The 60948-nt window shown below is 36.2% G+C and overlaps 5 protein-coding genes across 21 annotated transcripts in view; 3 read left to right on the plus strand and 2 right to left on the minus strand.

The window, feature by feature from the left end:
- Window positions 1-4275, minus strand: part of kmt2bb (lysine (K)-specific methyltransferase 2Bb) — an 86630-nt gene extending 82355 nt beyond the window's left edge. For both annotated transcript variants that reach the window (XM_009291876.5, XM_002664671.7), the window contains exon 1: window positions 3934-4275. In XM_009291876.5, coding sequence (XP_009290151.1) covers window positions 3934-4242 — 309 coding nt within the window. In that variant the 5' untranslated portion in view covers window positions 4243-4275. The remainder of the gene's footprint in view (window positions 1-3933) is intronic.
- Window positions 4276-6521: 2246 nt separating this feature from the next.
- On the plus strand, window positions 6522-10985 carry psenen (presenilin enhancer, gamma-secretase subunit). The gene is given in 4 exon segments (NM_205576.1): window positions 6522-6625; window positions 7019-7109; window positions 8397-8501; window positions 10330-10985. Coding segments are annotated over 3 exon segments (306 nt in total). The 5' UTR covers window positions 6522-6625; window positions 7019-7048; the 3' UTR covers window positions 10470-10985.
- Window positions 10986-20216: 9231 nt separating this feature from the next.
- hspb6 (heat shock protein, alpha-crystallin-related, b6) lies at window positions 20217-23229 on the plus strand. The gene is made up of 3 exons (NM_001100958.2): window positions 20217-20635; window positions 21262-21384; window positions 21711-23229. The coding sequence occupies exons 1-3, from the start codon at window positions 20477-20479 to the stop codon at window positions 21855-21857; spliced, it is 429 nt and encodes a 142-aa protein (NP_001094428.2). The 5' UTR covers window positions 20217-20476; the 3' UTR covers window positions 21858-23229.
- On the minus strand, window positions 23227-50256 carry proser3 (proline and serine rich 3). Of its 16 annotated transcripts, none has more exons than XR_012390386.1 (15): window positions 50223-50250; window positions 49893-49983; window positions 49704-49815; window positions 47286-47578; window positions 44844-44998; window positions 44623-44738; window positions 39016-39104; window positions 37340-37455; window positions 36867-37072; window positions 36147-36304; window positions 34001-34485; window positions 30298-30478; window positions 27514-27688; window positions 25800-25881; window positions 23229-23406 (listed from the first exon to the last, which is right to left on the minus strand). XR_012390386.1 is itself a non-coding variant. In NM_001305583.1 (14 exons), exons 2-14 carry the CDS (start codon window positions 49901-49903, stop codon window positions 23376-23378), a joined length of 2070 nt encoding a protein of 689 aa, NP_001292512.1. In that variant the 5' UTR covers window positions 49904-49983; window positions 50223-50256; the 3' UTR covers window positions 23227-23375. The 16 variants fall into 16 exon arrangements, 12 of the variants coding, with proteins under 12 accessions (NP_001292512.1, XP_073778889.1, XP_073778885.1 ...); XR_012390385.1 differs by having other exon boundaries at window positions 37340-37458; XR_012390384.1 differs by having other exon boundaries at window positions 37340-37473.
- A 153-nt stretch (window positions 50257-50409) lies between these two features.
- Window positions 50410-60330, plus strand: lin37 (lin-37 DREAM MuvB core complex component). Its single transcript, NM_001017888.1, is given in 10 exon segments — window positions 50410-50478; window positions 51365-51439; window positions 51529-51595; window positions 55793-55843; window positions 55963-55992; window positions 56288-56373; window positions 57604-57761; window positions 59521-59652; window positions 59874-59947; window positions 60062-60330. Coding segments are annotated over 9 exon segments (711 nt in total). The 5' UTR covers window positions 50410-50478; window positions 51365-51405; the 3' UTR covers window positions 60141-60330.
- Window positions 60331-60948: the final 618 nt, after the last annotated feature.

Raw genomic sequence — 60948 nt, forward strand, 5'->3', positions numbered from 1 at the left:
TTTCATGCAATACTTTTTTTTTTGCGTTTTATTTAGCCGCGCATAAATGTATGCCTTTCTCTCATTCCGTGTTGTTCAAAAAGCTTGGTCCACAAACAAAAGCGAAACCTATGCTTATTGGTTGTGATATAGCGAGTTTGAACCAATCTGGGCATGGAGGAGGGATAATGCATCAATGTATCATGTCTGATTTGTCCGGAGACACAGTGACGAGCGTTTCTTTGTCAAATCAGCGTTGTCAAATGTTGATGACGTAACCGCACTGATTCCGGAGCCTCTGAAAGTCCGCGAATGTTATGTGATACAGCACTGGAAAGCTGAGATTCTCTTCTTTATGCCAATCTTTGAATTGTATGAATCGGATCAGCGGATCAAAAGTTATTAAACATTTAAGAGCAATACTTATTTTTAGCGGTGGGCGGCTGTCTCGGTCTTTAAGGGTTAAAACCGTTGATATGCAATTGTTCATGGTATGATAATCGTGCACGTTCAAATCGTGGTAAACCGTCATACCGGTATATTGTTACAACCCTAAGCCAGGTACACAACATTCCTGTCTGACTCGGGCGATACTTCCAGGTTTTTTTCCACCGCAGCCTCGATTTCACTTTTTAAATGGCGGCCACGTGAAATCAGTCTATAACCACAGGTATTGAGACACTGGAGCACTTTAAAGCCACAATTCATCAGCCGATCGCTCGTTTGTCAGCTTATAACCAAACCAGCTGATCTACTTGACTTTGAAACGCTCCAGTGTCCCTGTATCTGTGATTACACTCAGTAAACATCAGTGAGTTTGGCAAACCGATGACCTTCTCTGCCAATCACAGTCATTTCTGTTGAGCATGTAAACACAATGGCAAATCAGAGCTTCTTAAGAACGTGCTCAACATCCTCAAATGTTCGCAGGAAATGGATGTTTACAATTCCACAACTGATTGGTATCGAATTCCAATGACAATCCTATTTCATTATCGATATCGCAATGTGTGCATCTGCAATAGTCATAGTTGACCAGATTCCACAGGTCAAAACACATGAGATTTGTGGAGACACTGTGGAATTTGACCATAATATATTGTTTCAAGGCCTGTGACTGTACGATAATTTTAACTGAGTTTAAATAGTGCATAAACAAAGAATAATTTTATTGAATTATTTATAAGATTAAGATTATGCAATGCTTTTTTTATTTATTAATCGCTTTCTGTGCCTGATTACTGTAAAACTCTCCCCAGAAAACCATTAAATGTGCCTATTTTACTTTAATATTTGTTTCTTTGTGTTTATTTATGAAAATACTTGTATAATACATACATTACAATAAATTGCCTATAATTTTTTTTATATATCACGCCCCTACAAAATCATCCAAGTCTATATAAATGAATGACTTTCCAGATGGAACTGTTTAGGTTGCCTGATGAAAGTGTATTTATATCGCAATGTATATTACAGAGAAAAAAACATTGCAACATCAAATTTTTTCAATATCATGCAGCTCTAACACTGAGGGATTTTTCATCCTGACAGACAGTAAATATTGTGTTGGACTTTATTATAAACTTTACAGTAAACACTATTAGCGATTGAAAGTGAAATGGAGATACAATTGCATTTTAAAGAATCCTTGTGAAAATAAACCTGGAAGAGGATTCGAGGAGAAAAACACAAATACATTCCAGTGAATTACTTATGGGATACGTTACAAGTTTAATTGGGAGATCGAACCACAAATGTGCAGCTTATGTTTTCTTTCTCATAAGGAACAATGCAAATAAACAGGAGGAAATTTGAGCATTACACTTCTGATTTTGGATGCACTGATATGTTTTTTTTTTTTTGCACCGATATAGATAACCGATAAGTCTTCAGATTTAGAGGCCGATGACCGATATATTAGTCGATTAATAAAAATATTTTAAAATGTCAAATTTGAATATGTTCGAATCATGCATGGGCGAGACAGGCAATTCTGTACAATTACATAATTTATCGGCTTAAAGATATCGGCCTAATTTTGATATTTCCCGATAAATGCTATTTTTAATGCTATAGTTATCTGTCCGATACCAAAATTAGGCAGATCTCTTTAAGCCGATAAATGTTGCTTACTGACAAACTTAAAACATACGTGATAAAGTTCAAATTCAAACAGGATGATGATGTCATTAACAAAACTTTAACAACTTTTTAATCAAATTAATGAGGCTATAAAGGTCACACTACTGGCAAATAACAAAAGAACACGCTAAGAAAATATTAAGTTACTTATTCTCAAATCAAAACGCATGTACAATATTTACTGCTCAACCACAAAGGGGAATCTTGAAACACTGACTAAGAGATGTCATCACATGCTAAGATTATGCAAATTAAATTATATTTGGCCGATGCAGGTTTTGTAAAGTAAAATTTAATATTAAGTTACTTAAAGACCATTTTAAGAGCAAGTAAAGAAAAGGTAAAGAATAATCCGAAAGGAAAATAATGAGAATAATTCTCTGAATGTAGATTTTTATGGTGAAATGACTTGCAAATCGCAAAACAGTCAGCATTAAACTTGATATCAATCTCTGTGACTTTACATTTCATTTTACAAAAATAGCTTAAGGGTTGAATAACTGCTTGGAAAAAAACTGAATATGCAAAAACTTTCTGTAACTTCTGATGGCAGAAAAAAATCCTTCCAGATCTTACTTGGTCTTCCTGTGTATTATAACTGTATTATATCTGAATACATCAACTTACACATGTGAAATTAGAAGCCTTTTTATTTATTTGACTTTTATTTATTGAAACTGGTCAAAATAAAATGAGCTTAAGAACCAACATGTGTCAGTGACTTGATAAAAACACTCAATTTAAATTTGAAGCAATTTACATAGAGCATCAGCAGATATTTGTTCTTGGTTAAATATTAAATTTACTTTTCTCAAAAAACAAGCCTTGAATTCTTCATTTTGCACCTCACATATCCTGATTTGAGGATGTTTTGTAATAAAGGTAAAGTTGGTTTTATATTCGCACATTCGGACTTTCCCCTTAATAATATAATTTCATAAAAGTATTATTTGCAAGCTCTAAATAGCGAAATCATATAAGAAGCAAATGACTATCAAAGTACAACATTGTTCACAGTCAAATAAACAGTGTTAATGTTGTTTTCAAATCACACTTGCATGCTAATTCAGATCGAATATTTAAAGTAACATGTTAAACAATATAGAGACTTCTAAATGAGCGAATGTGTGAATATAAAACCAACTTTACCTCTATTGTTTTGTATTGAAAAGCAAACATACTGTTCACTTTTTACAATGCATGCTCCATATGTAATGCCATAACTTTCTAAATAAAAGACTTTCTGCTTCAACTAAAACCCTTAAATTCCGGAAGAATGAATGAACACTCCTCAAGACCTGCAGAGACTCTCACACAGTGAAACTCAGCTTTACATTGATAAGTCAGGTATATATTCACAGTCATGCAATGACTTTTTAAGCATCAACCTAACATCATTGTTCCTCACTGCAGGTGATCTAGCAATGAATGCTCTTATCAGCAGTCTGTCACAAAATTAAGTCTAGCAAACTGGGTGTTGCAACTGGTGCATGTATAATAAAGACAATATGCATGCAAGTCCCAAAAAACAAGATCAGATAACGCAAACAGCGCTGTTAATATCCAACAAGCACAACTATATGCATTCAAACAAATGAAAATATAACCTGAGCCTGATTCTGCTACAAGCTACAATGCTACAGTAAGTGCCCCCCTCCCCCTCCGTGTTTTAATGTAACGCTTTAAACAGCAGTGCTGCGCTCGCGCTACTTCTCTTCTAATTCCTTCCTTTGAAACACACGGTCACATAAAACTGCTGAATGTGAGCACTGCGACACAAAACAAGGCGGTTTCCAGCTCCGCACTGACCTCTTCGCTCCCACTCGAGCTGTATCCAGCCTCCCCCAGGCGCTTGTAGCTCGCCTCCAGCCCGAGAAGGCGTGAGAGAGGCTGGTCCTCGTTCGGCGCGAGCACCAGGCAGGTGGGCCTCGGGCCTCCGTTGGCGGAGATCTCGTCCAGATCTGTCCCGCAGCGGCCGAGCTGCCAGCGCTTCTCCGAACGCAAACGGCTCCGCGACGACCAAGGCCGACCGGGGAAGCGACCTCGAGCCGCGCCCACGCCGCCTGCGCCCACAACGGCAGCCGCGGTTGCTGATCCGCATCCCGCCGCCGCCATCATCGCATCAACAACAACACCGATAGACAGAAACTCAGGCTGCGAGAAGAGGGAAAGCGCTGATAGGGAGGGGGGGCGGACGCGCGGTGCACTGTGGGAACTGTAGGCTGGTGGGAACGGATGCAATGCAGTGCGCGTCCACAACGTCGATCTAGTTTATGGAAAATATTGTTGTTTTATATATCACAAGAGAACGATATATAGTAGTAAACAAATGGATCAAAAAGGCTTTTTAAAATTGTCCAAAAGACAAGAATGAGTGTTGTTGAATAGTTTATGGACAATTTAATTTTTTTTTTATTTTATAATTTTTTTGCAATCGTTGATTATTGTTACTTTTTATAAATGCATATAATGTAAACATGTGATATAAGTGTAAGGTTGAACCGATATAAGAAATCCTTTGTACCAGTTTCAGTGGGTTTATTTAACAAGAGTTTATCTTAATTAGCATTATTCATTCATTTTCTTTTCAGTTTAGTCCCCTTATTAATCTGGGGTCGCCACAGCGGAATGAACCGCCAACTTATCCAGCATTTGTTTTATGCAGCAGATGCCTTTCCCGCTGCAACCCATCACTGGGAAACACATACACACTCATTCATACACACACAACGGACAATTTAGCCTACCCAATTCACCTGTACCACATGTCGTTGGACTGTGGGGGAAACCGGAGCACCTGGAGGAAACCAACGAACGCAGGGAGAACATGCAAACTCCACACAGAAACCCCAACTGACCCAGCCTTGGCTCGAACCAGTGACCTTTCTTGCTGTGGGTCGACAGCACTACCTACTGCGCCACTGCGTCGCCCTTTATTAGCATCATAATTATTGTAACTACTGTATTTTGCATTGTTTTTTTGTTTTTTTGAATGTCTGCAACAATATGGTGATGCCCATAAAAAAAATTCCTGTCAAGGACAATAAAGTTTACTACTACTGCTACTATATAAAATATGTAAATATAACTTTTCTAAGAATTTACTCATTTATAAAACATAGGTACACATATTATTTATTGTTTATTCTATTATAATTATGTACATAAAATGAAATTGCAATTTTAATGTTTTTATTTGTTGTGGAAAGTTTATTATTTATAAATTTATTAGTAAATATTGTATGTTGATTTTGAATACTTATCATGCTACAAGTTTTTGGTAAGATTGCGTTTTATTAACGTCATTATTAAGATACAGGTTTATTATGTTAACTACATTTTACGTACATTATATTTTCATTGTCATATTTTTTGTATAAGTGATGTATATTCAATGTAATAGACATTTAAATAAAGTATTTATTATTATTTAGTGTTTGACAAATTTATGCTGATATAAATATTTTTTAGTATCTATTTAACTAGAATCTATCCATCTATCCATCCGTCCGTCTGTCCGTCCGTCCGTCCGTCTATCTATCTATCAATCTATACATCCATCCTCCATCTATCTGTTTGGCCATTGAACATCATCTATCTATACATACATCTATCCATAGTTTTTTCTGTCCAATGGGCTGCTTTCCATCCATCTGTCCATCCATCCATCCATCCATCCATCCATCCATCCATCCATCCATCCATCCATCTATCCATCCATCCATCTATACATACAGTACAGCCATACATACAAACAAATAGCCATCTATCTATCCATCCAGCCATCAATCCATCCATCCATACATACAGCCATCCATCTATCTATCTATCTATCTATCTATCTATCTATCTATCTATCTATCTATCTATCTATCTATCTATCTATCTATCTATCTATCTATCTATCTATCTGTCTGTCTGTCTGTCTGTCTGTCTGTCGGTCCGTCCGTCCGTCCGTCCGTCCGTCCATCCATCCATCCAGTACAGCCCTACATACTTAGATACATACAGCAATCTATCCATCCATACAGCCATACATACTGTACATACATCCATCCATCCATTCATCTATTCATCCATCCATCCATCCATCCATAAAGCCATACATACAGCCATCACTCCGTCCATCCATCCATCCATCCATCCATCCATCCATCCATCCATCTAAACACCATCTAAATAGAAACTGTCTATTTTACTGAGTGAGTGTGGTTTTCATTCATTCATTTATAAAATTGGGATGAAATATGACCTGACGATGTTTCGCTTTCACCAACAACTAGCCCACAAGGTTAAACTCCGTTCAACCCATAATAAAAAAAACACTTTCACGTCAGACGCGCTTCACATCTTAATCAGAAAACTCCATTACCCATCATGCAACGCCGCATAGTGACATCACATTATAGTTTTCTTCAGGAAGCGGAACCATAAAAGTTGTTTCCCCCTCGCCTTTGTTGTGTTAAACCCTCCGTTTTGTCGTCTGTGCTCGTCTTTTAAGGTATCCGTCTATCTTTACGAAAATAAACCATCATTATGAGGATTTAGAGAAAACAGTCTGACGTATGTGATCGTTTATTGTTTGCTCGCAGACCAGTAATGCTGTTTTACTGAGCTGTACATTAGATGGACGTTCATCTTAATTCTCGTAACATTTAATGTTTATCTTAGCACTGTTTACAGTTGGTTATTGATTTCATCGTGTGATAATGTGTCAAATGTATGATGGAGGCTTTAATGCATGCTGTTTTACAGTAATCCCAGTTTCCCTGTAGCAGTCATGTGAATCACTGTATTATGGCAGTACTGTTTTGTATAGGCAGATGGCAGCAGTGTTTCAAGATACTGATGACTTCGTGACTTGATTAATCAAATATGTTTGTTTTCTTCACAGGAAACCCACCACCACCACAAATACTTCATTATGAATCTGGAAAGGATTCCCAATGAAGAAAAGCTGAGCCTCTGCAGGAGATATTATTTAGGTATGTTTTTATTTATTTATTTATTTAAACAACAGCAAATATACAATTTAAACATGACATCCAAAAAATACAAATATAACTAATAACATAGAAAAAACTAGAATATAATTTACATACAATAAATTAAAAGACAGCTTTAACATAGAAGTATTTACATGATATTATGATTTAACCTACTAATTGGACAGCAAGTTTACTATTTAATTAACTCCAGCTCCATCACAATTATATATGTATCTTGACATTTTTTGCTAATAATATATTGGAGCGAGTCTATATATAAATAAATATCTATAATAAAAACCTTTGATTCAGATTTATTAAATCTGCATTTATGAATATGAAATCTACCAAATAAAATCAAAAGATACAAATTACACAGATATATTGTTTAGGGGTCAAATTACATCTAAAACCTGACTTTTTTTGGTACATACAATAAGCCTTCCCAAGACTTCTTTAAATGTTGACATTCATAAAAAAACATGAATCAAAGACTCTTGATGGTTTAAACAGAATGAGCAATTTCCATCAGTCTGCATTAATTTAGTTAATGTGTAATTGCTAACACAAATGTTGTGAAGAATTTTCAAATGTAGTTCCCTATGTTTAATACCTATACAATGCAGAAACGAAAAGGAAGCAACCAAGCTTTTTTCCACACAATATCTTCAAAACAAACATTCCCAAAACATTTCCTCTAGGCTTTAGGGCTTAGTTTTAAAAAATGTTAATCTACTAACTTTGTAAATTTTGTCATTTAAGATTAAGAAAATTACCTCATTTAAGTATAGTACATGACTAGTTTTATTAGTACTATATGGGGACATATGACTTCTCATTAGCATTAGTAAACCATTAGCTGATTGGTCTAAAATATTAGATATGAAAAAAAAACTCCATTATCTGTCCAATTTTGCAGGTAGAGAGAGATTTCTGGTTAAAAGTAATATAAGATATATTCCACAAAATTGCTTTATAGGGGAAAAATTGTGCAAATAACACAACTTTCACGCTTTAAGAGCTTGTTAATAAAAATTGGACAATGTTACTGGTAGTTTATTAACAGAGTAGTCACTTGATAGTAAAAAAACGCAATCCTCCAACCTTTTTGAAAATATTATGTGGTATAAAAAACCAAATATAATCTGATTTCAATAAATACTTCCTAAGCCATTATTATTTAGGTGTGCTGCAACAGTAGGATATCATCATGACACGATTTCCTGTTTTATTTTCTTGTTTTTGTGTATACGGTTGTTTCAGAAGTGTTCATCTATTCCTCAGGTGGATTCGCATTCCTCCCCTTTCTTTGGCTTGTAAACATATTGTGGTTTTTTAAAGAGGCCTTCTTAAAACCGGCGTACACAGAACAACCGCAGATAAAGTCATGTGAGTATATGATGCAGGGTGTCCACAGGGTCTTAAAAAGTTTTAAAATGTCTTTCATTTTTTAATTTTAGGCCTTAAAATGTCTTAAATCGACTAAAATATTGTGTTGTAGGACTTAAATCATTCTTTATTTTTCTATGTCCATGTAAAGCTATAGCCAATTGGGCCAACACCCATCCAATCACTAACAGTATATTTCAAAAGTTTATTTATTAACTCTATTTATCTTTTTTCTTTCCAATAACATTTGTTTGTAATGTTTTTGTAAAGTTTAAAAACATATTTAGCTTTTAGCCTTGTGTAAGTCTGAAATTTCATACGTTATGTCTTAAAAAGCCTTAAATTTGACTTGATAAAACCCGTAGAAACCCTGTGACGGCAAACACAAGAAACATTTTTCACAAGATTATTTTCTTCCTCACAACTCTTCCCACACAAAAAAGTTCTAATTTTTAAGTGTTTTAATTATACTAATGTTTTTCAAAGGCTTTGCTATTTTGTTTCAGAATCTGCTACAACAAGTTCGCATCCATCCAATGTCACAATACTAATTGTCTCATTATGTATATTGCAGGGTTGTCCCTTTTTCCACAGCGCTCATAATAGTCAGTAATAATATAATTCAGAATAATTAATAATCATAATAATTAGTCAGATGGCTCAATCCGTTGTTATTGGTCTTCCATCTACGGCACATACTGTTAAACTGAACAACCATATATGAATTTCACTGTTGTTTACATAGTGATGCACACAGTAGCCACATAAGTCCTAGCTGAAGTGACTGATTGTTGGCATGTTTGCTCCACGGGAATTGGGAACTATTTTAGTTCTAGCCATTAATTCTATAGTATGAACAAAAAATACTATTGAAGTCAGTGTCTAGAACTAAAACAGTTCCCAGTTCCTGTGGTGCAAAAAGTCAAGTATTAGTTAGTTTCACAAGGACTTAAAAAATCTTACTGATATTTGACTGGTTTGAAACGAGCAAAACGAGAAACGAGCGCGTGTCTGCAGAGTTTTCTCCACCGTGTCTATCATACATAAGCTGTGAGATCGCCCCTGCCGCTTATCAGTGTCACTCATCTGTGAAGAACGCAGCGCGCAAGAGCCAATCGCAACCGTTTTTTTCTTTGAGGGTGTGACCAATTAAAGGGGTGTAAGAGAACTAGACAAGGATCAGAAATTGAGCTGGATGTTTATATTTGTTTTTTATTATTTGCTAAATGCTCGTTTTGTTTAAAGTTACAGTTTATATTTCTGACTGTTTGTATTAAATGACAAAATTGTATTACAAATAGTATATAAATATAAATATATTCATACATTTTAATACAAGAAATGCTGCTGTGAAGAAAATATAAAACTGTGTATGGAAAGCCCCGTCAATGCACCGTGATGCACCGAAATATCGAATTGAACCGAATCGATGGCATGATAATCGTAACCGAACCGAACCGTGAGACTAGTGTAGGTTCACAGCTCTATGTGCTAATAGTGTTTTTAGCAGCATGGGACACATATATGACTGTCAACATTTCGTGACCCTTAAAGTTCTTTGAACATTTGACTGTTTAATACGGTCAAAATCTTGGAAATGTACTGGAATGTTTTACATAAATATTAAGTGTTAGTGAAATGTAAAGTACAGTACACACTGTCATGGCACTACATATGATAGGGTTTTCAATTACAAAGTTTAATTTAAAATTAAAGGTGCTTTAAAAAGTCCTTGAATCTGCTGTTCATGAAAACGTGGGAGCCCTTCCTTTAACTCATGTATACACGTTTAAATAAATGCCGTTTTGTATTCTTCTGTCCTCCACAGATGTAAAGAAGTCTGCTCTGGGTCTGTTATTGTGGGTGGCCGTTTTGACGACGTGGATCACCGTATTTCAGCATTTCAGAGCACAGTGGGGTGAAGTGGGAGATTACCTGTCCTTCACCATTCCTCTCGGCACAGCCTGAAGAGACCCGCTGCTTCACCTTTAATCTGCTTTTACTCTCTCTGTTCTTCTGCTAATTTTACCACTGTCATCGCATAGAAGATAAACGGGATCCGTCTGGGAGTTGTGGTATTTTGTGAACTGATGAAATGGTTTGATTGAGTGAGATAATATGGACACTGATGCATCATGCTAAAGCGCAAGAGTTCATTTCCGGCACTACTACTTTTTTTTCCTTGCCTTTTTAGTTTTAGTGGAGATGTTAATTATGTTGTATTTGAGAAAACACATTCTCACACATTCATATTGTCAACTCTGACCTCTGTCAATGCATTGAAAAGAATGTATGACAAAAAAAGATCTCTGGACCAGGCGGTGGTCTGTACAAAATAAAGTATTTTGGCAGTTATTGACATTAATTAACTGTTCAAATCAAAATGATTACTTGAGTCATTTTGATGGACAGGAAAAATACTTATTTTGTTCACAAGGATAAGATTGTGTTTTTGCACAATTTCAAATAAAATCTGGAAATGTGCTTCAGTGTCAATATTTTTGTTTATTTTTGCAAGGAAACATACTTTATATTGCACATTTCATAAACAATGGGGATTCATTCATAATTTGTATGGACAGAATTTCAAAGCGCAGCATTGGGCTGGAGGGGGTCCGGTTTGTGGACAACAGGATTTCATCTCTGTTATTCCCAGACGATGTTGTTCTGCTGGCTTCATCCAACATGGACCTTCAGCATGCACTGGGGTGGTTTGCTGCTGAGTGTGACGCGTCTGGGATGAGAATCAGCAACTCCAAGACCATGGTGCTCCACCGGAAAAAAGTGGTTTGCCATCTCCAGGTTGGAGGAAAGTCCTTACTCCAGGTGAAGAAGTTCAGGTATTTTGGTGTTTTTGTCAAGAGTGAGGGAAGGATGGAGCGTGAGATTGATAGGCTGATTGGTGCAGTGGCAGCAGTAATCCGGTCGATACTCTGGTCCGTTGTGATTAAGGAGCAGCTGAGCTGAAAGGCAAAGCTCTCAATTTACCGGTCAATCTATGTTCCTACCCTCACCTATGATCATGAGCTTTGGGTCATGACTAAAAGGACAAGATCTCGGATACAAATGGCTGAAATGAGTTTCCTTTGCAGGGTGGAAGGGTGCACACCTTATAGACAGGGTGAGGAGCTCGGAGTAGAGCCGCTGCTCCTCCACATCGAGAGAAGTCAGCTGAGGTGGCTTGGGCATCTGTTTCCAGGCACTTATTAATTATTTTCCAACTTCACCATGACTTTATATTCTATACTGTAAATTATTTCTGTTAAGTGACAAGACTTTTGTCTAAGCAAAGTCAGACCTTACTGTCCTAATGAAATAATTAAAAATCAAGGCATGATCATATATATTTTTTATGTAATCTAGTGGCCTTTCTGTTTCATATAAGCCACTTCTGATACCAAATGATCAACAAGAAGACAAGTTATTATTTGTTGTTCCTAAAACTTGGACAGGTGACGAGACTTTTGTCAGGTAATATATATATATATATATATATATATATATATATATATATATATATATATATATATATATATATATATATATATATACTGTAAAAAAAAATCTGCCTTAATTTTTTTTTTGGCTGAATCAAAAGAATGTTTCAGGTCATCTCAACTTAAATCTGTGACACTGACTAATAATTATTTTGTTAAACTTTGTATAGCTAAAAAAATGTGGTCAAAACCTTATTTACTTATTGATCTTGTCATGACTGTGGTGATGATTTCATTCAAATCAAACCAAATCGACCTTAATACATTTTACAATACTTCTTTATGAATTAAATTTATGGCTCCTACACTCTTGAATAGCCTTCCTGATAATGTTCGAGGCTTAATAGTGGTGTGATGCATGAATGTGCTCCACGTATCTACGTTAATATACACTATGAACAGCAGCTACGCTAATTATTCTCTTTATTCTCTATTTCCACCCGGGGATACTCATCCCAAGGCCCCCAGAGACTATGCAGTGCCACTGAAGCGATCCAAGAGCTGTGAAGGGATGATCTCAAGGTTTCCACAATCCAGGACCAGGCCGTATCCAAAGAAGCTGCTGTGGATGTCATGGAGGAGTAGAGATCATGGGCCCTATCATACACCCGGCGCAGTGTGGCGCAAGGCGTGGTGCAGTAGTCTTTTGGTAGTTTCAGCTTGGCGCAAGAGTCGTTTTGAGGCGTTGCGCTACGCTGTTTAAATAGCAAATGCATTAGCGCTCATTTTTGCGCTCATAGGCGTTCTGGTCTAAAAAGGAAGGCGTTCTGAGGCGGACCGCAGGCGCGTTGCTATTTTGAGAATCTATAATAGATTTTTCATTAGACCAAAACTAACCCGGTCTAAACTCCGGCGAAGAGTAAAAGTGAAGATTTGCCCACCTTTCAGGTTTTAGACCATATGGGGCACAGCATGTGTTTTAGGATATAACTCAGGTTTTTGAGCACATTTTGCTATTATTATTCATTGATTAGTTTGCTGGAAATTAGAACTGAATTTAGAAACAGTTTTGAAATGAATATTTGCGCTTGACAAACAAAAGTATTTATTTATAGACTAATTGATGTCTGTGCGTAAAGGTTTCCCTATCCAAGAGCGAAAGTGAAAGTGATCCATTATCTCTCATTCTCACGCAGTAGATGCTCTGTTTAACAGTTTTCTGTTAAAAAACTCTTAACTGTTTGCTTGTGAAATGCTCATTTTTTCCACTTAGACTTACTTTGCGTCCTGTAAATAGCGAATGCGCTCTTGGCGCGACTCAGCTGACTCTTAAAGGAAATGTGAGATGAGACTCTAATTGGTTTATTCTCAAAACACACCTATAACTCATTAAGAAAACAAACTCAACCCTTTTAGAACATGCGGCGCAAGGCAGATTTCGCGCCCTTAAATTAGCAAAAACGCGTCCTGACACGCCCTGAAAGCGTTTGCGCCCTGCATTTTGCGCTCTGCGCATGGACCATCAAAATAGAGCCCCATGTGTCTGATTCCTGTGACACTCCAGGGACAGACGAGTCTTCATTGACGTCCAGCGTTCTCCAGCGCCGAGACTGCAGCTCTGCACAAGACGTTTGGCCATAGGAGAAATTGTCGTGCTCAAATGAGCCTGGTTTCTCTCAAGGTTTTTTTATCCTTCACTTTCGCCAATTGGTGAAGATTTTTTCCCACCACTGTCGCCTCTGTCTTGCATGGTTCAGGACTTGTAGAGCTGTGCATCGATGGATTTGCTCCTCAGTGTTTAGACTCTCAGTATTGATTATTAAACCACACTGAACTGAGCTAAACTGAACTTTAACTCTAAAAACTGAACTGACACTGTTTCAATTCACTATAATCTTCTACGTGAAGCTGCTTTGACACAATCTACACTGTAAAAGCGCTATTCAAATAAAGGTAAATTGAATAAAAAAGATTAAGTAGAACTCTCTATTGTAACAGTTCCAGGTTCATTTTACAGCGCATACCTACTTGTCATGCCTATTTGTCAAATACCATTTTTAGCTTGTTGCAAATGGAAAACAAAAGTACGAAATGATTAAGAAGCTTCTAGCAAACTCCACATGATGGACGGGCTCCATTGTCCTCTTCCTTACTAATAACCGGAGCATGCAATCATTTTAAACCCACTGCATACCAGACTCTGTAACATCAACGCACGAAGCCTCTGTCTCATATGTAACCCCTTACAGGCGCCTATTATGAAATTGGATCCGACTTTCGAGCGGATGCTAAGCCCCTCGTGGATCTTCATGGGAGCTGTTTTTAGTCGCCTACAACCAATGCACGAACAGAAAGTTAGAAGCGGATGGCAACAGCAGAAGGACATGCTATCCTCAGTCCTGGTGATGTGCAATGGTCACGTTTTCAATCCAAGGTCTAGAAATCCATTTAAGCCATATGATAAAGCTGCATGCTGAATTAGTTTGTTGTTTGGATGTTGTTAAATGCTTTACAGTGTGTATGTATTAATTCTTTATTAATTTATTCATTTGAACATACATGTTAAAATGTGTAGACATGGTCACCTTTTACCTTGACATTTCCTTCTCCATCTTTAGCTCTGGAGGTTTTAATTAGATGTGTTTATGGTTTAGGTTTTGCGTTATGCAATGATATTAAGAGTGTTACTTGACAAACAGTGACTAATAGTGATTATGGCATCCTGATTTTTTGGAAATATATCTGCCAACCACATTTCTCATTAACATTATTATAGAAATGCCTATGACTGTCAGTGGGTGAGGCCATTCGGTATATAGAATATAAATCCATAAACCTTGATTTTTAAAGATATACATTATAATTACTTTTAATTTTATTATAAACTCTTACAGTGGAGCCTGCAGCTGTACCAACGCAGTCTAACGGAAATTCGTGACTTTTGGATTTAGTGGCTAAATCGTTTCAATTCATACAGTCTAGTTTGTACATTTTAGTATGATTTGCTCATCACCCAATGACATTTTCATACGACTGAACTTATACGAATTAGCCACTAAACTGACAAAACGTAAAATACTTGCGCTTCCTCGTGAGATTGGGCTGGCTGTACGCACTGTGCATACCTACCATGAGAGGGCGAGAATTAATGAAGCTTATTTATTTATTTATTACATAATTTCAATTGATTATTAAACAGTATACACTACGATATATTAACAGGGCAAGTGAGAACGAGAATAAATAAAGATCTGCGTTTGTGTGTTTTAAAGCGTGTGTACTTGAATGGTGGGAGAAGAGTAAAAAAATCTATTGGCTTTAGTTTTGCTGGCGTTTTTTCCACACACTAAAAAATACTATTCAGATAGCTATTGTTTAAAACAAAATGAGTAAACGCTCTTTAAAACAGCTAAGCTTAATTGAGACATTTGCCAAAAGGCCTAAAACCAATAAGACAAATACTGGTCTCTTTCATCAGACAGATCAGATCCAGCTGCTGCACAGCCTCCTCGCATGGAACGGCTAACATTCAAGGTGTTTTAAACAATTTTATCTGACAGACTGGCATAAATAAGCAGACATCTCCATTCTCACAACGAGTTTCTGAGTTTTCTCACCTTTCTAAAAGAGTTTGTTCCACCGAGGTAATGTGGAAACATGTTCAGTGCTGTTACAAAGTACTTTATAAAGGCCTGTCCAGCTCATTCAAATTATTTGATTAAATGAATTAAATTGTAATTGACTGGCACAACAGGGAAAATAGCTTAAAACAGGCTTCTCTAAAACTGAATATTTTCCTTTAATTTTATTTAGGCTATTATTACTTTATTTGACAATCCAGTTTGTGATTCGGCATTGTTGAAGCATAGTGGATTTGTTTTGAAGCACTTCACCTCAAATGTTATTTGTTCTTTTATTTTATCTAGAAGATAACTGACCAAGAAAACTGAACAAAGAGACAAACTATATACGAAATTCGTTTTAAAAAGATATTGTTTCCTAGAAAAATATACTAATTATATTTTTGTTTGAGCCCGTCCACTACTCTGTGCGGGTGGATGATTTTTGGTCAGTGGAAAGTAAGGATTTAATTTATGCTTCACTAATTGAATTGTATCACAATCTTCTGTCATACATTTGCAAATATCTTAATATGTCATTATTTTAAAGATTAGGTCTTGAGCGTCTGTTTTTTTTCTTAGTGCTGATGTGTTTTTACCACATTTAGATTTCAACGAAATAATACGTTTAAAAAGCAAATGAATTATGTCAACGAATGACTTTAAATAATGTAGCCTTTCACAATAAGTGTGTTTTGACATGATTGGGGGAAGGGTGCGGGGCGGTGCTGGATTTGTGGGTATCTTAGAATAAAATCCTGCAGACGCCCCTGAACTCTTACACTGTCTATAGAGATTAGTAAAAAGGTGAGTAAACCCTTTGCCTTACACCTGATTCACATGGAGCTTCAACGTCAATGCTTGACAGAGGGCGTGTCTGAGGTTGGAGCTGATGCGACCGTCATAGCAGCGTCAGCCAATGAAATTAATCCGCAATCGGCTACTGTCTGAGCTGGGGTATTTGCATAAAGCGATCTTATTGGCTGATGCTTCCGTTGGCGCTTAAAAAGTTGAGAAATTTCCAACTTCTGCAGCGAGCAACGCAGACGGATCCACAATTCAGTTTGGCAACACTTGACGTCACCCATTTAAAGTGATTTGGAAGCAATAAAGCTGATGTGCCGTGTGACTGGGGCATTAAATGGGACCTATATGCCCCTTTTTGCAAGACGTAAAATAAATCTGGTGTCCCTAGTGTGTATTTTAAGTTTCAGCCCAAAATACTACACAAACAATGTTTTATAACTCTAAAGGGGTGATCTCCAACAATATCATATTTTAAACGTTAGTTGATGTGTAATGTAGATGTGTAAACATATCATCTCTGAATGTAATACGCAAGTCTAAAGTTCAATGGAAAGGGAGACATTGGCTTTAACAGAGTTAGCTTAGCAAAGCCTACAGCAAATAAAGTTTGGGGATTACAAAAAAATACATCCGGGTTAATGATGTCATAAACAACAATGAGGTTACGCACATTTACCCTGTGCAGCGAATGAGCATGGCCAGAGGGACTGTAATGTTATAACAGAGATGATTCCTGTTGACATGGAGCTAATCTGCAAATCACAGCACATTATTTTAGCTGACCAATCAGAGCCTCTTGAGGGCGGGCCTTCAGAGGAACTAGGAAATATCACAGCCATTTTCATGTTAGCTGAGTAGCTGTTTACAATCAAAGTAGGATATATGAAAAAGTAACATGGTTTTCTACAAATGAAGCATGAGCACACATTGCTTTGCATCTTGTAAGCACAACCAAGCCTTAAAAACACACCCTGGACCACCCCTTTAAAAACCTTTTTGGCTCTGATCATAATTGTGCCGTTTTGATGATGGTCACTTTAAAGAGCCCATATTATGGGTTTTTGAAAATTCCCCTCCATGTAGTGTTTAACACAGCTCTAAGTGAAGTGAAGTATCCAGCTAAGGCTTAAATCTGTAAGAATACAGTGTTTAAAACGGTTGATTCATCTATAAAAGAGTCGACTCATAGTGCTTCAAACGAGTCGCCTTGATACCGATTCATTAGGTGTTTCGCCATGACGTACGAACGAAACCAAGTTATTTACGTGCACGCGCAAACCCGGGAGTTTTCGAACCTGAGGCCCCGCCCTCTGACGCAGAAACCCAGACACACACACCCACAAACACACGCACACAAACATGCCGGTCGATTGAAGTCACACTGCAGATGGATATTATATTGAGTCTCTACCCAAAGATGAAACCTCAGCATTATAACCAAGCAGTTGGAAACTACTGGAAACTTCAGCAAACTACATGCTACCAAGAATACTTCATCTGCGTTTGTTAAAGGAAGGATCAGTAAAGAGTAACTTACTGCTGGACGTCAGGATGGGTTTCTTCCTCCATTCTCAAGTGTAAGTATGTGTGATTAAAGTTGTTGCCTTGTTGACTCTAGCTTGCAAATGTATTTAGTTGTGATTTGTTACTTGTAACCACGTGTACTGTATCAGGTTAACTGGCTATATTCTGTTATCGCGTGCAAAGTCACGTTAAAAACGCGAAGCGTGCTGCTTGGTTTACGGAGCTCCGTGGACGAGGGTAGTGTGTGTGCGCGTGCGCTGTCGTCCGGAGGTATGTGTGTGTGTTTGTGTGTGTGTCTGTGAAAAGAGCAGAGTGAAACAAGCTAGAAGATCTCCTCGACAGTTTTTGGAGTTTTTGCTCAATAAAATAGTCGTCTGAATTTTTAAGTTCATCGACTGTATTTACATTGACCCACTGGCAGCTAAAATCCACGCCTACACTATCGAGCGTGTATGAACTGTGATTACTTTTATATTGCTGATTAGCTGTTTGGCTTTTCACTCTGACTGAAGGCAGTCGACCAATCGCAACAGACTGTCATTGGTCCAATCAGCGCAGATTAGCTTCGTGTTAAGGAGGGGTTTGGGAACAAATGAATCACTGGACGATTCATACGGGAGTCGCTGGGATAATTAGGTAAAAATAAATGCAGATTAGAAGACCATGAAAGTGTTTTTTGACCTTGCATGCATATTAAACTGTTGTTGGAGACCCTTACAACCAAGATATGACCCTATTTCATGTATAATATGGGCTCTTTAAATTTAAATGAGTTTGTGCTCTCAGCACTCTTTTCAAAGGGTGGAGCTACAAATGCTTGTTCGCCAGCATAGCAGCAGATTCAAAACTAATGGCAGATGGCTGCTTCTCACTCAGGGCTGTTTATGCTAATGCGGTAGATATCATCACTAATGGGCGGGGCTTTCCCTCTCTAATGACACATACAAAGGACGAATGTCAACGTTTTTCTGCAGACTGTTTTTATGAAGTTGATAAAAATATAATTAATACATTTTTATCATTAGATATTATTCACACACTGATGCCACACATCTGTTTAAACCCCTATTAAAGTGATAATAGGTCCCCTTTAAAAGTGATAAGTTGACTTTACTTAAAAGGAGTTAAGTCGACATCTTTTTATAGTTATTTTATTATATATACATAGTTTATTTATTAAATAATTTTAAGGCAAGGGGTTTACTCACTTTTTTAAGCAGTCAATTTACAGTGTGCATATTTGTGTGTGTGGTTTAAGGGAAAGATTAACTAACACAAGCAGAAGACAATAAATAAAGTTTAAGCAAGATAAACTGAGTTTTTGTTATTTTTTGGGTTGTTTTTATTTCAGCAATTTACATTTTTTTTCAGCTAAAATTATTTCTTCTAAAAATCTAATAGCGAGTAAAATGTAACCTTGGATGACCTGAGGGTGGATAAAATAAATCGCATTTTTTATATTTGGGTGAACTAGCCCTTTAACTAAGCGCCTGAACCAGAGCTGAAGTGGCTTTTTTGAAAATACAGAAATATGCATAACCGTCTATTGTTGTCTCCAAACACAAAAATGTAAAAAAAAAAAACAAAAAAAAAAAAACAATTAGCGATAGATACAGCTGCAAATTAGAAAAGTTAAAAATAAGTAATATATTTTAAAAAAGAGTAAGTTTTCAAGCTGAGTGTTTTTCATATGTTAATTTTAGTAATGCTTTTGTTTTTAGTTAGTTATATTTTATGCAAAAGACTACTTTCTGAGAGTTTCGCAAGACTTTGCCATGGCCTCAATATTCTGGCTCCAAATGATGGTAGATGACAGCTGCCATACTTGGAAAATTTCGCCTTCACTTTTCTTTTTTCAGTCTATTTTCTTTTTAAATACAATAATTTGACTAATTTGTGACTTGTGATCACTGAAGCTGTGTTTGAAAACTTTAACTAGCTAAAATAAAGATACAATTCTCCTATCTAAAAGGGGGAAAAGAACATTCAAAATTCACAAGGATTTTGTCAGCACATGCTGTGTCATGTGAAGATATGACTACAGCAGTTTGCAAACTCTCCAATGTATTAATAGCTGGACACCTCACCGCTATTACACATAACGACGACCCTTTGACATTGAATAGTGGCACATTCAGTTTTTGAATGTCCCTCTTTGCTCGATATAAAACAGCTGAGGTGATGACAGGAAGTCGGACTGTTTGAATGAAGACCATAGTGTTCCCCATTGAGTTATTACATAAGAGGACACCGATGTGCTTTCAACATGGGAATAAAGGAGTTGAACCCTCTCATTGACATTCCACAACAACAAATGCAGCTTTAATAACATTTTGGCATCGTGCTTCATGATTAGGTATCGGAGATCTCTGACAGCACCATCAGCTCACTTATTTATGGCATTTGTTTAAATGAGTTTATGTGAAGGGGCGGTGTTTCCGAGCTATATAAATCTCCTTAAACCTGATTGAGGGCAACACTTTTGCACTCCGGAGTTACACGAGAAGCAAATAGGCAAGTCAGACATCAAATCTAAATTTCTGAAGCAGTTTTAGGGAAAGCCTACCTTACGTATTCAACGCAGAAAATGGACTTCGACTTGCCTCCTTCTGTCCCGGTGAGCGGTATCCCATGGGAAAGGGTTCTCCCGCCGTTATTTCCACGGTTAAACGGGACCATTGGACCTTATTCATGGACGCCGACCGAATTTTTAATCCCCGTTACCGAGCAGACCGGAGCAGCAAAGGTGGAGTAACCTCTTTCTCGTCATAAAATACAAGCATAGGCCTATATATTAACATTTAAACAGCAATACTCGCCTAATTAGGCTACATAAAGATAAAGCCTAAAATAAAACGACGATTGTTTTGATTATTTTAGCTTTTACGTGATGTTTTACGATAATTTTGAAAATTAAAAGTATACATGAAATTGATTAGATAGGCTTTATCTTAATATTTCGTCGTATATAACTATGACCGATTTATAAAGTATTAGTTAACACACAAATAAACAATAATTTAATTTATAAACCCTCAAATTGTCATATTTGTTTCCCTATTTAACCCAAAATGTATTTTGAAATGTAAAATTGATAGTCAATGAAATAAATATGGAAGCGCCGATTTTCAACATTATTAAATTTGTTATTATTATGTATATTATCTTAAATGTAAATTAAACAATACAAATTAGATAAGAAAATGTTATGTAAATATAAAACTTTAAAAGTTTTTATAATGTATTTTTAAAAAAGTACTTAAGATTTTACAAAGATAAATGAATATAATAGCATTTATTTAATTAGGTAAATGTATATAAAACTAATCCAATAAGCAGAAATCTGAAGCATTGAATTGTTCTTCTCTACAGGTTACCTGTGATCACAATGGATTTACAGTGGAAGTTGACGTGAAACACTTTAGTCCTGAGGAACTGCTTGTTAAAGTGTCTGGAGATTATGTTGTGGTTGAAGGAAAACATGAACAAAAAAAGGTAAGACCCCAGCGGCATCTTTATCTGTAACAACAGTAGTTCACCTAATGACTTCTTCACTCAACCTCATTCAAATGCTTATTTTGTGAACAGTGAACACACCAAAATTACCAAAATTCTTCCAAATATCCACTTACAGTCATACAGGTTTGGCACAAGTAGATGACAGATAACAGAATTGTAATTTTTTTGGCTGAATATCCCCTTAACATGCTTTGAGATTATCAGATGTCACCCCTGCTATAAAACACTTTGTTCTGAACATCTGAGACGAGATATTCAAGAGCAAGTCTAAAAAGATGATTCATGTGTTCCTTTAATCCTAGGACGGCTCAGGACTGGTGACGCGTCAGTTTAACAGACGATATCGGATCCCAAATGGAGTCAACATCATGGCTCTGGAATCAGCAATGTCACCTGAAGGAATGCTAGTGATTTCAGCACCTCTGACACAGACAATACCTGAACACTGATCAATCACTCAACACACACAATGTTGGATTTGGTGGTTTATGAGGACTCTTCATAGATGTAAAATATTTCATAGACTATTTTGACCAGTGGTCCTAATGTATTTCTCTTTTCACATTTTTAAATTCCATAGCATAGCTTCCAGGAATCCAAAAAGGCCCACATATTAATAAATAATGTTATGATAGCTGTAATTACATTAACATATGATTGGATTGCCTCCTATTTTGACAACATGCAGGAAATGTTCATAGGCCATGATATCACCATACCTGCAAACACTCTGGTTTTTCCCAGGAGTCTCCCGTATTTCAGACCCATCTCCCGCTTTGTTATGTCTTGGAAAACTCCGCCACCGCCGCCTCCTGCCACTGACCCCACCCAATACCACCCTCCCCTGATCTCCCAGATTTTCAGAGACAAATGTTGGCAGGTATGGATAGATATCACCACATTGAAATGGTCTAGAAGGGGTGTCCAAACTCGGCCCTGGAGGGCCAGTGTCCTGCACAGTTTAGTTCCAACCCCAATCAGACACACATGGGCTAGCTAATCAAGCTCTTACTAGTCTTTCTAGAAACATCCTAACAGGTGTATTGAGGGAAGTTGGAGCTAAACTATGCAGAATAATGGCCCTCCAGGACTAAGTTTGGAGACCCCTGCTCTAGAGTGTAAAAACCACTGATTATAAGGCCTTACCCCACCTCTACCTCTAAACCCAACCCTCACTGGAGATTCGGAATGTGAGTATGTAAAACGCCCCATTAAGTACAATTTTAAACAGTTTTGAAACACAATGCATGTCCTCATAAATCCCCTTGACATTGTAATACCTAGCTCATAGCTATGCCATTATACATTAATAAATGTGTCCTCATAAACCACCAAAACCAACACACACACACACACACACACACATAATTTTAGCTTTTTTTGTTTTAGCTCTTAACGCTAAATGCGAAGCACTTAAAACTCTTGTTGGTTTTCACATTATGCAATAGTAAAGACCAAAGCAGACTTCTCCTCTCACTCCCCCTTGTGGACGAACTACTCAACATTAACTGCTGATTCCATACTTGATTCCAAGCCAGCAAAAAGATTGCATCACATTTTCCTCACCCTTGCAGTTAGTTAAGCGTGCAAAGTTTAGCATTAGCAGGTCTTCTGATCCACAGTCACACAAACTCACAGTCAGACTGAATTTATGATGATTGATATTATTTTGTGTCAGTTTCTTGCACAGATTGTTTGGTTTATCTTGATGGGTTATGATGGGATTGTACATATTTTTAAAACTGAAAGTAAATGTCATTTCCTTTATATAGTATTGGTGTGATGTACAGTTTGAATGTCAATAAATCTAATGTGGAATCTTATTTGCAGAGGTCTTTATTTAGAAATACATTAGAAAACGTTTGAATCTCAAATATAAAACAGCATTAATAAATAGTAGCAAAAATAAACACATGATATCATGTTTGAAAGGTATTATTGCATCTTTGTGACAGCAATTGTGCTCCTCAGAGGTGCTGGAGCATCAGGTCCACCTCACTGCAAAAATAAATATAAAATTAATCAAACAAAAAGTGTGTCTATATATATATATATATATATATATATATATATATATATATATATATATATATATATATATAATGTATATATATATATATATATATATAATGTATATATATAATGTATAAGCATTAACACACTCATAGCAGTGCGATGTGGGTGTATAGTGTCCCACCAGTGATGATATACAGCCATATTGCACTGCTATTAAGGGTGTCACAATCCTCCAAATCCTCGATTTGATTACATTTTCGATTCTATAGTCACGATTCGATTTTCGATTATGAATAATTAAATAATTAATAACAAATTAATTATCTGTAGCCTACCGTTTAAACTACCTGACTTGCATGGTCTTTGTTTTACCCATAAACAAATTATACAGTAAATGAATAAAAGGTAAGTTACACACATAATTACCACCTGTCAATCACTTTTTTCTGCGGGACTCGTGAATAGGCAGTGATCTGTGTCGTTATAATGGCGTCGGTAAAAAAGGTGCACAACCAACAGGAACCAGCCAACAGTATCTGAAGTGTTCGCTAAAATGACCAAGTACTTGTTTTGAATTGAATTGAACTTGTGTGAAAGTAAAAGATGGAAGCAGTCTACTGACTCGCTGACTGCCTTGACCCGCTGTCTCGAGCGCATGACAATGTGTGTGCATCTGTGTCTGTGTGTGAATGAGTGTGTGTGGTCACGTGATGTGCGTTTTCAGCGGTTGTGATGAAAGAGGGCTGCTCAGAAATGCTACACGCCAGTGTGGATGTGGATCATTGTCGTTCTAAAATGCCATTTAAAAACAAAGACATATTAGTGTAAACAGGGCCTGAGTGTGTATTTTTCATGAGCGGATTTGCAACGGGTGCGGGGCGGAGGGTCGCGATGCGCCCATCGTCTATCATCCCAACCGTAATACGTACATAGCAGAGCTTGCAAACTGTGTTTTTTTGTCGACAACACGAACGTTGTCAACATAACTCACTGGAAATCCAAAATACTTCTACACCGGCGACTTTATTGAAAGAGGAGAGGATTTAAGCTCTGTCGACGGGTCTCCTGCGTCTGCAGTTTAACAAGCACTTCAACAAGCCTGTTTTTTTCCCGCTTGGTAAGCCAAGCTAACGTGACATGGGGGCATGGCAGCATCGACAATTCTATTTTTTGATTTGATAATCGAAGTTGAGCATAAATTTCGATCGATTTCGATTAAAATAGTGATACCCTTAACTGCTATGAGTGTGATATTGTGTTTATACAACTGTTCGATGGCATAATAGTGTATATAAAAAAGAACATCAAGAACAGAGAGTCTTAAAATCCTTTTGTATGAGCAACTTCTTTCTTCCGCCTTTCATTCACATTTGCAGCTGACGGTCAGAGCAGTAGAAACCATTGCTACTTCACAAATGTCACTTTAGAGCTAGTGTTTGAATGATTCCCTAGCGTAATGTCTAAAGAGATGACGAAGCGGGTCATTTTGCTCACATTTTAGGATTATAAGGCTAAGCAGTATGAAATGCCATCAGTCTACAGAGTTTTCCAGTATTTTGCAATCTGAATTTCACAATAATTAAGCCCGAAAATGCCAGAGCAGAGCAAACACTACCAGTTTCTGTGGTGTAAATACAACACTACAAAATATACCAAAGAGAAAGATCGACTCAGAATGTGACTTACCTGATTTATAATATTTTGTTCAGCTGTAGTTTTAAATTTACGCTGAAAAAATGTTGTTTTTCGCCACTAAGGACGTATTATGCAGTCTCTGTTTTCATCTTGTGGTGGAGCATCAACCCTCACTTTCTTTGCTCTGCTCAGATAAGCTAATGGTAGGCAATGCACTGAATCCAATGCTCCAGAATTTTAAATATTTAAAAATAGGCACGATCCTAATAAATAAACATAGTTGCAATCTAAAGAACTCCATTCTCGACTAAAAAAGCCTTAAAGTACATTATGTTCTCCAACTGCGGCAATATTTGTCAAACTGTATAGCAGGGGTCACCAATCTCGGTCCTGGTGGGCCGGTGTCCCTGCAGGGTTTAGCTCCAACTTGCCTCAACACACCTGCCTGGATGTTTTAAGTATACCTAGTAAGACCTTGATTAGCTTGTTCAGGTGTGTTTGATTAGGGTTGGAGCTAAAATCTCCAGGACACCGGCCCTCCAGGAACAAGTTTGGTGACCACTGCTGTATAGTGTCCTCTGCTTGTTGCTGTATGTGGGCGGAGTAATACACAAAGGTGAAGAGGCTATACTAGTGCCGTTATTTGTAGAATATCACATGCCTATTAGCTAATCAGTTTTAAGAACCAGACAGAACTGTTGTATATGTATATCTTGAAGATAAACAGCAGAAATTCTCACCGAAGTTGATCCTTTACCCATTTTCTCTGTTGTCTGAGTACTTGCAATAATGGATCGTCTTCAAACTCCTCCCCATCAGAGTCTGTACATAAAAGTGCAATAATATAAGGAATTAAAAAAAAAATATGCATATTACACACTTAAAATAAAATATCAAACAATATTTTCCAATATACACTGAACAGAGACGAGGCATTCCAAAAAGTCTAATTAATCCATTCAAGTTAATACACTTAAAAAACTGTTAATTTTAGTAATCTTTAAATCAAAGTCTGATTATTTTCTTTCACGTTTGGAATGGTGGTCCTTCTCTGATGACATAAATTTGACAGCTTCAGCCACAATATGGACCCTTTTCACATTTTTGGGTTTCTCAGTAGCAGAAGTCATCATTGTTGGGTAAACTTGTGAATGCAGTAAATGGGAGAGTACAACAAATCATTTTTTTACAATCCATTTGCTGAAATAATGAAAACTCCACTATGGTGTTATTAAGACTTTCAGAAAAAAATGTGTCAGACAACAGCAAATATGATGACTATGATAACTAAAGCCTGATTTATACTTCTGCGACAAGTGACCGGCGTAACCCACAAAACAAAACTTTCCATCCGGAGCTCCTTCACGGGACTCCACACTTGTAAACACTCGCTCGCGCCATTTGCGCGGCTCTCGGTCCCGCCCAGACTCGTCAGCGATACCAAGCCGACCAATCACAGAGCTTATGCTACGCGTCGTTGCGACGTGTAGGTACATTTTTTGAGAGGTGCACGTCAGTGACGACGACGGCCACGGCGAAGGGCTATGCGTCAGCGCCGTAGCATACGCCGGCGTTTGACGCAGAAGTATAAATCAGCCTTAACACGTCATGATGTGTTGTGAAAAGGTTCTATTCTAAACCATGTCCCTCTTACCCCCTCTCTTTTATGCTGCGTTCCACTCCACTTTTAGATACACACTTGTGAACTTCCCTTCCCTTTTTTTCTCAGGGGAATCCCTGCCACAAGTGCGTTAGACTTCATCAAGTGAAAGAGGGAAGCTTACATGCACATACCCTCTACTTCGACCGAGGGAATGAGTCGGCTTTATATGTCCACTCCAGCACCTATATGTCCCAGAATGCAATGTGACTGTGACATCACAACAGCATAATTTTCAAGTGCTAAAGTTTAGGGCATTACATTTAAATCCATTTAGATATTCCACCTCTAGTGGACACTTGTTTAATATAATCGATCAGGATAAGGAGGGAAGTTAGTGAGTGAACTGGATACAAAATTAGGCTGGAATGCAGCCCTAGACAAGAAAATGATTGACAAAAGGAAAACCCTGCCCCCTACTCAATACTCTATTTCAGTTGGAAGAACATCAACATGCTGAAATAAAGTTAAAGCTAATTCCTGTAAACGCAGACTTAAATAAATGTACAAAAGCTAAAGCTATAAAAAAAGCATATTAAATGCAAGTAGTGTTGATGTTCATGTTCAAGTAACTTGTGAAAATAAATTTGCTTTATTTCAAAATTAAGGAACTTCTTGCTGATAAATAAAATGTAGATGTTTGAAGGATAATTCAAATGCAACATCAATTAGTATTTTGAATATTAATACTTTTAATATGTAAATCAAATGATTATTGTTCAAAATATGCCAGACAAGATATTTGTGGTATAGTTTTACAGTTGCTCATTAAGAAGTGCACGAGGTGGTCTTGCCTTCTGCGTCCTGCATGAGTTGATCTATGACCTGCACGGATTGCTGCACACCGGAACAAGAGACCGCTGGGGATTGTGGGGGTGGAGGTGGTGTGTATGCTTGAGAATCTGAAGAACTTGGAGTCTTGCATTGTGTTGGAGAATCTGAACCGGCAAACAGCACCTCAGAGACTGCCTGTCAAGGAGAAGCATTTTGTTATTTTTTCTTTATCGGATTTACATATAAAGCATAAATATAAGAGATTCACTTACCTTAAACAGGCTATAAATATGTAAATGTTCATATAGAACAGATATTTAAAATCATTTGTTCTAATAGCAGTTGGGTTCATTAACCAGCTCTAATACAGGGGTGCAAAACTCGGTCCTCGATGGCCAGTGTCCTGCAGGGTTTAGCTCCAACTTACCTTAACAGACCTGCTAGGAAGCTTCTAGTATAAGTAGTAGAGCTTGATTAGCTGGTTCAAGTGTGTTAGGGCTCTAATTCTGTAGGGCACTGTCCACCCTAGGACCAAGGCTGCGTCCGAAATCGCCTACTATACAGTAGGTACTGCATTTGAATTTAAATCTGCTACTCGACACCTAGAAAAGTACGTTCTATACAGTATGAATGTGAGAAGTATGAATGGAACTCAGACATGCTACATCCACCATTTTGTCATGATCACGTGACCTACTCACATCAGTTGCGTCGCTTAACTCCAAATAAAAAAATTTTCTCGCAGGGCATCATGGGATAGCGTTGTGTGCATTGAATGCACACTTTAAAATCTCGCCTAAAGTAGTAGGTCATCCGGCTACTTCTCACATGCTGTTTTTTTGAATTGTATAAATTCAGACATACTACTCAGCTCACTCGATTTCGGACGCAGTCCAAGAGGCCAGCCCTGCTCTAACAAGTCATATTTTTAATCTAACTTAGCACCCCTGTGTTCATGGGCATAAATGCTGTATAAAAGGTTAGAGCAGTGGTTCGCAAACTGTGGTACGTGTACCACTAGTGGTACACAGGCTTTTTTCTAGTGGTACGCGGAGGAATTAAATATGTGATGTACATGCTACACACATTTCAAAATTTATCAAAAATGATGTACATAATAAGCCATATATGACATATAGCCTATATTTCTAAGGTAATCTGCCACATTTTTTAACTGTGCAGAGTTGTAGCTGCTTTACGGGGCCTACTACGCTACTATATTTCAATACTGCTCATTTTGGTGGTACTTGAAGAGACAATTTTTTTCTGAGGTGGTACTTGATGAAAAAAATTTGAGAACCACTGGGTTAGAGCATACAGAACAGCAACACACTTAAACAGACTTCTGTATATTGTAAGTCTTAGGCCCCTTGTTCTCAGAGAAAAATAAGGTAAAGGATTCTGTTCTTGTGTTTGTTTTATTCACCTTTTTCACTGGATTTATTTTGCCTATTTGAGGACCGTTAGGGAGACGCGAGATTACCGGGAGATCATCACTCGTTTGCGGGCATCCGGAGACTCGTGAAACTTCCCACCATACTCATAATTCTCCCTTCATATAGCCGTATGCCTATTACATATCCATAAAACACAGTGATATAACCGCGCTCGTATCGGATCACTTTCTCACTGCTATCGAACCGCTCCAGGGTTAGTTTCAATCGAGCCGAGACCACCTCATTCAAGCGACCTCGGAGCGATTACTTTGGCGCGGAACAGAGCACGATTGCCCTGTTCACATATGCCAAACGAACCGCGCTAACTGGGCAAACGAGACAGGTTCCGAAACAAAAGTGTAGGTGTGAAAGCACCCTAAGAATATGTCAACTCAATTTTGACAAAAAAGTCAGACAGGACCTTATCCACCTTATAATTGTAAGGTGATGATATTTTGGCTGGTAGTTTTATGTCCTTCTCTATATTTGTGTTAAATGTTAATGTCTCAGTTTGTGTTGTGTCGGCTATAACGGTGTACCAAATTGCATCTTAGGGACATTAAAGAGATTTCAATCTAATTCAATCCATTTCCCATTCCATTTAGCAATATTTTATTAGCAAATTGGCAGATAACGTTTTTTTCCCTTACTCTTTTTTATTTTTAAAATATATTTTCTACATTAGATTGTGAAATGTCTAAACATAAAAGTAAAAACATAATCAGCTGACTTTAGCTATACTACATAAAAACATACCTGCATAAAATGAAATCAGGCTGAACAAAAATGCAAATTCACTCTCTGCCTGTAGAAGTCACTAATAAAACAGCAGGATTTCTTGGATAAAAATAACAAAGCTTTTACATTACAATACATTTACATTACAAAACAATTTAAAAAGAACCATCTAAACCTTTCTACGATGATAATTCCATAATTAATGAATACCTTCATTACACCTCAGATTTTTCCAGTATTTTATGCATCTCAAATGAGCTGCTCTGTTAAAAGACGCCATTTTATGTAGCTTCCAAATACTCCTCACACAAGTTAAAATCAAAAGATGCACAAGCATCCTGAATAAAGCTTGTGTGTAATAAGTTGTTATATTGAGTGTATATTTACTCCAGCTTTAGATAGATTTTTACAGATAAAAAAAGAAATGTATAATAATAATTATTTCTTACCTTTTGAAATATAAAACTATTAGCAAAAACCCCAAAATAAAGTACTGCATAACAAAAACTGCCCAAGCACAGCACAGTCCAATTTATGGCAGGTTACACCTCTAATATAAATGCTATGTATTGATACAATGTAATAAGGAATTTAATGAAACGTTCATATTCTCAGGGTTATGAAACAAACCTGTCCCAGAGCGTTGTGTATAGGTGAGGGTGGCGGTGCTCGGTTTCCTCCTCGTGCTGAACTTTGACACTCTTCCTGCCACCTGCTTTTTCCACTTGGCTTCTCCGGATTGCGAGTGACCCCTTCATGACCCCTGGAATGTCTGACTCTCACTGGGCTTCTGCCTGCCTCGCTAGCATGACTAGAAAAGAAAAAATAGAATTTGCAATGGCTTAATATTAAAAATAAATAAGATTGTTTGTTTTGACAATTATTATGGTCAAATGTGCCAATTTATGGACGCAATTTTTTGCATTATCAAAGTTTAACACTATGTTTTTGAGGTAAATGAGATAGTAGTAGTAACATTAAAATAAAATAAATAATTAATACAATAAATAATACACATTTAATTGATATAGGATGACAAGTCTTTTGACCATTTTTATGACGTAATATACCTTTTTTTTTTTTACTATTTAATGTTTTAAAACAGTTTTACACCTGATTATTATTTTCTATGGAAAATGTGATATGCTACAATTCAAAAGTTTCGGTTAAGTAAAATTAAAATAAAATAAACAAATAAATATTTAATTAATAAGAATAAAATAAATGCATTCATTTTCTTTTCGGTTTAGTTCCTTTATTAATCAGGGGTTGCCACGGCAGAATGAACTGCTAACTTATCCAACATATGTTTTACGCAGCAGATGCCCTTCCAGCCGCAACCCATCCCTGGCAAATACTTTTTAAAAATTATATAATTATATATTTAATTGATATAGAATGACAAATATTACTTTTATGTTACAAAAGTTTCAAATCGAGCAGCATAGTGGCTCAGTGGTTCACCTCACAGCAAGAAGGTCAGTGGTTCGAGTTTCGGCTAGGTCAGTTGGCATATCTTTGTGGAGTTTGCATGTTCTCCCTGTGTTTGCGTGGGTTTCCTCCGGGTGCTCCAGTTTCCCCCACAGTCCAAAGACATGCGCTATAGGTGAATTGAATGAACTAAATTGGCCTCAGTGTATGAGTGTGTGTGTGTGTGTGTGTGTGTGTGTGACTGTGAGAATGTATTAGTGTTTCCCAGTACTGGGTTGCTACTGGAAAGTCTGTGTAAAACATATGCTGGATAAGTTGGCGGTTCATTCCGCAGTGGCGACCACTGATGAATAAAGGAACTAAGCTGAAGGAAAATGAATAAATGAAGTTTCAAATCTATTTTACAATTTTTGACCACAAAAATATACTTACTGCCAGGGCCATTTATAGCCATAACATATTGGTGTTTCGTAACATCTAGTTTTTTTTTTTTAATGAAATGAGTTGTTAGCCCAACACTCAACCCCCAATCTGGAGGACCAGGACATACACACCTACACTAGACTAGACAATTTAGCTTACCCAATTCACCTATATTGCATGTGTTTGGACTGGGGGGGAAACCTCAGCACCCAGAGGAAACCCACATGAACATAGTATGAGTATGAGTGTGAGAGTGTATGGGCGTTTCCCAGTACAGCACTGCAGCTGGAAAGACATCCACTGTGTAAAACATATAGTGGATAAGTTGGTGGTTCATTCCGCTGTGGCGACCCCTGATAAATAAAGGGACTAAGCCGAAGGAAAATGAATGAATAAGTGATATAAGCTGAATTATTAAATAGATATACTATATAGATAATGAATAGATAAAATGGTACAAATTAATTCCATCTGTAAACATACATTGTGCAGATGAAAAAATAATAGTGTCAAGAGATGAATTGATTAATAAGCGATGGATAGACTCCACACAGAAATGCCGTTAGGGTATATGCTGAAGTATGATAAAGAACTTTTAATTTGCCAGTAACCTGGGTTAAGCACTTATGCCATTGTAAAATCGGCGCGTTTAAGGTCTGTTTTCTTTAAAATTTGCGGTCTCCACTGGCTGAGTAATATCTGATATAAAGTGGATCTCAGATTGTACAAAAAACACTGCATTATATTACATTTTCCCTGCCATGTCTTTAAAATATGAGCATTTATTTTACCCCAATATATTCAATAGAGTTTCTGCACTAGCCTGCCGATCCTGACAGGCGTGTGCAAATAAACGACTTTTTTGTTTACGTTTATGAAAACGAACTAAATGAATGCTGATGTCTATTTAACTAATTGTATTTTAACGATATTACAACATAGATGCTGTACAAGGAACCGGTATAAAATGGAAAAAAAGTCACATTAACCATTCACCGGAAGTTTATCAGTATGGAAAGAAACACTAGCTCTGCATATACCCTACTGACCCAGCCAAATAAAATTGTAAAAAATTATTTCTGACCACAAAAATAAAAATTATAAACTAGCAAAACTATTGCTCTAATAACAGTAAAAATAATAATAACAACAATTAAATATAGTTGAAGTGAGAATTATTAGCCCCCCCCCTGAATTTATTATTATTATTTTTATATTTCCAAAATGACGTTTAACAGAGCAAGGATATTTTCACAGTATGTCTGATAATATTTTTTCCTCAGGAGAAAGTCTTATTTGTTTTATTTCGGCTAGAATAAAAGCAGTTTTTATTTTTTTAAACACCATTTTAAGGTCAAAATTATCAGCCCCTTTAAGCTAAATTTTCAATTTTTAGTCTATAGAACAAACTAGCATTATACAATAACCTGCCCATTTACCCTAACCTGCCTAGTTAAACTAATTAACCTAGTTAAGCATTTAAATGTCACTTTAAGCTGTATAGAAAAGTCTTAAAATTATCTAGTCAAATATTATTTACTGTCATCATGGCAAAGATTAAATAAATCAGTTATTAGAGATGAGTTATTAAAACTGCTATGTTTAAAAATGTGTTGAAAAAAATCTTCTCTCTGTTAAACAGAAATTGGGGAAAAAAATTAACAGGGGGCTAATAATTCAGCGGGGCTAATAATTCTGACTTCAACTGTATATGTAAGGACCAAGAAAACAGCACTAAATCATTATATTGGACACTACAGGAGTAATGGCTGAAGAATATCAAACTTTGACAATGGAGGACTAAATTATATTTGGAAATATAAACTCCAATACGGGGCAACAAGGTGGTTAGCACTGTCACCCTACAGCAATAAGGTCACTGGTTCGAGTTTCTGTGTGGAGTTTGCATGCTCTCACCATGTTGGCGTGGGTTTCCACCGGGTGCTCCGGTTTCCCCCACAGTCCAAAGACATGTGGTACAGGTGAATGGAATAAGCTAAATTGGCCGTAGTGTATGAGTGAGTGAATAAGGGAGTGTATGGGTATTTCCCAGTACTGGGTTGCAGCTAGAAAGGCATCCGCTGTGTAAAACATATGCTGGGTAAGGTGACGGTTTATTCCGATGTGGCAACCCCTGATGAATAAAGGGACTAAGTCGAAGGAAATTGAAGGAATGAATTAAAATAGAAAACTAAGTTAATCTAAACCACAGGTGTCAAACTCAGTTCCAAAAGGGCCGCAGCTCTGCACAGTTTAGTTCCCACCCTAATTAAACACACCTGATCAAACTAATTGAGTCCTTCAGGCTTGTTTGAAACCTACAGGTAAGTGTGTTGAAACAGGGTTGGAACTAAACTGTGCAGGGCTTCGGCCCTCCAGGAATTGAGTTTGACACCCCTGATCTAAACAATGTTCTACAATATAGCTGTTTTTATAGAAAATAAAATAATCTAAACCTTTCAGCAGTAATACAAAGTACCGTTCTGATTTCTTCTTTTGGCTTGAAGGTGCATTCTTCTTCTTCTCTCGTCTCTCATGTTCAGTCTTTCTTTTGCCTGCAGTCTCCTTCTTCTCCTTCAGGTTTGGCCAGTGCTCCTCTGTGCTGTCAGATGTTTGTGGAGATGGAGAAGATGATCTCTGTGATCTCTGTGTGCGCTGCTCTGCTGTGCTTTCTGGGATGCTGGTTCGTGGTCTGATTTGTTTGCGGTGTTGTTGTTGCTGTGATTGGGAATAAGGAGATTCCAGATTGTTTGTGACAGTTCTACTGGAGTGCTGGCGAAGGGCTTTGGGATGGACGTCGAGGTCTGGTTGCTCTCGAATGACATCAGGCTGGAGTCTGGAGACGCTGGGGCTTGAAATAGGGAGAGTAGTTTCAAGGACTGGAGGATCGAGGCTAACGGAGGTGACTGGTGTGAAGGAGAGGTTTGCTGTCTGATGAGGCGAGCTGTTTAATGTGCTTTGCTTCTGAAAGGAAACAAGAACAGTGTATTCAGTACAAATCTTAACAGAGCAAGCACATCTAAAAAACCTAAACTAGTGGATAATGGGTTCTCTGCATCTTATTCAGAGAGAACAAACAAAGTTAAAAGCAAATGATTAATAATTTTTTTTTTTTTACATGTTTTTTATTTACCTTAAGGCAGTTTATCTGATGAAATGTTATAATGGTGCTATTTACATTTTAACAAAGAACTACAATAGCCAAAAGTATTCTTAAACTCTTGTCAGTTGACTTTTGGGTACATAAAAACAAATATATATATAATATATTCTTATATGTTCCTGGATCAACATCATACATCCAAAAATGCATTGTTGATCCTAGCCTTACCCTTAACCAGTGGTCTCAAACTCAATTTCTGAAGGGCCACAGCTCTGCACAGTTTATCTTCAACCACCTCCAACTCACACCTGCTTAATAGTCTCTAGTAGTCTTGAACAGCTTGATTAGTTGATTAGAGCTGTGGTAGATTAGGGTTGGAGCAAATCTGTGCAGAGCTGCAGCCCTCCAGGAATTGCGTTTGAGACCTATGATCTAAACCAGGGGTGCCCAACCCTGTTCCTGGAGATCTACCTTCCTGCAGATTTCAGTTGCAACCCATATCAAGTGCTACTTAATCGGTTCAGGTGTATTTGATTAGGGTTGGAGCTGCGAAAAATGCGAAATTCTGTTGTGCGGTGCTGCAAAAAGGGGTGGGATTAAACAAGGTAATTACACATTAAAAAAAGCGAGCGATTGGTCTTTATTTTAAATTCCTGGTTAGAGAGGTCAAGTTTTGATTTTTCTTCGACTGGTCTCACGCAATCATGTGATGCAATTTTACAGGTCAGAGTTTACCAAGCTTAAACTTTCCAACGCAGCGAACTGCGAAACTTGTCGCACAAGCATGCGTTTCTGGTCTGACACATTCGCATGGTTATGAATGGAAGTCTATGGGGAGAAAAGTGTAGTGTGAATCGCAGCTTCAGTAGGAAGGTAGATCTTCAGGGCTTTCCTGCCCTTAACCAAACCCCAACCCTAGCTTACCCCTAAAATCAGATGGAAATTATGGGCGAATAAGATCATGGTTTTTATTATACCTCTTCCAAAGTCATATTTAAGTAACTTTCCAGGTGCATTTTCAAACTTTTCCAGTACTTTAAAGTGTTAAATTACATGTTTACATACACACATACTTCGTGGCATTATACTAGATACTATTTGTTAGAATGCTATAGTAATACATACTATAAGAAAAGTGATGTTTTGATGAACTTTTTGTCTCTTAAATGTCATTTACTTACATTTTAAATGTGTCACCTTTCATCTTATATACATATCTATATTACTTTGATGCATTATTCATTAATAAAGTGATAATCTCCATGAATTTTGTCTTTACCTACGGTTTAAGCAAAAAAAAAAAAAAAAAAACTCAGACTCCAGCATTTACATTAAAAAAAAATATTATTCATTCATTTTCTTTTTGGCTTAGTCCCTTTATTAATACGGGGTCGCCACAGAGGAATGAACCGCCATCTTATCCAGCATTTTTTTAATCAGCGGATGCCCTTCCAGTAACCCATCTCTGGGAAAAATCCACACAAATACATATACTACGGACAATTTAGCTCACCCAATTCACCTGTATTTGGACTGTGGGGGAAACTGGAGCACATGGAGGAAACCCACGCGAACGCAGGGAGAACATGCAAACTCCACACAGAAACGCCAACTGACCCAGCCGAGGCTCGAACCAGTGATTTTCTTGCTGTGAGGCGACAGCAATACATACTGCGCCACCTTTTTAAAAAAAAATACTAAAATTATACTTATTATTTAAAAATATTTTATTATATTTTATTTATTATAAACAAATATAATTTAAGCATTTTTATGGATTTCCAGATTTATAAAGTGCTTAAAAATGATCTTTATTATTTTTTAAAGTAAAAAACTATTTTCTATTTAGTAACATTATGGCAGAAACAAATTACAATTGTATTTTCAAGCAGTTTCAAGCACTTGATCAAAAATCTAAGCAAAATGTAAGCATTTGTAAGGATTTCCAGCACCTGTACACTCCCAGTAATCTGTACAAGCTTCTAACCCTTGTTTTACGCCTTGGCATATCTGACTGATTGTTTTTTATTAGGTACAAATGTATTATGTCTTCAAATAATTTATAATCTTACTGCATATTTAATTTGAAGCCAGAACATTGATTTATTTCAATATGTTGTCTGTGTTATTTATTGTTTGTTTATCCAGAACAAATCTAAAGAGGTTTTCCTGGTAAAATAAAGATTTAAATAAATAAATAAAAACGATTTAATGTTGTTGCATTATTGTGGAATTGGTTCACCTTGTTTGGTCCTGCAGTTTGTGACAGAGGTAAATGGAGAACAGAATTGTAAAAAGGGGCCTCCAGACACCGCTGTCTAGCCTGTTCCATCTTCCTTCTCAAACGCCACTGAAACAGGATGTCATCTTCACGGCGGACACCAGACCCTTCAGAACCCACTGCTGGAGGAATAGGCATCCCTTCACACAAACCGGCCTCTAAAACCACTAAGACAGAAACAAACACATAATAAACTCTAACACGCATTCATTAACCAAATGTAACCACACAACAACACAATAACTGCAATTGTTTTACGCACTTCTTCTTTTCACAGCATTTGTGGTTAAACATGTGGGTGCATGTAAATCTGATAAGGATGTGTTTTTGAATTTGCACACAAACAGATGAAAAGGTTAAAATAGCATGTGGCATGTTACAAAATGTGCACTAAATTATGTAGATTGTGCTTTTATGTAACTTCTGCTACTCACGGTGGTTTGAAGGCATTAAGGTGGACAGGACTGGTCTTCTGAGTGGCTCATCTGTGCTGACGGGTGAGGAGAAATCAGAGCAGCCCAGACCCTCAGAGCTGATAGGCACAGAGACACTGCTGAGAGAATGCTCACTGTAAACACAAGAATAAAACTCATTGAAATATTCTGAGTTAATGATGCTGAGGTCGACTGTAACTGCAGTTTGGAACTTTCACTTTCATTCAAGAACATTTCATGCATGCCCCCCGTGACAAATAAGATATTAGATGTGAGGAACTGCTGGAAGAATGTAGTTTTAATGGAATTTGATAGCACACGTATGGGGAAAAAACCTCCTCATTCCACGATGCAGGTGTCTGTGGTCCTTCACTGACTTGGTCGGTGCAGAGAATAGTGTCAAACAGCCATGTGTATAGACTATCCTGAAGCAAAATGCGGTGAAAATTCTACACGATGGTAATAGTTTGATTGCAGTGCTTACATGTCTGTACTGCACATCAATAATGCCACTAAAATCAGTATACTACACATATCTTAATTTCATTTCTGTTTAGTTCTATTATGACTTTAGTCAGATTAAAGTAATCAAAGTTTGCTGTTTACATGGTAGACTCTTAATCAGAGTATTGTCTTAATCGTATTAAAATCTGATTATAGGGTATATGAGCTAGTGTTGTTCCCATACTGATAAACTTTCGGTTTATTGTGAACTTTTTTCCATTTTCTACGGTTCCTTTAACAGCATCGATGTTATAATGTCATTAAAATACATTCAGTTGAAAAAACTTTGGCATTCGTTTAGTTGCTCAAGCTTAAAACGAGACAAAAAGCCGTTTAATTGCACGCGCCAGTCAGAATTGGCAGGCTAGCGCAGAAGCTCCATTGAATATACTGTGGTAAAATAAATGCTCATTAAATGCAAGACATGGCGGGGGATAATGTAATTTATTGCAGTGCTTCTTGAACAATCTGAGAGCCACCTTATATCGGTTATCACTCAGCTAGTGGAGATTACTGAATTTTAAAGAAAACAGACCATAAATGCGCCGGGTTTTGCATTGGCATACAGTTCGCAAGGAGCGCTTAACCCAGGTTACTGGCAAATTAAAAGTCCCATTAGCATGCTTCGGCATGTACCCTATTAGTGTGCATGTAAACATGCTCAGTGTGTCCCAATATTTAGTAAACCAATTTATTTATTATGCATGCATTTGTATGTGTGTTAAAAGTTCAATTACAATTACCAATATTATTTAATTTTATTATAATTTAATAAATGCTTTAAGTTTATGAAAAGTTGTAGATAAAATGTATTACTATTATTATCACTGCTATTAGTTTTATTCATTTCAATAAAATAATAATTTATGACAGAAATAATTATATATTAAAATATATTTGAAGATAAAAATAGTTTAAAACTTTTTTAGTGGAATTGTACTAATATTTCCCATTATCACACATATTACCAGTATTTTTGATTGTAGCTTTGGTGATGATCATATGACAACCTTTCTTATTATTAGCATCAATGTCCAAAACTCCCCTGTGGACTTTCACACTTGAACATTCAGTACTGACACTCATGCTGGAAACAGATCACGTTGTTGGTCATTTATCATAGTGAAATGTCATTTCCCCTCATGAGTGAGTGTGTGTTTACAGGATCTCACCTCCTCTGCAGTAAACGGCTGGCTCGCTCCTGTAGCTGCAGTATCTCTGGTTCTTCTTGATCACAGTGCGATGATTCACATAATTCACTCTGGAAATAAATGTGTGGTGGAGATCTATCAGTTTACTAGCAATTTTAATAGTATGACCAGTGATAGCGGTCAGTTTTCTGTATGTGCTTTAGGGCTGCACGATATTGGAAAAATCTAATATTGCTATATATTTTTTTGTTTGTGATATATATTGCAATATTTCACCAGATGACTTAATATTGAAAAAAAATTATAATGTTAGATCGATTAGGATGATTCTGCAGTGGGAGTGCATCTCCATAAAATCTAATAATCTATACAATTTTTGGGGTCTCCCAACACATTTTCGTTGTCGTCTGTGCTACTTGCAGTGCATTTCTGTATTTGCATATGTTGTGAGTATTTTCATGCACTAGTTTAGTCAGAGATTCATGACTTAATGTTTTCTATTTGCATCTCCACAAAATCTAATGAGCAATCTATAAACTTTTTGTGGTTCCCCGACTCATTGTCGTTGAGGTTTGTGCTATTTGCAGTGCATTTCTGTATTTGCATGTGTTGTGAGTATTTTAATGCATAATCTCTAAATACAATCAAGAAAAAGATACAATTGAAATAAAGTGTTTTATCATTTCAAGAGTCCAATGATCTTCAAATACAGTGACTGAATGATAAAAATAAATTTAATTCAATAAAATAATCATAGGTATGGTCAAAAAAAGGGTAGAATTTCTTATACCTGAATGTTTTAAAAGTCATTATGCAATTACAGGCATCAAAAACACATGCAAGTGATAAATTATAATACAAACTTAACGTTGCATATTCTGTGATGTGACTATTGCGAATGATCACATTGCGATATCGATGCTAAACGATATATTGTGCAACCCTAACGTGCATGGCTTTATGACCAGTCTTGACATTTAAGGCCAAGCAGGGATAGTTTTCACCAGTCATATGAATCTGAGCCAAGGGTTGCATAACAATTTACGAAGACATAATATCTGATGTTTAGCAGACATTGTTTGATATCAGGTGGTCTAATTATGTTTGAGAGTTCTTTTTCTTTTAATGCAAAGCCATTTCCATTAATATAACAACATTAAAGTTATTCAAAGGAAAGCATTGCAATACTGTCCCTGCTCTTGTCTGAACACTATCACTTTATAATGCTAACACTCTTATCAATTCTCTGTTCTGTCTTCTTTTGTATATTTATATAAAAATTACTTTAATCTAGTAACATTAACAAAGCCTTTTGAATGATTTATTTATCCTCTTTACAAAAAACAAGCCAAATTTCACATTCTAATGAACTCTCTTTCTCCATAAATACAATAAAAATTGCAAACTGTTTCATTTAACTAGGAATGAGCACATTATTGACATATTTTTCGTTCTTTGTTGCTTTGATAACTTCTAATTCTTTCTAATATTTGGTAGTTGCTTTGAATAGAAGTGTCTGTCAAATGATTTGCATGTAAATTACCAGAGCAAGAAATCAGGTCAAGTAAAGTTTAGGTTTACATTAGCTTGTGATTAGCTCTTTAGTCGATTTGTCTATTACAGTGTATATGTAGGAATGCTAAAGGTAATTTCAATACCTTTTTAAAACTTTTTAAAGATCTTCTCAGAATATTTCAAGACCTCATCCCCACTTTAATTAGTATGAAGCCTTTAAGTAAAAAAAAAGTTGTCAATAACCAGTTGAAGTTAAATAAATCAATGGGGCACAACCAAGCAACAAAACTCAGAAAAGCTCGTAAGAAACAAAGCTTGAAAGAATAAACTATGTGGTTGTTTTCAGCGACTAGCTTCAGCCACTGTTTAAACTCATCTTTCTCCAACCAGGAGTACGTAAACTTACATTTTCCCTTTTTTCCGTGTGTTTCGCTCTATGGTTTCGCCACATGTGGGGTGTGTCACATCACCTTCCCAGGTTTGTTCCAATTACGTGACATCACCTGGAAGGTGGAGTTTGGCCGGACGCGCCTCGGCCTGAACCAATCGGGTGGATCGAGCACGCCATTGTTAATATTAGGCAGAAAATATATTTATATAGGAATATATACTTTGGACAATGCCTTGGACAACCTTTTAAGAGCCTTCATTTTCTCATCATTTATTTATCAACTTTTAATACTTTTTAAGACCCAGCAGACACCCTGTATTAATTGTTCTTTTAATATTGTTGAATTAAAAATATCTCTTTTTTTAACATGTTATTTACTCTAAATCAGAATTTTCAGAACCATTACTCCAGTATTTAGTCCTACAAGATCTAATTTGCTGATGTGGTGCTAACATTTCTGTTTATTACAGTAGGCCACAGCCACATCACCCTGCTACCCAAGACCGGTTACTCACTGAAGCTAAGCAGGAATGAGCCTGGTCAGTACCTGAATGGGAGATCAACTAGATTGCTGTTGGAAGTGGTGTTAGTGAGGCCAGCACAGGGCGCACAAGCTGCAGTCTGTGCGAGTCTTAATGCCCCAGTAAAAGTGAAGAGGACACTTTACTGTCAGTGGGCGCCATCTTTAGATGAGACAATAAACCGGAGTCTTGACTCTCTGTGGTCATTAAAAACTCAAAGGCACTTCTCATATAGAGTAGGGGTGTAACCCAGGTGTCCCTCCATTAGCCCTTACCAATCATAGCCTAGCAATCATCCCCATCTACTGAATTACCTCCATCACTGTCTCACCACTTCACCTATAGCTTGTGCCTGTGGCTGTGGTCACATCATCCATGTGGATGCTGCACACTGGTGGTGGTGTGGAGAGACCCCCCTCATGATTGAGAAGCGCTTTGGGTGTATGGCCATACACTATAAATGTACTATATCAGTATTGAACACAGTGTTGCTTATTATTTCAGGGGAAACCATGAAATACATTTTTTTTTTCAGAATAATTTACTGAAGCCATTTTAATATTACCAATGTCTTTACTGTCATTTTTTGTCAACTCAAATGCATTATACAGGCTCATAGCCTGGGGGGATTTGGGTGGTTCGAAAGACCCACCCTGACTGACAAAGGTCAAGAATTTGTCCCATACATGAGCTCATTTGTCCTATTTTTATTACTATGCCATCATAAATTGTAAAAAATAATCTATCAAAAAAGGCTTTAACACCAAGCAAAAATTGTGTTGGCTGTTGTGTTAGTGGGACTGAGGAAAGTTGAATGTGTGGGCCAGTTTGCTATTGAAATGAATGATATATAAATGGGCTACAGTTTTTAATTTAAAACTTTAACAGATTCCAATTTTTTCTAATGATATAATTGATGTATATATGATGTAAAGGATAATTGATGGAAATCTTTAGGAAATGTTTTTGGTACATAAAAAATGTGGTTATGATGAGCATCCAACAAGCTAATGCAGCAAAAATAGTGCTTAAAATGTCACTAAAAGGCAACCTATTTAAACATCATAATTAAATAGAAAAAGAAGCGAATAACTGCAGGAAAAAAGAACCACCTCTGACCAGACTGGCTACGGGCCTGTTATAGCTGAATAAATATTCATACAACCCTCCTCTCCCTCATCATGGAGGATTTTTTTCCAGCTACCACCACTAGATGGCAATAGTCATTCACCTTCCTGCATTATAACATCTTGAAACAGAAAATGTCTACTCTGATTTACTTCTATAGTTCTTTCATCTGCTTAATGAACAATTCAAATGACACTCAAGCTATGGTTGACAGGTCCAAGAGATTATATATCCAAATGACTGCTCAAAACCTGTCCAAAAGGAATGAAAACTAGCCCCATTTCTTTCCCTTGTCCAGTCATGGTCAACTGCTAGATTCCATCAATGAGAAATGTTTACCATATCTTCTCTGATGGTTTGTGATACTACACATATTTGTAGATACAGTGTCTTTCCGCATACGTGACGAGCTATAAGATGATTTTACTTTGCTAACTTGCAGCAGTTTACCCACGATCACTATTCCTTGCCTTTATAAAAGAACTAAAAAACCTTTTTGGATGCCATGGATAAAATAAAAACAAAAAAAAATCCCTTACACTTATTAAATGTATTTATATTATATAACTTGCTATAGCCAATATCTGCTTTATATTGTTTTTTTATTTTAGTTTGGAGGATTTTTGTACACTTTACACTTTGTATATTTTTTTTGTTTTTTGTATATTATTTTTCTGGATTAAATATGGCGCTCTTGTGTTGATCCTTCCATGTTTGATACATAATTTGTAAAGCTGAAGGTCATTTTGTTGTATTTAGATTTTGTATTTTTCAATAAAATAAAAAAGTTGCAGAAGTTTTTGGGTTGCCAGGTATATATAACAAAATTAATGCCCTTTATGAAAGTATTCAGTTTTATTTATGTATTTGCAGCAAAATAAATATTTGCTGTGACATGGCATGTTACGAAAGCAGCCCCAAAAGAATGCGGTCCGCAACTTCAAATTCTTTCCTCACCACTGCATTTTCAAAAGAGAACAAACCTGTCAACACTGACTGCCATCTTATGTAAGCCCTACATCACGTGTCAAAACCAGTTCCTAGAAAGCTGCAGCACTGCACAGTTTAGTTCCAAGCCTGCTTCAACACACGAAAGCTGCAGTCACACTGCACTTTTCTCCCCACAGACTTCCATTCATACGCACGAGAATGCATCAGACCGGAAACGCAAGGTCATGTGTAGGCCCACACGGAATCTGCGTTTTCCGCAGAATTCCACAGATTATTGCAGATTTTTAGCCCATCATTTATTCTGTTTATTTAGTTTATTTAATTTATTTAGTTTTTTAACTAATTACAGTAGTATTATTGATTAATATGAAAATGTTCATTTGATTTATGTACAATACAGTTTGTAAAGTAATATTTTCTGTCTTTTAGTAGAGATATTCTCTTATATGAGAGACTTGTTTTGTTTACCAAATAAAGTGAATCTAATTAGATTTGCAATTTAAACATTAAATAAAATTTAAAAAGGTATTACTTTTTATTTCACTAAATAAGGTTTTAGTTACGATACTCCCAAAATAATTCCGCAGAAATCCGCAGATTTTTACCAAAATTCTCCGCAGAAATAGCAAAAAACGTCCGCAGATTCCGTCTGGCCCTGGTCATGCGGCAAGTTTTGCAGTCAGGTGCTTTGAAAAGTTTAAGCTTGGTGAACTCTGACCTGTGAAACCGCATCACTTTACTGCGTGAGACCAATCAAGGATCAAAACATGACCTCTCTGGACAGATATTTAAAACATGGACCATTCGCTCGCTATTTTAAATGTCTAATCATCTTCTTTAATCCCACCCTTTTTCGCAGCGCCGTACTACAGAATTTCGCATGCTCAAACATGTGACTGCGGTATTACCGGTAGGTTTCAAACAGAACTGAAGAACTCAATTAGTTTGATCAGCTGTGTTTAAATAGGGTTAGAACTAAACTGTGCAGAGCTGCAGCCCTCCAGGAACTGGATGTGACACCTGTGCCCAACAGCAATATAACAAACTGTAAACTGTTTGCCATTCTCCATAACACATGGTAAAAAAATAACTGATGAGAAATCAGTTTTATGTGAAACCCACCAGCAGGCTGAGGTTGAGCATGTGTCTAGTTGGAGACATTGAAGTTTCATCAAGCCGAGGCTTCGAAATTGGGCTCTGGCTGATTTCAGGATCATCATTCATGAGGTCAAGTGCTTCTATATACAAAAGACAAAAAAAAAGTTTTTTATGTATTACTTCACATTATCTACATGGAATCCTTCAATATAAATGAGCTATATTTAATAACTGGGTCTGCACACCTCTGATATGTTTCTCTGAAGATTGTGTTGGTGTTGAACTGGATGGAGGAGATGTGGACATCCACCAAAATGGCTGATCTACTCCTCCATCAGTCGTCTGGTGCTGCCTCTCCTCTCGACTCTGTGGCTTTCCGAAACGAAAGCGTTCAATGTACCTTGAAGAATGCAATTGCAAGATCAATGTCATTAAACAAAAAAAGTAACAAGGCATTACGGTAAACATTGCTTCGGAAAGAGTGTCTGAGGATGATGTGTGACCTGAATGCTTACTGAAAGTCCAGCAGCAGATGTAAAAATCTCATCCATTTTCTATGCTATTAAAAGTATCATCTTTTATTTTATCTTTGATGTTGTTTTGACATGATTTTACAGTAAGCCTGTCTATTTGTGAGGTAAATGCTGTATAAGTTGCCCTGTAGAGACAAATAAAGATATGAGACTGAGCAATTTTTTAAATGGTCATAAAAGCCTCTTATGCTTACCAAGGTTGTATTTGTTTAATCAAAATACAGTAAAATATATTTTAAAATAATATATCAGAATTTAACAAGTTTATTTTAAGTCAAAGCTGAACTGTCAGCAGATTTCAGTCTCCAGTTCTTCAGAAATCATCCTGATATGATGATTTGATTGATTATTGTAGAGTTGTACAGTTGTACAGCTTAATATTATTATAATAGATCTTTAAATGGAAAGTTTAGACATTTAGCATTTATTTTGAAGAGAAATAAATCATATAAATAAAAAATTAAAATAAAAGAAAGGGGAAGGTCTTCAATTTCATGCATATTACTCTTGTACTGGTTTCCCCGCACTAGTTATCGATCCAGTGTAGCATTCAGTGCAAAGTGCTGTTATACGTTTATAAATTCTCCATTGCCTGGCCCCTGAGTATATCTCACAGCTAAAAGGTGAATTACCGGTTTGTAAACATTCAGGATGCACGGACATCTAGGTTGCAGAAAAAAAATAGGAGTGCTAGCATTTACAGCAAGGGAATGACAGCCGATGCAATACAGAGTTTGTTGTTCTATTAGAGATAAGTTATATTGATTACATATTATATATATTATTTACATAATGCTTTCAGCATATTATAACAGCTTGTCACCCAGTGATAAGTACAGTTATTCTGCAAAATTAACGCTGAAGTGAGCGGTGTACATCTGACAGGTATATTTGCGATAGCACCCTCCCCCACAACACGACTTGTTTGCTACTGCAACAGGTCTTTTTTTTTTGCAACCGATATGCACGGTTAAACCCATGTGATGTCATGTGTGACGTAGGTTGGTAATTTGCCTATAAGTATACATCAGCCAGTGAGATCTCTTTGCTCTAAGAATTGACTTTATCTAACAAAAACAATCTGACGCTTGAAATGCCGAGGTGATAAAGCTTTTTCAGTAGCAGCTCCAAGACTTTGGAACAATCTCTCCTTCCACTCTCCTTAAGAACATCTCCTACTTTGGAGTCATGTATTTTGTGTTTTCATGTACAGCACTTTGGTACTCATTGTGGTTGGTGGAAAGTGCTCTAGAAATAAAATTGAGTGGAGTTGAGTTAATCAGGGTTTCTGAAGGTTTCATCAAATCAAATTTAAGACTTTTTAAGACCCTTTTAAGACCATTATGAATGAAATTTTAGACTTATACAGGGCTAAACACAAATTATTTTTTTAAATGGGGCAAAAAGAATTGGCAAAAAAATCTAATCTAGTCAACCACATATCTTAATGTGTCTAGTTGATTTTTTCAACATGTTTTTTAAATGACAGCATTGTCAAAATGAAGTTTATTAAAAAGAAAATTAGAAAAATATATTTGTTTGCTTTTTGTCCAGACTAATTGACTATAGCTCATATTCAACCTAATATGTTTCTGTTATGTCATGTAAAGGAATATATTGCTGTTATTATCATGAGAAGTTGTGTAAATGTTTTTAGTTTTAGGGAATTTAATTAGGAGAATTTGCTGTAAAATTTTCTAACAGCTGTTGTCAACTGTATATATTTGCAAAAAAAATTATATGAAAAAAATATATAGATGAATTGTTGGAGATTGGATGGGTGTCTTTTAAAATTAAAACCAGTTAAAAAAAAATTAAGACCCCCAACACAGTATTATGTGAAATTAAGACTTTTTAAGCCCTAAAATTGTGTTTTTTAAATTTTTAAGACATTAAAAATTATAAACATTTTAAGACCTCGTGGATACCCTGGTTAATACATTTAATGCATCATTGCTGAATAAAGGTAATGATTTCATTTTTTGTATATTTAAAAACGTCTTAATTTAAAATGTACTGTATTTTATGATATCCTCATCCTGCAAGAATAAACACAGTATTGTTTTCCATTTATTTAAATATCCTTTTAGGGTCAGATCATAAAGTTATATTTAAATGTTATATTGCCAACAGAGTCCAATGATTTGCTCTTACTTTGCAAGAACTGATGGTTCCTTGGATCCATTTGTCTCCGGTGCAACCATGTTTCTCATGGCTTTTGTTTGAGCTTCAGAGCAGGGAGAAATGTTAGTGTTGTCAGCAGAGCAACTGAGCTCAGTGGAAGGCCAAGACTCAGAGAAGCTCAGCTGGCATTCAGTAGATGAAGGAGGGCAGAGAACCACACTACGTGATCTTTCATGGAAGACCTGGTCCTCCTTTCTTAAAGATGCTGTCTGAGGAGGATCTGGAGGACTTGGTGGTTCAGCGAATCGGACTGGACTCAAGGCCTGTAATCGGCAATGCAAAAAGATAACATCACCAAGTGTTAATGTTAATTCATTTTGTAAATCTTATCAACATGAGTTTCAGTTTCCTGCTTTGATGGTGTAAAATATACAGATCACTTGTTAATGCTGTTCAGAAGAGGACTCTTTTAAACAAAAAACTAGTCTACTACAAAATAGGGCAGCACAATATATCGCTTCAGAGTTGATATTGCCATGTTGCAGGATCTGCAATGTCAAGTCCAGATTTTAGTTGACAAGACATTAAAGTTAAAACATAGTGGAATAATTTCCAATTTCAACCTAGAAGTGAAAGTTTATTACTGCCATTTGTTTTTAAGGCCTGTGACCCTTTAAGAATTCCCAGCAAATTGAAGCCATTTGGGCACAATGAAACACCCATACACACTTGCATTTATACACTCATACACTATGGCCAATTTAGCTTATTCAATTCCCTTTTACCACATGTCTTTGGACTGTGGTGGTAACCAGAGCACCCTGAGGAAACCCACGCGAACATGGGGAGAACATGCAAACTCCACACAGAAATGCCAACTGACTTAGCCGAGACTTGAACCAGTGACCTTCTTGCTGTGAGCCAAAAGTGCAACCCACTGGGCCACTGTGTTGCTGTGAGTTAGTTTTTTTATTTTTATTTAGTTCACACATTTTCAAGTTGTGTAAACAATACACGAACAACCTAATGTTTAATGTAAAACATTTTAATGTTTCGAAGGAGTTGTTGCAAAATGTATTAGTCACAGTTATGGGGCTTTGAAAAATGTTATGGAAAAGCAAATAAACTTTAAAAAAAAAGGTTATGTAGCAAATAAAACTGACAAAATGTTTTTTTTTTTCAATTGTGAAATAAATGCCCAATGTGACATATATGTAACATGAAAAATGTATTATAAACGCCCAATGTGACATACATGTAACATTACAGATCTTTCACATGGAGGGGTTGCATTTCCAAAACAACTGCAGAAACATGTTATAAGTGGTTCATTTGGTCTGTATTATATGCCCCATAATTTTTCTATAAGGAGAAATTGGTCCGGGTTCTTATGGGTTAAACATTTGTAGCAGGGCTGCACAATTATCGTTTCAGTATCGATATCGCAACATGTGTGTATGTAATAGTAACATCGCAGGATATGCAATGTTCAGTTGGGATTATAGTTGATCAACACAACAATTGAGAATACATGTGATTTGTGTCATTTGAGTCCTTGCAAAGTATAACCATAAAACAAACTGTATTATTTTCATGTGTTTTAAAGGCATTATAAAAAGAGTTTAAAGCATTTGGGCACAAAAAGTTACATTTGTAACCTTAATGAAGAATACTTTAACTGAATTAATACAATGAAGACTTTATAGTTTCTGTACCTGAATACTGTTTGACTCTCTGGAAAACCATAAAGTACTATTTATATTCACTTTTTCATTGCATAATTGTAATTATTATGCTTGCAATTTGTTTATTTATTTTTACATGAATTACACCCTCGCAAAATCATATAGCTTTTTAATTAATTGGATGTTATTGTTTTACTTTTTACTTGTCCAGGGACTGCAGGTGGAAAATAGCAATCCTGCTACAACCTGGCACAGTGCATCTTTCCTTTTTGAGGTTAATGCAATTTTTGTGCATTGTCCCTGTTAAATAAATAAGTTAATAAATTCATTCATTCATATAAAATCATGGATTCTTTACAAATAGAGCTGTTCAAGTTATCTGTTGAAATTGGATTTATATATCATTATATATTTCCAATACTGTGCTGCCCTACTAGAAAATTTGAAGTACTTATATTTTGTAGCAATATATTTAACGTATTGCTGTTAAAATAATAGAACAAAAACGCTAAACAAAGACTTAGAAATAAATATCAGTTGCCTATTTTGGGTGAAACCAGAAACACTTTCCAGTAAACTAATAAGTCACTGACTGATTGAAAAAAGATTATGTCTCAAGCAAAGTATAGTGAGTTACATATAGAGGTTGAAATGCATATACACAAATATGTAGCCAACTATTAAATCTGCAGCAAAGTGTATGTCCTTAAACATGATCAGAAACATACAAAGTAAAGTAACAATGAAAAGCCACGTCTCTCACCAGCCGTTTTTGTTGCTTTGGGATTTTTCTGGATCTAGATGGACTGTAGTGGCTCTTGGACAATGGAGGATCCGGTGGAAACGGATTATGTCTTGTGAAAACGGCTGCACCACTGAGAAAGTGTCAAAGTGTTTTACATTAGCCCGATGTAATCCAGTTTATTCTGACAGGATTTGACACCAAACCTACCTTGATCTCATAGCTTTGATGCAAATCTCTTCTGCTCAATAACAACAAAATGACGCAGGTTGAGAGTCGTCATACTGCAAGACCCATGAATCTAAATAAAGATATAAGTTAGCAGTTTAGTAATTACAGTGTTTGTATGTTGGGTGAGCTTGAACAGTAGTTTAACCGTCGCGTCATTACGTTGCCACGCAATTAAACGGTAATTTAGCCAACTATTAAATAAAATATACGCTATATAAAATGCCAAGACAATACATGTACGAATACAACCACGGCGTTTTTGTAAACTTATCGTATAGTATGATATTTCTCTAATAATTGTTTCCTTACTTTTCGAATCGTGTGACTGCGTAGTATCTTGGGAAATGTAGTCCGTAAACGGTTGTTTACATTGTTGTCGTTTTCAGTCGGCCAACCAATAGCGTTTCGTATTTAGTGATTGACAGCACTGAGAGCCAATAAGTGTGTCGCCTTCTCATCGGCTGCAGCCAATGACGAGGCGGGAATCTCGTTGCGCGCGGAAGAGGAATGTCGGATTTGTGACAGAAAGCGGTTCGTCGTCAGTCTCTCAGCTAAGGATTGTAAGGTGAATAGCGTGCTGTTTTGCGTTTATAAAGTACTACTACACAACCAGATGTTATTATTTCGAGTTTAATGTAGTTGTGAATGAATTTCTGAAGTCGACGAGGAGTTTAAAAGGGGTTAACTTGGGGTTTATGTGGTTTTTCAGCTAGCTAACGTCAGCTGTTTATATCATTGTAACATTAGCTGATTAGCAAAATAATACTGTCGTTGTTTTTACTTGTTTTATACTTCCTGTGCTGTTTCCTTCTTCTACTGGTTTCCGAAATGCGATATATGTATAATTTGGTGTGATAAATATAATAAATTGCAATGGCATATTAAATACATATGATACTTTTTAACCTAAACTTAAGATCTACATAACCTAGTTTTATTTACATTTTATGGTTAACTCATTTTATTTAAATTAGTCAAATGTTTTGATAGTTGTGGATATTAGAGTATGTTTAAGTTTATTTTAACCAATTTGCATTCTATTAGTCAGTTTTAACTATGGCATCTGAATGCCATCAAAAAGAAAATATGATTTGATATTCATTTTTTCGTTTAACATTTTTATTTATATTGGTCATCTAGTTAGTAGCACACCAGTAACATATTGAAGTTGGTTTTATATTTGTTCATTTTAGGACAATGACAACTTGTGACATGATCCAATATTGTTAACCACACTACTTTGTATATTCAGTATATTGCATGTGAGCTTGACTTCAAATCAATATTAGCAATGTTTAATAGACTATAAACAATGTTGTACTTTGGTAGTCATTAGCTGCTAATATGATTTCCCTGTTTAGAGTTTGAAAACAATGCTTTTCTGAAATTACATTAAGGAGAAACTCTGAATTTGTGAATATAAAACCAAATTAACATCAGTGAAATTGCAGGTAAAGAATACTGGTTGTGTGAGGATCACGTCGGAGGCACGATGTTACACTGTAAAATCAAGACTGAAAAAACAGGTGAGATTGTAAGCAAGGATTTGGTATTACATATCTATTTGTATCCCTCAAAAATATTATTATCTGTAATAAATAAGGTTCTTTTGCAGATGCTGGGGCTCGAAACCGGCTTGATGCGGTGTTACAAGGTCTGGTTGAGAGAAGTGACAGTGAGAGGTCAGTGCATTAGTGCAACACCAGACTTTAAAAGCTTCGTACAGTAACTGTGAAGCTACAAATGGACCACAGGCAATTAAAGCACATTATTGATGTTTTCGCTTTTGCTGCTGATTGAATAATTTGTCTTCATAAAAATTCAAACTGACATTTTTATGATATAATTTTACAGTGGTTTTCTTCCCCTCCCTCCCGCAACATTTGGACAAACTGTTGCTAAAATGCATGCAAAATAAGTGAAATACTAAAAGTGTATTATGTTGTAAATTATTAAAAATGTATTGCTCACAAATGAATAAAACCTAGGTGTTTAAAGTATTAAGGTTTTAAATGACAGTTAATTAGCTTTTTGAGGCTGCGCTCTAATGGTTTATTAGGGTCTTTGAATATGTCATCATCATCAAAAGTTTTTAGTTCTAAATATGCTTAAAGACCATTTTGAGGGATGTAATCAAAAACAATGGTCCAACGTATTTCCTGTTTTGCCTTTTTAATATCTATAGCTTCCCAAATTCCAAAAAGAAAGCCACATATTTATAAATAATGTTATGATCGCTGTTTTAACATAGTTATGATTGAATTGCCTCTTGTTACAGTTATGAAATAGTTTGATAACAAGCAGGAAATGTTATGGCAACAGTGTTTCCCAATGACATGACCACTTTGAAATGGTCTATAATTTAATAATATAGTAATACTTAATATTATAATAATTTATATATATATATATATATATATATATATATATATATATATATAGGGGTGTAACGATTTATCGTTGTATGATTTATTGCGATGAGAAAATGTCACAATATGCATCGTGGCGTTATGACGATTTGATTACGATATGACATCCGTTTTCTCTTATTAGTTAAGCTGTTTGCACGTGAGCTAAGTTCCACCTGCTGTCGCACGTGAGTTCAGATTGCAGCAGCAGTAATGTTAGCAGACCAAGATGAGTGGAGCTGAAATAGAGGATGGCCCATCCTCTCAAAATCAGACATTTGGCAACATGTCCAGGGCTCGAAATTGCGACCATTTTGGTCGCATATGCGCCCGGAAATTAATCTATGCGACCTCATAATATATCTGGGAGCATTAGTGCGACTGCAGATAATGGTTGTAGTGCGACCTGTTTTGATTTTTTGTAAAAACGTGCTGAATCGCTCTTTCAAGCCGCTATATTGGTTCATATTAGCTGTCAATCACTCAAGGTATTCAGCTGTCAGATGACAGGGAAGGAGCTTTTATGACCACGGGAAATGCAAACGGCTGAAGAGTAAAAACTTAAAGCACACAGGTTTGCAAACCCCACTTAAAGTTGAGGCGCAGATGAAAGCGATTATGACACGTCACGTGATGAATAATGATCCACCAGCTGAGATCAATCGAGTACGCGCTTCATGGAGAAGGTGCCCGAATCTCCATGCGTTGCATTCACTGCGTGTTCAGCGCAAATGTCCGCTAAAAGTCCAATCTAATACTGTACATATCATCGCCGAAGAAGCTCGCCTTTACTAAGTTTACACTGAAACTGCGGCTCATAACAAAGACCGGTATTGCGACGATGGTTAGCGCAAGAATCCTGCTCTGCCTGCTCATAAATTGGGTCGACTGACTCGCCTGCTTTCCACTAACACAGAAAAATGAAGATCAGCTCAGACTGAACCTTTAAATTGACACAAACTGAAACCAAAACTTTTAAAGAGTGATAGAAGTGAGACTTTCTTTCTTTTGTCTATTCTTTTTTGAGGTGTATATTATTATTTTTTATTTATTTACTGATGACTGCTTTGCAGCTTTCATCATTAAATTGAATGATTTATTATAATCTTTTGTTTGTTTTGTAGCAGAAATATTATTTATTAAATTGACATGCATATAAAAACAGCAGTACAAAATAAATATTTCTTACTGCAATGCTTCATTTTTGTTTGATGCAAACTATACAATTATTTTTTATAAAGTAAGTAAAGACTTTTTATAGCAGATAACCTACATTCATGCACATTCAATGCAGTATCATAATGAGAAATGGAATTCATTGTTACTATTATTGTCATTTTCATTATTATTAATATTCTATAATTATTAGACATTCATTTTGGAATTATTGCACACAAATATCAATGTCTTCGCAGCATTAGTTAGATAGTTGCTTCTGGTTTTTGTCAGTCCTATTAATGTTGTTTTAAAATACAATAAATCCTTTAAAAAAAAATATTTGCAGCGGTGCTCATTCATTTTTGGTGGGTGCTCCTAAATTTTTTCTGGTGCTCCTAAAAATTTTTTGGTGCTCCTAAATATTTGAAGTTGGGAGCACCGGTGCTACCAAGTAAAAAAGTTAATTTCGAGCCCTGATGTCAGTTGTACAGTCATTGCTTTAGACTCGTCCGCTTTTTGACACGCATACTGGGTCAAACATCTTAAGTTTTAAAGTCTTCACAGTGATTTACATACTTTGCACAGCGACATGGATACCTCCTAATGGTGTTGAAAGAGTCACATACTGTATTTATAAGGTACAATTCACCCTAAAATATCATTCTGTCTTCATATAATGATGTATTGGCGGCCGCAATTTCACACATGACGTGAGCTGACCGTGAACTGTTACTACAGAGGGCGGAATATGATAGACGCGCGCGTATGGCAAGCCGTTTTAGCATATAAACCTTTGTTCTGACTATCCATAAATATATTTAGAGATATCTCTAATTATATTTTGACTAGTCATAATTATAATTCGACTAGTCAGAATGACAATTAGAGATATCTGCAATTACAATTGTACTAGTACGAAATCAGATTGGAGATATCTGCAAATATATTATGACTTGTCATATTCCTCCATTGACTTCCATTGAAAAATATTTGCAGATATCTCTAAATGAGTTTTGACTAGTCACAATTGTAATTAGAGATATCTCTAAATGAATTTAATTAAATATGAATTAAATACCTGGAAATTTGGATTTTTTTTGCACACACAAGAAACGCAAGTGACCAAGCAAAGCCTTAAGCACTTAATGTTAAATTCAATTGAATAGAAAGCTTTTTTTTTTTGCACCTTTACTTAAATTGTTCCTTAATTTTGTCTCTGTCATTTCAATAATATTTTTTAAGAAGTTTTTAAATTGTATTATTTTCCAGAGACAGGCCTGTTTAATTTATTTTCTTAAAGAAGGTTGAGTTTAACAAGATGAAACAAAAGAAATACATAAAAAATAGTTTACTTGGTAAAATTTGCATTTCAGTTTAATTTTCAATTTTTATTCCAAATATCGTGATACATATCGAATCGTGAACATTATATCGTAATAGACATCGTATCGTGAGCTGAGTGTATCGTTACACCCCTATATATATATATATATATATATATATATATATATATATATATATATATATATATATTTCAGTGGGACTCTCTTTAAATTATGGTAAAACAAATGTATGATGGGGGTCATCAGTTTGAATTAGACATACATATTCTAATGTATGATAGAAATAAGTCTTTTGTTGTTTTTGTGCTGAAAAAGGTTAACAGTAAATATTCTAATACATATTCTTTTTTTGTTTTTGACCCATATATAATATTATTGATTAATTTAGATGCCTAGACACATATTATTTATATTATACACAATATAGGATTATGTATTATACATTTTGCATACAGTATACTCATGTTACATGAAATATGCTATATAGTTAATCTCTTAACTGCTTGATTGATTCATTGAAATATAAACTGTGCTATCACCCTGCTTTAATCTATTTACCCTGGAAGTGGTAATGTGCGGTGAACATAATCACCATATATGACATCTAAAAGATATTGTTTCCACTGCACTTAGATTAATATGTATAGTATTGATTAGTTGCTTTCTTTGTTCACTTATATCTCATGTGTCTAACTAATTGCTATCATTTTACAATTCATATATAATTCAGCTGTCTGAGTCATTGCCACACTGGTGGTCAGAGATGTAGAGATGTCAGGAAGTACTCTCAAAGTTTTCTCTTCTCCGTTTTTAAAGAAAGATCAAATTATCCATCATGAGCAGTAATGCGTTAATTTATTCCCCAAGAGCACCGCAAAGGAATAGGAAATAGTGTAGCTGTAATTAAAGGGAATAAATGGTCTGTACAGATGCCAACTAAAAGCCATTTTATGTTCTCTTTCTTTCTCAGAGAGCAGAATGAAGAGGATTCTGGGAAAATGGTGGCAGATTCTTTGGCCAAGTATGCATATACAGGATTCTGTGTGTGTGTGTGTGTTTGCACATGGATTGGTTTATTTATATATTTATTTATTCATTCATTCATTCTTTTCTTTATTTTCCGTTCTTGCTCTTCAACAGAGATTTGTCACCTTCTTCTGCAGGCAAAAGGCAAGCAAAATCTTTCCTGACATTTATTTTGCAGAATACATTAAATAAAACAGCCTCAGCAGCTTCTTCTAACATAATTTGTTATTGTATTGGCAGCAAAATCATGGCTGATATATCTTAAGTATGAGTATGTCGCATACCCTAACTACTCTGCTGTTTGACCCTCTTAAAGCTCTTCAGCATTTAAATGTGTGCTTTATAAATATTTACAATAGCGATACAAACAGAGCATCAAATATTATTTCCTAATGGATTGGTTGATTTTGCTTCAAGAGCCTCTTTATGCTTCTCACAGACCATCCTCACGATTCCCACAACACAGAAGGAAGAAGCGTAAGGAGATGGACGATAGTCTATCTGAAACTAACCAGCACAAACAAAGTAAGGAGTAGATCGAAAGCAGTTTCATGTGCTCTGCGTACTGTACTCCTCTCATTTCTGGAAATAACACCAGCAAAATTAGGATATTTTGTTTTTACATGGCCATCTAATTTTGCCTTATCTACTACACTCACCGGCCACTTTATTAGGTACACCTGTCAAACCTCTCGTTAACACAGATTTCTAATCAGCCAATCACATGGCAGCAGCTCAATACACTTAGACATGTAGACATGGTCAAGACGATCTGCTGAAGTTCAAACCGAGCATCAGAATGAGGAAGAAAGATGATTTTAAGAGACTTTGAATGTGGCATGGTTTTTAGTGCCAGACAGACTGGTCTGAGTATTTCAGAAACTGCTGATCTATTGGGATTTTCACGCATAACCATCTCTGGTTTACAGAGAATGGTCTGAATTAGATAAAATATCCAGTGAGTGGCAGTTCTGTGGGTGCAAATGCCTTGTTAATGCCAGAGGTTAGAGGAGAATGGCCAGACTGGTTTGAGCTGATAGAAAAAAAACAGTAACTCAAATAACCACTCATTACAACTGAGGTAATGTAGAAAAGCATCTCTGAACACAAAACACGTCCAACCTTGAGGCAGATGGGCTACAACAGTAGAGGACCACACCAGGTGCCCCTCATGTCAGCTTAGAACATGAAGCTGAGGCTACAATTCACACAGGCTCACCAAAACTGGACAATATAAGATTGGAAAAACGTTGCCTGGTCTGATGAGTCTCGATTTCTACTGCTACATTCGGATGGTAGGGTCAGAATTTGGCGTCAACAACCTGAAAGCAACCATGAAAGTACCAACTAGGTACTAGTAAGGTGTGCCTAATAAAGTGGCCAGTGAGTGTGGATGGCAATTCATTTTATTTAAAAATTGTGTCCTTTAAAACTTAGATTGAAAGTAACTAGAAAAGAACGCGACTTACTGTATTGCATTTGAATTTTCTTTATGCATATGTAACTAATTTAGTATCTTACAGAAAGGTAAATTGTTTTATGTTATTAAAAAAATGCTGTTGGCTTTTCTTATATGTTTGGTCTGTGATATGTTGAGGGAGTATATCTTTTTACTAATAGGTTTTTTTTTCTTGACATAATCAATCTTTTTTTGCCAAGTGTGAACAAATATACAAGGGATTTATGTTTTTCAGCATTTTTTTCGGGGGTCATATCCTGTTTTTTGACATGTTCAATGTCTTATCTTCTCCACAGATGCTTATATCATCAAGTTATTTGACCGCAGTGTAGACTTGGCTCAGTTTAGCACCACCACGCCACTGTATCCCATTTGTCGGGCATGGATGAGAAACAACCCTGCAATGCGAGAGAGAACGGCACCCAGCCCTCCTCACAGCTCCGGGGAGGAAGAGGTCACGCCAAACATACACTATGCAACCATTTTAAATACTTATCCTGTTTAGGTCATTGAACTAATCAATGCAAATGGCTTTGAGTCTGGACCTGTTCACACCTGGCTCTTTCGGAGCATTTGTGTTCAAAATCTTGTGCATTTTATTTCTTAGTTAAGTTTAAGCCTATATGAATATGGCAGTGACACTTGCATCTGCATCAGCTTTTTTGAGATTGCCTGATCAAGGTGGTCTTAACCTAAATGAAAATGAACTACAGAGTGGTTGAGGGAGAGTTCAGTTTGACCCAATTGACTAACAAATCAACTGGTATTTTGAATCTTCTTATTTTAATGTAGTAAAATGTAATTAAATATGTATAAATTATACACAAAAATTAAATGTATATAATTTATTTAATGTATAATTCATATACATTTAATAACTTTTTTGCCACATTTAGAGCAGGATAGGACAACTGTTTTCCCTTGTGACATGTAAAAATACATTTTGGTTCACTTTAAGGATTAGTTAGTCATGTAGTTACAGTGGAAGTCCACCATTCCTTAGAAAAGCAGTGCAGGCAATGAATCTACATCAGGGGTCACCAACCTTTATGAAACTGAGAGCTACTTCTTGGGTACCGATTAATGTGGAGGGCTACCAGTTTGATAAACACTTCTCAAATAACAAATTTGCCCAATTTACTTTTAATTATACTTTATGTTTTTGGTAATAATTAATGATATTCATCCATGTGAAGACACTGATCACAAAAGTTATCAATGATTTAACAGGGTAGGAAATACCCTGTATTTAATGTATCAATGTGCAACACTTTATTTTTACATATCTCTGCAAATATTTACATTTTTAAATGATTACTTCTATATTAGATGAAGCTTACTGGTAAGTGGCGCTATGGTGAGCTATTTTTAGAACAGGCCTGTGGGCAACACATGTGATCCTCACGGGCTACCGTTGGTGACCCCTGATCTACATGTTTAAAAAAAATAGCAGCATCTTTTTTTAAAGTGAGACTTTTTCTTGACTGATGAACTTCTATTTAAGTAATTCTGGCAGCGGAGTTCCTTGTAACAGTTCTCACGATCCAGCAAATACCAAGGGCTTTCAAAAGTGAAATAGTCATTAAAGTGTCCACAATCCATGCATGCTTTTTAGTTAAGCTCATAATTTGTTTAGCAAGAAATTGTCATGTTATTTAATTCTCATAGGGACAAATAACTGTAAAGGTCAAGCCTAAAATTCCTGATGTAAACACAGTAGAATCAAGTGCCCTTTTATTCTTACTATATTACATTCTAGTGCTCGTTTTACTGTAGACTTCACTATAAAAGCTTGAAGAATAGATTTTATTAAATGATTATTCTTTATAAATCATGTCAGAGTTGTGTTTTACTTGGCACGCATGTTTAGGGTGCGGTTGGCTCATTCTTCGAAGGATTGTCCCTGGAGCAATAGAATAATTAAAATCTCATGTCTTGCCCCTCAGCAGTATGTGTTGTATAACTTTCCAGTAACCTTTTAATTGTAAGGCTATCATCAGAGTTAAATGGTTGCTGTTATTAATGCATCTGCATCCGCCTTTACTTTCCTGTCTGAATTCGTTTATACAATGGAGAGATAAATTCATCTTTTTCTTTTGAATATGCCTACAAGGTTTCTATTACCACTGAGGATTGTCCTTGGTCTCACTTGCAGTATGTTATGCCAAAATAAGCATCACAATTGAGGGAAACTTTGATTCTTCAACTTTCAGATGACTGACATGCTGAACGGCAAAGGACAGAACGTCTACAAGCTTCCTCCACCTGTTTCCTGTCCAGTCAGTTCATCTGGCGAAGCTGTAAATCTCAGGATTCCACCAGTAGAGAAAACTGCACAGAATCAGGTGGGCTAGGTGGAAAATGTTCTGGAAGTTCATATCTTTAAAAATCTGCTTTTAGGCAACACCGTTGACAGGGATGATTGATGACAGAAGATAAAGTTCCTGTCAAACAACTTTTCACAAGTTAATAAGAAATGTGATGTGTAAACTTGTTTCAGTTTAGATCTGAAAATGTTTTATCTCTCATGTCATAAGATGATTTACATGTTGTGCATTTTTTTTAGTCCATAGACACTGCAGCAGGCACCTCGACACTAATGTTCAATCATATCAAACGCTGGAAGAAAATTAGACAGAAGTATGCTTTTACTTTATCATTCTTTCATTACTCTTAAAATTATGGGGGTTTAGGGGAGGTTGATGTTTACAAATGCATTATATATGTTACTTATGACTTGTTGATACGTTTTAGGTGGAAGGAGGCCTCCAGCAAGAACCAGCTGAGATACAGCGAGAGCATAAAAGTTCTTAAAGAAATGTATGAACGTTAGAGCAACTGTTAAGAGAATTTGGCAAACATTTGCAAGCGGGAAGGTTTCAAGGAGAGTGAATTAGTAACACCAAATTTTTTAATAAGAACCCATCCTAAAATATGTGAGTAATCGATTTTGTAATGTGTTTATCTGTAAACAACAACAAAAGAAAAATTTGGAATTTTAAATAAATTTACAGTACTAAAACCGGATTTAATGTGTTTATTGCTTTAAATCATTTTATGAGTTCTGCCCATTTTTGCTTGCAGTTTTCAGCTTTTCAATATTGATTATCATCAGTATTTGCATGTAAATTAAACTATAATGCATCTTGAATCTGAATGTATCATATGAAACATAATGAATGAATTTGGTTGAACATACGGGCAACAGTAACCTAGCTAGTTATATCATAACTAAGCCCACACGGAATCTGCTTGCACAGAAATCCGCAGATTTTTAGTTCATGATCGCGTTTTTATATTTACTTGTGTAAATGTGTCAATTTAAATTTATTCAGTTTTCAAATTAATTTCAGTAATGTTATTGTCTAATATGGAAATGTTCATTTAATTCATTTAAAATACAGTGTGTATATTAATATTTTCTATTTTTTAGTAGATATGTTACCAGCAGTGTGTGGAATCCTGCTTTATATGCCTAGGAAATGTATAGGACGCCTGATGGTTTTTGGCAAAGTATGAAATATCAGTTTTTGTAAAGATTTTACATACTTTTCCTAGGCATTCTACAGAATTATCAGGCAGGGGTGTACAACTCGGTCCTTGAGGGCCAGTGTCCTGGAGGGTTTAGCTCCTACCCTAAT

This window comes from Danio rerio, chromosome 15 (genome assembly GCF_049306965.1).
Source record: "Danio rerio strain Tuebingen ecotype United States chromosome 15, GRCz12tu, whole genome shotgun sequence".
NCBI lineage: Eukaryota > Metazoa > Chordata > Actinopteri > Cypriniformes > Danionidae > Danio > Danio rerio.

What these genes read in the sequence shown, in the direction of transcription:
- hspb6 (NM_001100958.2), top strand. Translation starts at nt 20,477, where the DNA reads ATGGACTTCGACTTGCCTCCTTCTGTCCCGGTGAGCGGTATCCCATGG. An exon ending in AGCAGACCGGAGCAGCAAAG is followed by an intron (nt 20,636 to 21,261) that starts GTGGAGTAACCT and finishes TCTTCTCTACAG; the next exon opens with GTTACCTGTGATCACAATGG. An exon ending in GAAAACATGAACAAAAAAAG is followed by an intron (nt 21,385 to 21,710) that starts GTAAGACCCCAG and finishes CTTTAATCCTAG; the next exon opens with GACGGCTCAGGACTGGTGAC.
- proser3 (NM_001305583.1), bottom strand. An exon ending in GAACCATCAGTTCTTGCAAA is followed by an intron (nt 44,999 to 47,285) that starts GTAAGAGCAAAT and finishes GCATTCTTCAAG; the next exon opens with GTACATTGAACGCTTTCGTT. An exon ending in TACACAACGCTCTGGGACAG is followed by an intron (nt 27,689 to 30,297) that starts GTTTGTTTCATA and finishes TCTCCTTGACAG; the next exon opens with GCAGTCTCTGAGGTGCTGTT.